The sequence below is a fragment of the Canis lupus genome, chromosome 10, assembly GCF_011100685.1.
Source record: "Canis lupus familiaris isolate Mischka breed German Shepherd chromosome 10, alternate assembly UU_Cfam_GSD_1.0, whole genome shotgun sequence".
Taxonomy (NCBI): Eukaryota; Metazoa; Chordata; class Mammalia; order Carnivora; family Canidae; genus Canis; species Canis lupus.
Genome location: NC_049231.1, coordinates 18,531,401 through 18,602,024, shown reverse-complemented (window position 1 = coordinate 18,602,024; position 70,624 = coordinate 18,531,401). Strand labels below are relative to the sequence as shown.

The 70,624-nt window shown below is 57.0% G+C and overlaps 2 long non-coding RNA genes across 3 annotated transcripts; one reads left to right on the top strand and one right to left on the bottom strand.

Moving 5' to 3' along the window:
- Positions 1 to 31,179: 31,179 nt before the first annotated feature.
- LOC106559363 lies at positions 31,180 to 40,685 on the top strand. 2 transcript variants are annotated; one of them, XR_005365159.1, is made up of 4 exons: positions 31,180 to 31,379; positions 32,131 to 32,693; positions 39,174 to 39,361; positions 39,653 to 40,685. It is a non-coding gene; the product is annotated as an uncharacterized LOC106559363 (long non-coding RNA). The 2 variants fall into 2 exon arrangements; XR_005365158.1 differs by lacking the exon at positions 31,180 to 31,379 and having other exon boundaries at positions 32,094 to 32,693.
- Positions 40,686 to 60,759: 20,074 nt separating this feature from the next.
- LOC102157253 lies at positions 60,760 to 63,794 on the bottom strand. The gene is made up of 3 exons (XR_005365157.1): positions 63,463 to 63,794; positions 61,394 to 61,658; positions 60,760 to 60,818 (listed from the first exon to the last, which is right to left on the bottom strand). It is a non-coding gene; the product is annotated as an uncharacterized LOC102157253 (long non-coding RNA).
- Between the last annotated feature and the right edge of the window lie 6,830 nt (positions 63,795 to 70,624).

Genomic DNA, 70,624 nt, shown 5'->3' with positions numbered 1-70,624 from the left:
TATTTGTAACCGGGTGACCTGTACCAAGAGGGAGCAACGCGGTCTCGTCCCTCCAGCAACCTTGGCCTGGGTCCCCGAGATGCGGGAGCCGCCCCCCAGCCAGCTCGCCCATCCTCAAAACCGCATCTGGCCTTAAGATCAAATTCTCTAAATTTCCACAGCTCTCTTATGTGAAATTATCAGAAATTCATTTGCTGGTATTTGGAATGTGGCTCATTCAGTTTGGGATGACACCCGGTCCAGCTTTGTTGGACAACCATGCGGCGGGTGCCAGCTGGACTCCAGGCCGGGCACCAGGCCTGCAGACAGGCTGAAAGTCACGCAGCGGCCACCACGGGACAGAAGGGAGTTAAAGCAGATGTGTTGGTAAGTCGTGATGAGCCGGGGCCAGCACCGCACTTGAGATGGCACCACGGCCCAGAGGAGGGACCTCGGCTGAGCCGGGTGGCAGTGGGGGTGGCAGAGGGTGAGGAAGGCCACAGACCTGGAGGCTCGTAAACAACAGGTACTTATTTCTCACATTTGGAGATTGGACGTCCAAGGTTAAGTTGCGGGGGAGCTCTCAGGGTCTCTCTTGAAGGACACTAATCCCGTCACGCAGCTCAGCCTCTGACCTGCTCACCTCCCAGAGGCCTCACATCCTGACACTGCCACTTGGGACAAAGGGTTCAACATACAAAGCCAGGGTCATTGGGGGGACACAATGTTCCGTGCACAGCCCCGGACACCTGGTACCTCAGGTCGGGAAGGATGGATGGCGCAGCCAGGGAGGCAGGATGTGAGTCCAGGAACCGAGAGCAGGGTGAACAGCGATATGAGGATGCTCAGAAACCGTCGCGGCTGGACATAAGTGATCAGATCACTGTCCAGCTTGTAAGTGCAAGAGGGCAGAGGGGTGGGAGGTGCTGCAGGTGTGCACCAGGCGGAGGGGTGGAGGTGCCTCAGGTAGAGAGGTGGGAAGTCTTGCAGATGCGCACCAGGCGGAGAGGTGGAGGTGCCACAGGTGCACAGTAGGTGGAGAGATAGAGGTGCCTCAGGTTCACACCAGGTGGAGGGGTGGGAGTTGCCACAGGTGCACACCAAGTGGAGTGGTAGAGGTGCCACAGGTGCGCACCAGGCCCAGGAGTGGGAGGTCCCACAGGTGCACACCAGGAGGAGAGGTAAGGTGCCACAAGTGCACACCACAGAGGGCCTGCCACCCTGTCTGAAAGCTGACCTTTCCTCCTTGACCCACGAGGACACTGAAGAATTTTGGGAGAGGAGGATGTTCAGGTATCTGGCACGTGTCCTCGGGGCTGTAGTACATGTTAGTGTCCAACATTTGTGCTTCAGGTCTCAAAGGAGAACGTACCCCAGCACCACGCTGCCCTGCCCTGCCTTCCAAAGCGCTCCCCCGACCCCCTCCCAAGCTGACCACATCCCAACAGGGCCCTGACCTTCCACTGAGGAAGGTCACAGGTCACTGGAAGCCAATAAACAATGTATAGTATCATCGAGTGCTCCACTTTATGTGACTTGGCTTTGGGGGATTTTTTTGGACTCGATATAATGATTTGAGAGATGTTCTTCATGTGAACTTAGTCATTCATTCGAGAAATACTCACTATGCATCAGCGAAAACAGCCCCAGGACCTTCCCCACCTACTGCATTGGCCACATGGCCTGCACTGGACGATCGGATCTTCTCCAATCCCATGCACCTCACAGCTTGCTCATCACCCGCCCTGGGAATCCGGCCACCACACGAACAAGACCGGCCTGGCCTACAGATGACCAGGGGCCCGGGACCCAGCCGTCCCCACTGCCCCGCCAGCAGCCGGCCAGGCGAGCAGATCTGCACAGTGACCAGCGCGTCGTCAGCCGTGTGCACACCCAGCTGAGCCCGGCCAAGCTGTGCACCCATGGATCGTGACCCAAACAAGCAGTTCTCACCCCAGCAAGTAGGTTCTGCTGTGGTTGTTGTGCAGCAGGAGCAGGTGGTGGAAGCTCCTCCTTGCGCCATACAGCCTTCCACCCCCAAGAAAGTACAGAGGTGAACGACGCAGGCAGCGTGGTAGCGGCACCGAGGAGTTTACCACCGGGTAGTCCGTGTAGGTCTAGCTCGTGCACTCCCATGGCTGCATGTGTTTCATTGCACGAGCACTGATGACCCATGGAGGTAATATTAATAGACGTAAATGCATTTACCCATGTTTCCGACACATAAATGGTTGTAGCATCTGTTTCTGTGATATTGGGATTTATGTGATAATGTAGAAAGCCCTTTTGACACGGATGGATGGTTGTTTTCGTTAATAAACGGTGTGTCCTTGAGATGCTCCCTTATTCACGGTCACAGGAACCCACTGGGTCCACGCCGGGAAGGGGACGCCGGCACCGTGGGCTGTGCTTTGGGACATGGCAGGCCGGCCGGGAGGCCCGCGTTGGGCTGGTGCGCCTCGGGGACACAGGGGCACGGAAGGAGGGTGGACGGCACTGACAAGGTGGGGAAGGCGGCGGGCGGGGGTGCAGATGCGAGAGCCCAGAGGACCGTGTCCTGCAGGGGCCCGAGCCACTCCGAGGATCGAGACATGTGTCCTGCTGGGCTGTTGACGTCTGCCAAAGCAGGACAGGAGAGCGCAGGGGGTAATCGGGGCGCCCGCCGCGGGCTGACAGGGTCGGGGAGCAGGGGTGCAGGAGCCGCAGGGAAGGGGGCACCGGGTGGCCCTCCTGTGTGCAGGGGGAGTCCTGGGGTTCGAGTGGGATCCCATCCACCGGGAATGAGGTGACCTTGGGTGAGACGCAAGGAAGAATCGATGGACAATCAGGGACAGAGGGGAAGCAGGGGTGAGCGGGTTCAGGGCGTCCCACCTGAAGCTCTGACGGGCATTTCAAGGGGCTGTGGCCAGTGGCACGGGGGTGAGCTGGACACGAGGGTACTTCTGGGGATGTCCGTTTGGGAATTACCTGCAATGCCAGCAGCACAGCAGGGGTGCGGCCCGACCCCGACGGGAGCGAGGCTAGAACATAACCCCGTGTGCCAGCCCCATGGGGACGGCCGGCCGTGTCTGGGGAGCCTGGCAGCGGAGGGACACCTAGCCCGGCCGGGGCGTGGCTGCAGGCCTGGGGCACCCCCGGACCTCACCTGCGGGTCTCACTCCAGCACCCGCGCTGCTCCTGCCAGCGGCCTGGGGCCCAAGGGGCAAAGGACGACCTGCATGACCTGCATGACCCTGGCAGGACGCGAGGACTCCATCCCTCACTCCTCTTAGAGTCCGTAGCTCCCCACGCCGCCCACCCTGCAGAGGGAGGGGCTCCCTGGCCTCCGTGGAGGCCCCCCAGCCCCACGTCCTCTCCTAGCATTTGTCCCCCCAGATTCCCGTGTGGGAGCCCTGGCCCCCCGGAGTGTCACAGGTCCCCAAAGAGGTGACGCAAGTGAAATGAGGTCAAGGCGCCCCTGTGACAAGAGAGCAGGACACAGACTCCCCCGGGGGGGAACCAAGGACGGGAGCCACCTGTGCCCCAGGAGGAGCCCCGGAGACACCAGCCTGGCCCACGCCTGGGCCTCAGGCTTCCAGCTCTGGGCCGGGGGGCTGGGGGAGGGGGCGCAGCCCTGTGGTTGAGCCGCCCGCCTGCATGTTTGGTTAGCAGCCTGCGCCGACTGAGGGAGCAGCGCCGGGCGCCACAGTCCCTCTGCGCGTGGACCCCCTGGACACGGGAAACACCCCGAGTGGAGCCCGAAGTGACACCGCAGCTGCCTGCCGCCAGCTTTCGGGAGCAGCGGGGGCGCACGGGGTCTCCTCACCACCCGGAGCTCGGCCCCTCCTCCCGTTCATTATGACTTAGGGCTCCCCACCCCTGACCCGGGACAGGAAGTGGACCAGGGGCCTCCTGGCTACAGGGGCTCCTCTGCCACCGGGCCCTGGGGGAGGCAGGCCTGCAGGATCCCCAGCCGGGAGGACCGGGGAGTGGGGCACTGGGGGTCCTGGCCTCTCCTGGGCACCCCTTACATCCCCTTCCAGGGTAAAGCAGGAGACGGGGGCACCGGCGTGTGACCCCAAGGACAGAGAGTCCTCGGGGGCAGTGTGGGGCCGAAGGCAGGGTGACCCGGGGCAGCCCCCAGAGCAGCCCCCAGATGCTCACTGGGCCGCCCAGGGCTGTGCACGGCGGGGCCTCAACTGGCTTCTGCCCTGGACAGACTCGCTTGGACATAACTAGGCTCAAGGCATGAGGTGGGGTCCCTGCCCTCGGGGGTCGTGCCCCTGGGGGGTCGGGCAGGAAAGAAGAGGAGATGCAACCAGTCAGGCAATTGCTCTGAGGAAGGGGAGTCAGAGTTGCAGTGGGGGGGGGGGGGCGCAGGGAGGCAAGGTCGGGGGACAGGGACAGGGGGCAGGGGCAGGGTCGGGGGCAACATTAGGCTCGGGGGCAGGGTCAGGGGTATGGGCAGGGTCAAGGTCAGGGAGCAGCATTTGGGTTGGGCGGGCAGCGTCAGGGTCAGGGGGGCAGTGTCAGAGTCGGGGGGAGCGTCAGGGTCGGGGGGCACGATCAAGGTAAGGGAGCAGCATCCAGGTTGGGGGGCAGCATCAGGGTCGGGGGACAGCATCCAGGCCAGGGGGCAGGGGCAGGGGGACACGGGCAGGGTCGGGGGCGCAGGGGCAGGGTCGGGGGGCAGGGGTAGGGTTGGGAGGCAGCTTCAGGATTGGGGGCAGTGTCAGGGGAAGCACAATAAAGAGTCAGGTGCAGGGGGCACCCTGGTCACCGAGGCGGCTCTGAGCACCAGCTGAGGGATGGGTGACAAGGGGGACGAGGACAAGCAGACAGACGCCCCAGGACGTGCCCCAGGTGGGGAGACGGGGCTGAGGCCGAGGATGAACAATCAGGAACCACGTGAGAGTGGGACGGGGGCAGCCTCGCGGGCCGGCCTGGGGTGGGGGCTGGGCACTCGGACCCCCTCCTCTGTCCCCTGTGCCGTGTCCGGACCCGGTGCTGTGCTGGTGGATGGTGCTCTGGGCTGCCCCCGGGGGCCGCTCCACTCACCTGGCCCCTCCGCACAGCGACGACCGGGCCGTGCCGTCCTCCCTCCAGCCTCCTCCTGACGCGACCTCCGTCCCTTCCATGGTGTCTGACTCCGCGGTGCCGGGATCGCTGTTTGCAGGTGCTCACGGGGTCTTTGTGGAGACGGGGGCCCCCTGCCTGGTCCCCGCCCCCGGGGACACCCTAACAGTCCTTGAGCCCAGCGGTCCGGGGGGTCACCCTCCCCGTCTGCATCTGAGTTTCATGAATCTTCCGACCTCACCAATTTGACAAAAGTCTCCTACGTTTTTTTCTAAAGATTTTATTTATTTATTCATGAGAGACACAGAGAGAGGCAGAGACCCAGGCAGAGGGAGAAGCAGGCTCCCTGCGGGGAGCCCGACGCGGGACTTGATCCCGGGACCCGGAGTCACGCCCTGAGCACAAGGCAGAGCCCGCTGAGCCCCCCGGGCGTCCCTCCCCTTCATTGTAATGAGGATTTTGTGTTACTAGTTTGGTTGATCACATCTCGTATTTATTTGCCACTTATGCATTTTTATTTAAACCACCTGTTCGCATCTTTTGCCCATTCTTTAATGGTGTTAATTGTGCTTTTTCTTGTCGATTTAAGAACCCAGCAATTGTTTTCAACTTAATACCAATCAGTTCAACCAATTTTCCAGTGGGGTCACATGCTGTAAATGAGGCTGCAGGTCAGCGTGGGGCAGGGCGGTCTGGGGGCCCAGGGCCCTCCCTCCCAGGCGCCGGGGCAGGTGCGTCCCCTCGTGCGGGAAGCTCTCTCCGTGTCCGGGCCGTCGTGTGCCCCTCGTGAGCGTGGGCGTCATCTGGCACCTGCCCAGCCCCACTGGCATATCGGTCCTCCCCGGGGAGGGCCGAGTGCTCCCCTGTGCAGGAGGGTCTCCCCATATGGGCCACCAGGGAGCCTGCTGGCCATGGGGGTGCACCCGCCGCTGGAGCCGACTCTCCTCTCTGAGTGGGGCCATCGGCCCAGGGCTCGCGTGGGCCACGCCTCCCCGGCACCTCGGTGTCACGACACAGTGGGCAGGAGCGTCTGGAGCCCTAGCCTGGTAACCAGCGCACGGTGCTCTGCTTGACATCAGTGAATCTACGATTAACTGAGTTTTATTAATAATTTTTTTTAATGTGTTTCCTAATTATTCCATGAAAAACAAGCATGGAAGGGGCAAAAATCCGGAGCAGAAAGGTCATGGTGCCCATTACCGACTGAACCTTTGTGGCGCAAATTCCTGGGTTGAAGCTCCGACCCTCGTGGGGTGGGGTTTGAAGGCCCCGGGAGGTGAGCGGGGTCAGGCGGGGTCGTGGGGGGTCCCGTGACGGGTTGGTGCCCTGGCAGGAGGGAGAGAGGCGCCAGGGCTTCCTGGCCCCACCGTGTGAGGCAGGGGACGATGGGGCAGCGGGCTGTCCCCCGAATCCACCTGCACCCGGAGCTCAGGCTCCAGGCTCCAGAACCCTGAGGGATGAGAGTGTGCGGCCAAGCACCCACACGCATCGCTGTCACAGCCCGGCCGGCGGTGCCATTGAGACCTGCCCTGCGACCGGGCATGTCTCCCTCCGGCCCTGTAGACCTGACCCCAACTCACAGGGCTTCATTTCTCCCCTTGAGAGTAAATAGTCCCGTGTTCGTGGGCCGTTGGTTGGAGAGAATGAGGCCAGTTTGCGGCCTGTTCTGAACGGCGCCGGCCACGCATCTACACGGGCAGCAGCCGGGAACCCGGCAGGTGCACAGGCCGCTGCCAGCAGATCCCTGGGGCCGACAGGAACCCGGAGCCGCCGGTGCTCGTACTCCCTGCTCGCAGGAGGGTCGAAACCGGAAGGATTGTTCACGGAAGGGTGATGGGGTTGGGGCGAGGTGACCGCAGCGTCCTATCTCAGAACCCAGACTGGAGGCTGGGGTCCCCCACGTTCCCTGGCTCATCGCTGCATGCAGGGGTGCTCCCTAGAGGTGAACGTCAACACAGGTCACGAGGTAACTTCCACTGTCACAATATCCACACGGCGGAATTCCAAATGAATTCTCAGGGAAGAAAACAGAGGCATAACAGGTAAACATCCTGACGTCGTCCGCCCCCGCCCGGACTCGTGCTCACACTGGGGGTGTGGGGACACTGCACAGGCAGCGCCCAGGGTGAGGGGAGTGCACACGGCCAGCCCACGTTTCCACTCTGACGACCTTGTATGTGGATGACAGGTGTGAGCCGCTGTGATTGTTGCTCCGAGTCTGGTCTGCGCTGTGACATCCCAGTGCTCGAAACCCAAGCTGATCTACAGACGCACAAGCCCAGTTAGGAACACGTGATATGTTCTATAAGTGCCTGTGGATTGACTGCTGTGGAGCGGCTGCTGGTGATTTGACTACAGGCAGGACCCTGGCCCAGCCAGCAGGTGTGGGGGGCAGAGCATGTGTGGGGGGCAGGTGTGGGAGGGCAGGTGTAGGGGGCAGAGCAAGTGCGGGAGGGCAGGTGTGGAGCGCGGGGCAGGTATGGGGGCAGGTGCAGGAGGACAGGTATGGGAGGACAGGTGTGGGAGGGCAGGTGTGTGGGGCAGACCAGGTGCAAGAGGACAGGTGCAGGGGGTAGAGCAGGTGTGGGAGGGCAGAACAGGTGCGGGAGGGCAGATGCGGAAGTCAGGGCAGGTAGCACAGGGAGGGCCATCATTGCTCCCTCCCTCAGGCCCACAGGCCGCCCTGACCTCTGGCCTCCGTACCTCGGCTCAGCCTCCAGCCTACATGTAACTTTATCAACACCTGGACTCCTGGGTTTCATTTGTAAGGAGAGATTCTGATTCAGAGCCTCATCTCCTTCAGGTCAGGAAACCACAGGCGTCAGCGGGGATGCGGAGAGAGGGGAGCCTTCCCGCGCTGTGGGTGGTGCAGCCCGTCTGGAAAACACTGTGGAGGGTCCTCAAGAAGTTAGAGACAGCTGCCCTGCGGCCCGGCCATCACACGGCCGCGTATTTACCGCAGAAACACTGATGTAGTGAAAGGACAGGACCCCCGCACCCCGGTGTTCACAGCGGCCACGTCCACAGGAGCCACGGTGTCTGCGAAGAGAACACGGATCCGTGAGGTGTGGCCTACATATACAACGGAATATTCCTCAACCATCAGACAAAGAAATCTCCCCATTTGCGACGACGTGGATGGACCTGGAGAGTGTGACGCTGAGTGACACAAGACAGCCAGAGAAAGACGATCGCCCTGTGATCTCACTCGTATGTGGAATTTAAGAAACAAAACAGGGGAAGGGAGGCAAAAATAAAACAAGACGAAATCAGAGAGGGAGGCAAACCGTGAGAGACTCTGAATCACAGGAAACAAACTGAGGGTCCCTGGAGCGGACAGGGTTGGGGACGGGGTCCCTGGGGGACGGGCATGAAGGAGGGCCCATGGCGAGATGAGCACAGAGGGGGCGGTTGATATCCAACCGACGAACCACTGACCTCTACCTCTGCCGAAACCAGGACAGCATTATATATTAGTTAAATTTAAATTTAAATTAAATTAAATTAAAAAACAAAGCGTCGTCTCCTGAATCACTGAGGAAGCAGGTGCGCGGCCTTCTCTCTGGTCATCATCTGGACACAGGGAGTCAGGGCGTCAGGCTTGCTCATCACGACACGCGGTTCAGACACGCCGGGAGCCCCGACTCCTGGACCTGGGCTGCCCCCAGACCCCAGGCTTCCTCTGCGAAGGTCCGGGGATCGCGCGGGTCTGTGGGTCTGTGTGAGCCAGCAGCCCAGGGACCCACGCACATAGGGATGGTTTTCACGTCTGGCCTCAGAGGGAGCGAGGCTGCAGCCTGTGCTCCATGCACGCGGCAAGTGCCCGAGGCCAGCCCGGCTCCCGAGATACCATATATGGCTTGGCACCAAATTTCTTATCATCATAAGACGGAACCAACAGAAATACATTATTTTAAAAATCTATTTGTATAATAGTGGCTTAAAAACGGGAGAAATTAAGCAGATTTTTAATATTTAAATCCGATTAACCGACATTTAGCACTGCATTAGTTTCCGACGGAAGTTCAATAATTCATCAGTTGCAGATAACACCCAGTGCCCATCACGTCACGTGCCAAAAACACTGTATTTTTTTCTTTTTTTTCTCTTTTTTTCATTTATTTTGAAGTATGATTAAATGGAGTGTTATATATTAGTTTCGGGCACAGAATGTGAGGTCTGACACCCCCATACGTGCCCCATTGCCGCTGAGGACCGTGCTCCTACTCCCCTCACCCTCTCACCCCTTCCTGCCTCCCCTCTGGCAACCACATGTGCACTTTCACTCGTCAAGTCTCGTTTGTGTTTGTTCGTTCATCCGTTTTGCTTCTCAACCTCCACATACGAGTGAGCGCACACGGCCACTGTCTTCCTCTGGGTGAGTTACCTCGCTCAGCGTCATGCCGTCTAGGTCCATCCCCGTCGTTACAAATGGCAAGGTTTCCTTCTTCCTGTTGGCTGAGGACTGTCCCATTGTCTGTGTAGCCACAGCTTCGAAATGTTAAAAATAGAACGACCAGAGGATTCAGTGATTCCACTACCAGGGCATTGGCCCCAAGAAAACAGAAACCCTAACTGGAAGGCGTAGATGCTCACAGCCGCGTTCCCTATGTTACAGCGGCCGCCCAGGCGTCCCTCCCCAGGCGAGTGGGTAAGGAGGCCATGGGGTGCTGTGCTTTTGCTGATTACAGCACACACACTCGTGATCCGGAACTTGGGGAAGCGGCGGTCGGCAAAGAGAGCAGAAGCCTCCTGTCGCCCTCGGCTCCCACGGCAATAAGAGCAGGTGCGTCTGTCTCCCTGCGCCCCCTCTGCAGGCTCCCCATCCCCCCCAGGTGCGGCTCAGGGTCTGCCCACCGCCCCCTCCCGCCCCCAGGAAGCCCACGGGATCAAGGACGGACACGCCGGGCGCCTCTGCAGGGGTCATGACGTGCCTTCCTGCTGCCACGGGGCTCAGACCCCTCCCACCCCATGCGGAGCCCGGGTCTGCTGACGCCTGCAGGGTCCCCGAACCCCGCAGCTGTGTGGGCGCCTTGGCCCGCCTCAGGGTCCAGCCCCTCTGCGGAAGGCAGGCTCTGGGCCCTTCCCCGGACGCGCTTTCCAGAGGACGGACAACAGGCTGCTGTCCTTCTCAGCTCTTCCTTTGGGGAGCAGTATGGCCCCCACGATGGCGAGCCCCAGAGGTCCCCCTGCCTGGTTGATCGCGCCCCCGCCCCTCCCCTCCAGTGGGGCAGAGAAGGGGGGCAGGTGGGTTTACACGTGCTTCCCTTGCAGTGACGGGGCTGACAAATTGGTTTATCACAAAATAGAAGGACGGCAGTACGTGTTCCCTAGGATCCTGCAAATTCACATCCGTTCTCCTTCATGCTTTCGCACACGTGTGCACACGTATGTCACACACGCCTGAGGTTCTGAAACTGTCGTCTGTGCTCATCCCGAGGACTTGCCGCTGACGCAGCCTGTTTGTGCTGACAGCTGTTTGGGGGGCATCGCAGATTTGATCCCGAAGGTGGACACCCAGCCGGACCCCCGGGCGCACTTGCTCCATCAGCTCGGAAAATCAAACACGCTTGTGGCAGGGCTGACGGGAGGAAGGCTGGGAACCTCCGTGCCCCGCTGCGACTTTCAGGGTGAACGGCAGCGCGGAGCATCCGAGGACCAGGTGTTCCCCAAAGAAGCCACCGGCGCTCCTGCAGCCCTGAGCTCTGGCCAGCGGCTTCGGGAAACAAGGCTTCCTCCTAAGGCAGTAAAAGGATGCACGTTGTTGCCCTTCGAGATGGCAAATGCCCCACAGTCCCCACTGAACCTTCTTCTGTCTTCTTACTGAAATAATTACAAAGGTAGAAAATAATACAAAACTCAGTTTTTAGAAAAAAAAAAAAAAAAAAAACGACCACAAGCCAGTTTGACACACAGCCCAAGGCCACCACCTGGGGGATTGTCAGGAGCTGGAGCAAAACCAAGAAACGTTCTGTCCAGCTTGAGCGTGCACTTCTTAGTTTTATATCATTCATTCGTTCATTCATCTCCCCCCCCGCCCCCGCCACGGCGCGGCTACCGCGGCCAGGCAGCATTCTAGGCAAAAGGACACGGCACCGGCCATGCTCTCGGGAAGCTGCCCTCCTGCGGAAGACGGACGCGGGCTCCCCTAGATCGCCCGGCATGCCCAGGATGAGCTAAGGGAGGATAACGAGGACGGTTACCTGGCGGGGCCTGAGCGGTCCTGCATGGGTGGGGGTGCCAGCGGGGCCGTCATGAGGTTTGGTGTTGGTGAAAGACGGGCTTTTAATGCACAGGCCTGTGAGAATCGGGCCAAGTGTCCGACGTGCCAGGTGTGCCCTGGCCGGCCCGACGTGCTGAGGATGTCTTCTGGGGCAGCCGCTGTGTGGGGAGAGGGCCGTCGACCCAGCAGGAGCACGGGACCTGCTGGGCATCAGCTGAGTGGCCCGCTGTTCCAGATAAGGGGCTTTGGGAGAAGTTCCCGGCACAACAGTGCATGTATCTGTAGCTCCCTGTTCCCGGGTGAGAATCCCCAGGGGTAGTAGTTATGTAGGTGTAGACAGGGTGGTGAGTATGGATACACTGGGTCTCAAAACAAAGTAACAGGAGACCACCAGGAAGAAACACTAAGAAACCTCAGTCGACACTAGCAAACCCAGGAGGGGAGCAGGAGAGCAAGGCAGGCGGGAGTGGAGATGCTGCAGGCAGGCAGTGGCGGCCAGCGGGGAGAAGCCTCTGAGAGATGCAGCCACTGGTGTCCACCGGGCAACATCGGGGTCACCAGGTACTGTTAACATAGGGATAAAAGGAGCCTGGACACTCAGAGCATTGAGAAGGGGGAGAGAATGATGTAACACGGAGGATACCCTCTAACGAGGCGAGGCCCTAGCCAGGCTGCAGCGTGCAACACATGCCAGGGTACTGGCAGCAATGTACTCCCAGCACAAGCCGGTACACGGTACCTGTGCTCGGTCTATGTAGTGACGTGTAAATATGCGGCTGCATAGACGTTCCATTCCTATACACGATCGTTAGCTCAGACACGCTATGTAGGTCTACATATCCACACACACGTGCTCACACACCCCGTGTGCACACGCTCCTGGAGTCAAGGAACGTATGGATGGTTCCAGCTCTCGTGCTTTCAGAGAACGGAAGTTCCCGTCACAAGGCCGGCCTTACTCAGTGTCCCTACAGCACAACGCCTCCGTGACCAAGGAAGAGGGCAGGCTACTCTCCTTCACCCACATTGGTGGTAAATCCACAAATAAACCACTTGGCTGGCTGAACACAACAGGGTGTAGAGAAAGGCGCACCGGAGTCAGATCGGCCTCATCCCGGGAAGGCAAGGTTGGTCAGGTCGGAAAAGGATCACATGAGATTCACCATTAAGAGAGGAGATTGAGCTGAAGCAGCTTCTGGCCATCTCAACAGAGGCTGAAAAATCCTTAGAAGTTCAACATCCATTTGTGATAAAAAATTCTCCAAGCGTTGGGGCACCCGGGTGGCTCGTAGTTGGACGCCTGCCTTCGGCTCGGGTCATGATCCCAGGATCCAGGATTGGGTCCCGCATCGGGCTCCCGGCATGGAGCCTGCTTCTCCCTCTGCCTGTGTCTCTGCCTCTCTCTCCCTCTCTCAGTCTGTGTCTCTCATGAATAAATAAATCTTTAAAAATAATTCTCCAAGCGCTGAAATCAGATGAGCGTTTCCTTTTTTTGCGGTAAAAGGCTGCCAGCTGCACACATGCGACGTGTGGGGAGGGCTTCGCGCCTTCCCCGGGGACCGTGGCCACGTCGGGGTGTGGTCGGTCCCAGTGACGGATGATCTGGCCGGCAGGGTCCCCGGGGAGCCGTTCGGAGCGCTCAGCGTCGTGCAGTGAGAACGGGACAGCAAGGAAGAAAGCTCGGCATTGTGCCTGTGTGGCAGGATGATTTTTAACAGATTGTTTTAGATTAGCTACAGGAACCCCATTAGATGAAACCGGTGAATAAACCTAGGGTGACGGGCACGTGAGGGAACATTATGTTGCCCTTTTGAAAGACTGGAAAGTAAAATTAAATATTTGGCCGGATACAAAGTGTTATTCGATATAGGAGGCCTCAGAAGCGTGAAGATCCCGATTGTCTTAAACAGTATTTGTCGATCCACTGCAACTTCCATCAAAAATTTGACAGGTAAACAAGGTGTGCCTAAAATTTAACTATAATTAAATTCCTACTCGACAGCACACATAAAAATCCATTTCTGACAGATAAAGGGTGGAAGGCAGGATGAAGGTAGCTGTCTTCAAAGAAGACCGGAGCGTCTATCCAGTGATTTAGACCTACGATAACATCTGCTCGCACAAAGAAAGCTCAGCAAGCTGATAAAGGTGGCGGGCAACATTGAAACTAGGTGGATTTGCTCAGCACCAAAAAAAGTACAAGCTTCTGGAGATACAAGAGACAATTAGCGGAGACGTTTGCCACGGATCCAGTGAAAAGAGAAGGCTAGATCGGTTCATCAGTTCCATAAAAATGTGTTCTTTCTAATAATCTGGGAAAAAAGCAAATGAAACTCAAAATGAGATAACATATCTTACCAGTCTGCTAAAAAAAAAAAAAAATTGTCCAGGTGCATCAAGGTGGCACCATCAGTTGAATATCCAGCTCTTGATTTGGGCTCAGGTCGTGATCTCGGGGTCCTGGGATCGAGCTCCACTTGGGCTCCGTACTCAGGGGGTCGGTGGGGACGGGGGCAGGAGTCCACTTGAGATTCCCTCTCCTTCTCCTGTCCCCACTCATTTGCAGGCTTTCTCGTTCTCTCCTTGTCCCTTAAATAAATGAATAAATCATTAAAAAAAAAAAAAAAAAAGATCCTTCCAAAGGTGGTAGGAACTTCCGCCCGCTGAATGGGACTGCCGTGGTCTCCGCAGGAAATTGTTGGCGTCGCCTGTCAAGTGAGGTTGGGCCGCCCACAGGCTCACCCCCAAACCCATCAAATTGGGGATTTGGGGCAGCAATGGGGTTGGGCTGGTTTTAGCTGTCACCGGCGTTGCAATGGGGAGACTGTCCTGGGCTCCCTGGTGGGCACCTGTCATCCTCGGCCCCTCCTGGGGAGGGGAGACCCAGGGGGACTGTCGGGACCCTGACCTGACGACGGCCCGACTGCCTGTCTCGGGCCCCAGAGGTGGAAAAAGGAGCAACCCAAGACACGGGCAGCCCTGGACACCAGTTAAGGTGAGGCGAAGGGATTCTCCCCAGAGGCTGCCCTGCCCACGCTCATTAGCCCAAGACTCCCGACCTCCAGAACCCTCCGGAACCCTCTGAGGGTCTACGTTTATGGAAATCTGTAAAAGCAGCCCTGGGAAACCAAAGCATGAAGTTAACCCTAACTACGCTAGAACTCAGCGCTTCCACTGTCAGGAAAATGGCTCAGGAAAGGCCTCGCAAACCCGGGGCAGGTGCATCCCGGAGGCCCCGGGGCCCAGGCTTCTCAACAGCCCCTGCAGGTCTACCTAAGGTGCAGGTATTTACGGTGCACGTCGATGCACCTCACATACTACTCACCTGTGAGATCCCCGCACCGGAGGGTGGCATCTGTGCCCACATCCCCGGATGCTTCCCGGCTCCTTACACCAGCTCTGGCCGCGGCTCCCCCAGTCCAAGCACAGGCCCAGTGTCTTCCTTCACCACAGGGCATTTCCCGGAGTTTCCCATAAATGGGATCACACGGTAAGCACCTGTTTGGCATCGTTCATTCAGCTGAATTATTCTGAGGTTCGTCCACATTGTTTCCACGTACGAAGCTCCCTCCTTAGTGCCCAGCAGGACCTTGTCGAGTGAATGGGGCCATTTGCTGCTCCGTCCACCTACTCGTCCTTCTTTTTTCAATTTTAGCGACTTAAATATATGTTTTTTGGTTTTATTTCATATTTCCATAATGCATAGTGACCTCGGGCATCCTTCTGTGTGCGCATCGGCCATTTTAACACCTTCCCTGTGCATCCGTTGCCTATTTTTAATGCTTGCACGTTTCCTCGTTGATTTTGCAGGGTTCCTCGCAGGTCATGAATTGAGCTCTGTGTGAGGTGGGTGATTTGCAAATATCGTCTCCCAGGACGTGGCTGACATCTTCCTTCTGCTAATGGTCTATTTCAAAAAGCAGAAGTTGTGTGTTCTTGTTTTGTTTTTCAATGGATCTTTCTTATGCCAGTCGTGCTTTGGTCTTACATCTAGGGAATGTTGGCCTAACCCAACCACAAATATCTTCTTCTGTGTTTATTTCTGAGAGTTTTATGGTTTCAGAGTTTCCACAGAGCCCTGTGACCACTCCGAGTGGATGTTCCCATGTAGTGCATGTGGGGAGTGGAGCTCACTTCTTTGCAGTGATGTGTGGTCACTGGCTGTGGCCCCAGTTTGTTGAGAAAAACCATGTTCCATTGACTGAATTATTTGCACCTTTGGTAGAAACCAGCTGTCTATATGTGTAAGGTTTGCACCTGCTCCTCAAGCCCGTTCTCAGACTTTGTGCTGGGACTCTCTTCTGTTCCTCCAACCTATCCGAATGTGTAAGGCAGCTTCATTGCTGTGGGTTCCTAACAAAAGCCTTGAAACCAGGTGGTTTTTACTCCTCAAGTTTTGTCCTTTTATTTTTTTAAGATTTATTTATTTATTTATGATAGACATAGAGGCACAGAGAGAGAGGCAGAGACACAGGCAGAGGGAGAAGCAGGCTCCATGCAGGGAGCCCAATGTGGGACTCGATCCCAGGACTCCAGGATCGCTCCCTGGGCCAAAGGCAGGCGCGAAACCACTGAGCCACCTAGGGATCCCCTAGTTTTGTCCTTTTAAAAGCTGTTTTGGTTATGGATTGATTCTTCCTCTCATTATATATGCTTTTTTTTTTTTTGCATGTTCGGGCACTTTTGTTGGGAAACCAGACACTGAGTGTAGTATGAACTATACATCTCATTAGAAAGAAAATTGGTTCAAACTGGAACAAAACAAAGCGTACCTACTTGCTATTTCTAACGGACAAACCTCAAAACAAAACATAAACGTCTTTATTTATTTATTTATTTTTTATTTATGATAGTCACACAGAGAGAGAGAGAGAGAGAGGCAGAGACACAGGCAGAGGGAGAAGCAGGCTCCATGCACCGGGAGCCCGAAGTGGGATTTGATCCCGGGTCTCCAGGATCCCGCCCTGGGCCAAAGGCAGACGCTAAACCGCTGCGCCACCCAGGGATCCCCATAAACGTCTTTAATTGCTGATATTAATAGACACATAGAAGCTGAAGGAGACACATAAACACAACATTAGGGGAGACACTGACTCGTATATTTCTGTTTTTGATACAACAAATAGAAATGAGATCATAAATGTCCCAATCAATGCAGTTAAAAAGCAATTAACTTATTTTAATTGCACTGGAAAGATTTTTTTGAAAAATAGATAATATGCTGTGTCACGTGTACAATAAAACACAGTTCAGTAACTTGCAAAATTGGAAATTACATGGAGGATATTCCCCGATAATGTCAAAATAACTATAGAGAACGTAACAAACAAAACAAACTAAAAAATGACTCAAACACAGACGAGGAGAAAGAAGTGTATTCCTTCCTCCAAATCTGAAACCATAATTTTTCTTTTAAGATTTTTATTTATTTATTTTATTGAGAGAGAGCGAGAGAGAGGACAAGCCTGGCGGGGGGAGGCAAGGGGCAGAGGGAGCAGCAGACTCTCCCCGCCGCGCAGGGAGCCCGATGCAGAACTCGATCCCAGGACCTTGGGGCCACGACCCGAGCCGAAGGCGGACGCTGCACCCACTGAGCCCCCAGGCGTCCCCATAATTTGTTAAAAAAGTAATTCACACTTGGGTGGGGGCCAAAGCCCCACTCAGATCAGATTTCACTGCTTCTGAAACTACTTCTGTTTAAAAATAACGAGAGCAAACAATGGGCACGAACCTGGGCGCTGAGGGAGACCCAGGAAAGCCCGAGGAAAAGCCGAAAGCCTTAGGTAACCAGAAGGCGGGATTGGGGGGCCTGAGCGCGGCAGAGCGCAGACGCCCAGGGGTCTGGGGCGGGAGGGCGGGTCAAGCAGACGAGACGGTCAGTTCCAGCCTCGAGACAGAGGGCGGGGAAGTCCACGACGGGAAGGTGTCTCTATTTACCCGCTAAAATCTGGACCGTCTGTTGAAATGGGCCACTTTGGAAGGACATGCGATTTTGCCAAAATTGTCAAAGAAACTAACAGAAGCCAGCAACTGGGCCTCAATGTTGGGGGACATTCCTGATGGTGTGTACCCGGGGTGACGTGATGAGCAGCGGTTCCCGGGAGGTGGGCACATGCGGGTGCAGACAGGCGCACATGGATGCAGGTGGGGGCGCAGGTAGGTGCAGGTAGGCATAGGAGGGTGCAGGTGGGCGCAAGTGGGGGCTGGAGGGTGCAGGCAGGTGCAGACAGGTGCAGGCAGGTGCAGGTGGCAGCAGGAGCCACATCGTCCCAGGCTGGGAAGCACAGGTCCCTCCACGGCCCAGGAGCTGCGGCTGAGGGCCTTCAGGGTCCCCGGTCCAGGGCAGCAGCATCCACAGGCCCACTCGGCCTCTGCAGGGGGAGGCAGGGTGAAAAGGGGGGCGGCAGGGCTGCTGGAGCTGGATTTGGCCTCTCTGCACCCCTGCACCCCGAGGGGGCGTCTCACAGGGAGAGGCTGCGAGCTAATCTGAAGGGTTTTCTGAATCTGTTCGCGTTGCCCATTCCTCAGAGACCCCAGGGCCGTCCTGGGATCACTTGTTACTGGGGAGACTGCGCCTCTTCCCCCGCGTGTGTCACTCGCATAGTTGTGTTTGCATTGTCCACTTGCGACACCTCCCAGCCTTTCGTTGTTGGCTGCGCTTTCGTTGCGGAGTTGAAGGGGGTGTGCGTGTGATGTCGGTGCCAGGAAGCCTGAGAAGCCTGGCCACTCGGTCCCCGTGAACACTTGTGAGGTTGCCGGGTCAGCTCTGGCCCTGGCAAGGAAGCAGGGTTAGGGCTCTGGGCTTGTCGTCCCGCCTGGAGCAGCCCCTGCAGGGGGAAGGGGCCCTTGGGGTGGGGCGTCTGCAGGGGGAGACTGAGGTAGGTGTGGGCGGCCGGACAGCAGCCCAGAGCCTCAGGAGCGGCCACTCCCTTGGGACTGTGTCCCCGCTTCTTTCTCAACTCCAGGGACTGACACAGAAGGGTCTGCCCTCTGACCTCTGCCCAAAACGCCAGTAGCAGCCGAGCCCCACAAAGGCACAGCTCCCACAGGTGAAACACCAGGAAACTGAAACAGTGACTCGCGGAAGCAAGGACAGACAGATGTTGGAAGATCCCAGGAGAAGGCGAGACAAGGAAAACTCACAGGAAAAGAAGCACGTGGAAGTCCTGGTTATTCCAGGAAGATGTGGTCTCTGAAGCGTGGACGGGGTGAGCATGATGAGTTGCAGAGGCTGCGGCCGGGCCATCAGGAGCCAGACGATCCCCTGCAGGACGGACGTCCCCGGGCGCCCAGACGCTGCAAGGCCATGGACGGACGGTCGCCAGATCGCCCAGCGCAGTCCCCAGATGTAGCACAAGGGAGGTTTGAACTTAGAAACTCATTATGTGTTAGTGAAAAAGAAAAAAAAAAATCACGAGCCACGTGGGGAATAAGGGTGACCTATTATCTGGATGTTACTTTTGTCTTAAAACTAAATAATAATAATAATAATAATAATAATAATAATAATAAACTAAACAAAACAAACAAACAAAAAAAAACACAACTAAAGCCCAAGGAAAGAAAAAGAGAAAACATATTCATGACGACTCAGAAAGGAACATGAATCTGCTAAAATAGCCATCTTTGTAGAGAAACAATATAGAAATTGGTAAGAAAAAAAAATAAAAGAAAAAGAAAAAAATAAATAAAAATAAAAATTTAGGGGATCCCTGGGTGGCTCAGCGGTTTGGACCCTGCCTTTGGCCCAGAGGGTGATCCTGGAGTCCCGGGATCGAGTCTCACGTCGGGCTCCCTGCAGGGAGCCTGCTTCTCCTCTGCCTGTGTCTCTGCCTCTCTCTCTCTCTCTCTCTCTCTCTCTATATATATATATATATATGTTTATCATAAATAAATAAATAAATAAATAAATAAATAAATAAATCTTTAAAAAATAAATAAATAAAAATTTAGCCCCTCAACACAGAGAATAACATGGGCACCGTCCCGCACGGCATCAGTAGGACCAGGTGGACATGGAGCGGCAGGGAAGCAAACACAAGAGAGACACAGAAGAAGACAAACAGGTGAGTAACGTCGATGTGATAAATGGAAAATAGGACATAAATGATGGAGTTCCTGATATATGACAACTTTCTAAATAAAGGCAGAGGATTTAAATTTACTATTTATAAGACAAAACATCTCAGAGGGGCGCCTGGGGGCTCAGCGGTGGAGCATCTGCCTGTGGCTCAGGTCGTGACCTTGGGGTCCCAGGATCGAGTCCTGCGTCAGGCTCCCTGCTTGGCCGGGAATCTGCTTCTCCTTCTGCTCGTGCTCACTCTCTCTCTGAAATAAATAAACAGATTAAAAAAAAAGAAGAAGAAGAGCATCTCCGGTGATGGGAAGATGAACAGACTCCCGGGACATGGTCTGCAGAGAACACACGTAAACCACGAAAGCAAAGCCGTCAGCACGACACTGACGGGGAAGACGCATGATCTGAACATGACCCCAGCAGGGCCAGCTGGCGACCTCGACATTGGGCAAGACGAGATGTCGCTGAAACGTGGCGCAAATATCAAAGCCGGATCCAACAGGGCAGGAAGAGGACAGCCCAGCACGGGGCTGAGTGCATGAGTGTGCGTCCGATCCTACGGCGGAAGAGAGAGCGTGTCCATGGAACCTGCTCAGACGCACACATGAGCCGCATGCTGGGCTCAGCCACCGCAGCCGCTCCGAGGACCTTCCAGGAGGATGAAGGAAGACGCAGAAGGTTGAGGTTGAACCAGTGAGGTTGAGATACGCGGGGGGTCTGTACGTAGAGGCGCGAATTCTCAATGATTCCCTCAAGTTCAAAATTACCCAGAAACTCCATCCCGTCTATAGCACCATCGATTTTGACCAGACCTCAAAGTCCATACGTTTGGAAACAAAGTGACGGGAGGACGCGCAGCCCTGGAAACCATGGGGAAGCAGACCCTCAGCCGAGGCCCCGGAGGTGCCCTCCGCTGAAGCCAGGAGGAGGGAACGTGGCTCAGCTGGGTGCTCCCGCCTTGCGCTGCCGGAGACACCGGCCGCCACTGCAAGGACGGCGTGAGCGTGAAGAGGAGTCACTACCTTCCTCGCGTGCAGATTCCATTGACACCCCATGGGCGAACCTCTCAGAAGCTCTGAGAGTGAGGAGCAGCGTTTCCTTTGAGCCCGCACTGGGACAGCTGCCGGGGAAACGCAGTCTTCACGGGGAGGAAAGCACAACCGGGAAGGAACAGCCTTTTGGGGGGGAGGGGGGTTACGTGCTTATTATTATTATTATTATTATTATTATTATTATTAATTTTTATTTTATTTTATTTTTTTACATCTTGGTGAAGCTCAGAAGATCATAGGTGAGCACCTGGGCAAGAATCACATGTTTTAACGCCCAGGTGACTGATGGATCTCCGGGTTTCCCGTGGCTCCTCGTGCTAAGGCAGGTGCCCAGCATGTGCTGGGGGTGGGTGTGAGTCAGGCGTGGGGTTTAAGAGAAGCGTATGAACAGCCGGGCGGCTCAGGAGGCCTCCAGGGGCTTCCCCTACGTGCACGTGGACAGTGCGTGGAAGGCCGCGTGTGCTCCGGGCGGTGCCCAGTGGTGCCCTGCCCAGGCCCAGGCTGGGATGATAACCCTCTCCCTGTGCCCACCTCCGTCTCTGCGGCATCGACTGCGAGTGGACACGACCTCCGTAAATACGCGTGCGGGTTTCCACGGCCGACCTCACGACGACGACGAGTGGCAGGCTCCGCCCGGAACGTGAGGCCCAGTGGCTCGGAGCGGGGGACAAGCCTGCTCCTGCACCCGGAGCCACGACGGCCGCGCCCTGACCCCGAGGAAGGCGATTGCTTCGCTCTGCTCTGTTTTCTGGCTCCGTGAGGGGAATTGCAGGCAAGAGGCTGCCAATTAGAAGCCGTCCGATTTCATTAATCTTTAATTATCAGGCCAAACAAATGGAAGGTGGCCCGCACCAGGAGAACGGCTCACGGTATTTACCACCGCGCTCATCCCTGTGACCCGTCCACATCATCAAACGCCGGTGCCTTTCCAGTGCGTGGAGCAAATAATTAAAGTGCCCATAAAGGCAGCGGCGTCTTAGCTGCGCCTAATTGTGCATGAATCAGCTGTGCCGCGGGTCCAGGAGCCCTTGAGAAGCCCCTGCACCCACCGCTCCTGCTCCCAGCACCCACTCCGCAGCCCCGCGGCCAGCTCCCGGGTGGGAGGGCAGGGTGGAGGCTCAACCCAGTTGATCTACGCGTTTATGCAGCCTTGTGATGCCAGAACGGGTAAGCGGTGAGCACACCGTGAAGGGGCCCCAGGGCCTGCGCCTCCCCGGGCTCCCGAGGCACTGAGGGGAGGTCCAGGGCCCCTCCCCGTGAATGGCCTCCCTTGACGGGCATCGAGCAGGTGCTACAGTGCGCTGCGCTCGGGGACACTGGGGGCGCTGCAGGTTGGCCCGGGATGGGGGGGCTGTGAACCTGCTCAGATTTGGGGGGTGGAGGTCAGCCAGATGGCAGTGTCCACCCCGACAGTTTAGGGCACGGCCAGGGTCCACGGCCACGGGGCACGGCCATCCACCATTGGGCTGCCCTGGGCGGTAGGTCAGCCCTGTGTGGCCCTGCCCAGCAGAGGGGACTCCGATGAACACAGGCCTGGGAGCCCACAGGACGCGAGGTGCCAGGCACTGTCCGAGCGGAGCCTGGCTCTGGAGATCGAGGCCCCCAGAGGCGTCCGAGAGCTGAACTGATGCCACCGAGGGAAGGGCAAAGGGTAGTCGGCTTCCGGGGCAGTCGGGGGGCGGGGCGGGCCTGGCGGTGGCGGCTCCGAGGCCAAAGAGGGCCCCAGACCAGGACGGGGCCTGCTGTCACCTTGAGGTTAGCGAGCAGGTCCCTGTGGGGCCCCTGACCCCCAGCACTATAAAGTGATGCATTTTATTGCTTACTCTACACTTTGCCACGAAGTATGGTAATTTTTTTTTTTTTTTTCTTGCAGTGGCATCTATAGAAAACCAATACAGGGCGATGCCTGCTGTTGATGAGCCACGTGTACCAACTCTGCAGCAGACCCGCTGCAAGGACAAAAGTGGGTCCGAGCCACATGGCTCAGGTGGGGTTGGGATGTCAGCCTCGGTGGCCTCGTCGGTAACATGGGGGTGATCCCCCCCAGGAGATGCCCAGGTTACCCGCCCAACCTGGACACCCGCTCTCCCCTCCTCCTCTACCTCCTCCCCCTCCTTTTCCTCCTCGGGGAAGAGAGGGTGAGACCCACGCCTGACACAAGGGATGGGGCAGGTGGCGGGGGACAGTACCGGGCACAGCCTTGCTCAGGGAGAAAGACCCTGAGGTCACATTCAGAGCATGTTGGTGCCTGTGGAAGTCACGTGGAACCTTCTGGAAGGTCAGCTGACGTTCACGCCTCGGCACCAGGGAGATGCACAGTCCCCCCTTTGGATTTGAGCTGCATGATACAGGCCTGGAAATGGAGGTTATGGGGCGGAAGGAGCAAACTCGCCACACAAACCTTAACAGAAGTCACTCAACACCCACCGGGGCCTGGGGTGTGACCTTGGGAGCCCCTCAGGGCGGTGGAGATGTGAGGACACGGCAGGACGAGCACAGTGAGGAGAGCGAGGGTGCATCCCCATGCCCCCGGACACGTCTGCAAGCCAGGCCACCAGCCAGCGCTGTCCAGGCCTCGCTAAGCTGGGCCGCCTGTTCCCACACATGCTCTGGACACCACCGTCTGCCCTGCAGTCACACTCTCTGGCTTTGCCGTGACCTGGTGGCCACCAGACACTCGATCCGACCCAGGGTGGCAGTGAGATCCCTCCTTGGCTCCCCTCGGCCATTCGTGGGGAATTCCAGACCTCAGTGCGCAAGGCCCTCGGGGTCAGGCCTCTGTATGGCCCCAAATACCCGGTGGGCCTCGAGGATGTCCTGCCCTCCGCCCAGGATGGGCTGCAGGACGCCGGCTGCCGGCAGAACTCACCCCAGCCTTGCAGGTGCCCCGTCCCGGGCAGCCTCGCTGAACCCGAGGCCCGCCACTGGCTCCTCCGAGCCCTCGGGCACCGCGATGGCTGCGCCGCCAGCTCACCTGAATTCCCAGTTTACTTGTCCGAGTCCTGAGCTGAGCCAGGAGCCTCGCCTCCGCAGCCCGGCCCGGCCCTCCTGCGACCTGGCCACCGAGCTCACGGGAGCATGTGTCCTGCTGTCTGGTGGGACCGGCCCCCCTCCCGTGCAGCCCCCAGGACCTGGGGGTCTCTGGCTCCACCCTCGCCTCCTCCGAGGCAGTGAGCAAGTGCCCCTGAGAGCGGCCGTCTCCTCCCCTGCAGCCCTGCCCCCGAGGGCTGGCGGACGGCCCGCGACTCTGGGCCCCACGGAGCTGTCCTGCTGTCCTTGCCTGTGCTGAGAGCCTTGGCTTCGGGGTTGTTTTTCTTTAAAGATTTTATTTATTTATTCCTGAGAGACACAGAGAGAGGCAGAGACACAGGCAGAGGGAGAAGCAGGCTCCACGCAGGGAGCCCGATGGGGACTCGATCCCAGGACCCGGGGATCACGCCCTGAGCAGAAGGCAGACGCGCAACCACGGAGCCCCCGGGAAGCCCATAGGCTTCGCTTAAATTACAATGATCATCACAGGAAAGTGGGATCTGCTCCGATCACCCCAGGGTGACTCTAGCTGCCAGACACCCCAGGAAGGACCTCACGCCCTGCGACCCCCCTCCACGGGGAGCTCCCCACCACACAGCCCTGCCTGCAGGGCCCGCTGGCTGCGTTACTGGGAGGGAGATGGGCCACCTCCTCCCTGGGTCTGTCGGAAAAGCCACTGTCTCCTGCCATGTGCACCACACAGATGCGCTCTGGAGCCCCAGCGGGCACCTTCCGGGAGCACCCATGTCGGCCTGCATCTAGTGAGACTCAGCGACCACCTGCCCCGAGTCATTCACTGGGGCCCCAAGGGTCTCTGCTGGGAGGGACCCCCACTCAACCACCGTGTCACTGGAACTGCCACCGGCAAATTGGCTGCGTTCCCCACTTCCACGTTAGACATTGAATTCTCCTCACCAACTGATGACTCCAGTCCACGCCGCAGTTCCGGGCCCTGGCCTGCTCGGGAGGGAGCCCCAAGCCCCTGCTCTTCCCTGGGGGTCCTCGCAGCAGGGGACCCGGCTCAGGACTTCAAGGACACGGGATCGGCTGAGCCCTGAAATGCAGGGAAACATGGATCTTAGAGTCACCACTTGAAGTTGCTGCTTAGAGCTGTAAAAACAGATCACGCTTCGCCTGGGACGGCGTGGGGGTCACGCAGTTAGCATGTCCCTCATTTGAGGAGCAAGCCCCTGCCAAGCCAGGCTGCGTGCCAAGATACGCAGGCATCTCGGGGCTTCACCCCAACCTGGACCTACACCTGGACTCAGACCTGGGCCCACACCTGGACTCCCTCCTGGGCCCACACCTGAAGCCACATCTGGACCCACACCTGGGACCCCTCCTGGGTCCATACCTGGACTCAGACCTAGACCCACACCAGGTCCCACATCTGGACCTCCTCCTGAGCCCACACCTGGCCCCACACCTAGATTCAGACCTGGACCCACACCTGGATTCAGACCTGGACCCACACCTGGACCCTTACCAGGACTCACAGGTCATCAGGTCTGGGAGTCTCTTGAGGCAGGTGGAGCAGACCCTGTGCATGGCGGCAGAGGGTGCCCAGGGTGAGAGGGTCCTGGGCAATGTCAGAGAAAACCCAGGCGGCGTGAAGAGACATCACCATTTGAAAAGGGGCGTCCTCAGTGTCCCTAGTGAGACGACAGGAGCTGCTGACCCCATGTGTGAGGACAGACTAGGCACTCAGGACAGTGGGGGCAGTGGCAATCCCAGCCTCACCGTACCCTAGCATGGATGCTTCTAGAAAACCGGTCGACCTGGGCTCCCACCTCTGATCTCAGCCCAGGATCTGCTCCCAGAGAGGGCCACCATCCCCGGCCCTGGGCTGCTCTGTGGGTGGTGGGTACGGTGGGCCCCAGGCCCCAGGCCAGCTGGCACACGGGGAGAGGCCGTGCCGGGGCAGAGGACCGAGCCGAGGCCCTGGGCCTTGTCTGAGCTCTGTGGGGGGCGCCGGGCCAAGGAAATCCCCGTGGACAGCCCGGGGGACACCCAGGGACGCAGCTGCTCCATGGGCCCTGGGAGAGGAGCCGGGGCCTCTGCCCTCCGCGTCATCTCTGGGGCCAGCACGGCATCCGGTGGCAGGTCCCCAGGCGCAAGCTCGGCAGCCCCTCGCTCCTGGGCCGGTGCGCGGGGCACTGTCTTCTGCGTGGCAAGTTTATTTCTGCCTAAATTATTAAGCGCGTTGTTTAATAATGCAAACCTTCCCATTGTAGCTGGGAAAGCAGATGCCTTGTTTCAAAGCATATTGTTTCCAGAAAGCAGCAGGCGACCTGAGCCCCCGGTCTGATCTCGGTGCGGGGCCTCAGCTTGGGAGGCGCAGGGGGCCCCTGGGTTAGTAACGCGGCTCGGCCCAGCCTTGCGCTCTTCTTTCTACTTTACTTACTCATTTGCGTTTGACAAGGTCCCGGGGATAAACGCTGGCCGTTTTGACAGTTTTCGGAGAAAAGCAGATCTGTCATGGCACAAGTTCTGTTCCCAGGCGTGCAACACGCTCCCAAGCTGTGGGCACACATGTGAAGGGCATGTTCTTACGGGGGGGGGGGGGGGTACTGCCGGCCCAGATGCTCACGTCATTGAGAGCCCTCCCCGGCGGCCTCTGTGTTGCAGGCCCCGGGAGCCAGCGGAGACCCCGGCTCGCCGTGCTTGGGGTCCAGATTGCACACGGGGCCACATCAGTTAAGCCCAAGTTCCTGCAAGCTCCTGCCAGAGGTGCCCGCCCCGAGGTCCCGCATGTCCCGGTGCCCCTCGCCACCCAGGGAAGCTCCTGCCTGCGAGCTCTGCAGGCGCTGCTGGGGATCTTCCAGCAGGAAGGCAGCTCAGGTCCGGTTTTCGAGCCACGTCTGAAACCCTACAAGGACCTCGGGAAAAGGCAGTGGGCCCTTCAGCTGTAAGCGGCCCAGACGGGACCGGGTCCAACCTGGAGGAAGGCCCCCAGCTCATCCTACTGGGCGCTCCCGAGGGCGGGAGGGGGCATCGGGCAGAACCGCACTGGATGGCAGATGGCAGAGTGTTCCCAAGGGGCAGCACACCAGGCACCCGGCCCCAAACTCATCTGGATGCCTGTTGTGACCTCGGGGGCAGCCGGGATGCTTGGTGTCCTTCTGGCTCGGCTAAATCTCTCTAAAAATGCCCCGGAGAGCCCTCGCTGCTCCCACTAATCAGGCCCCAGGAAGCCCACGAGGGAAGCCACCGCCTGTCCCCTTGACCCAGCAGCAGCAGCAGCTTCCCATCTTGTTGGCAGGCAGACAGCCCAGGGCCCCCAAGGACATGGGACAGGAGAGGACGGTTCCCCCTGCCTGAAGACAAGGGGGTGCTCGGGCCTCGGCAGCAGGTGGGGGTGCCTGGTGGGGCGTCCAGGCCCTGGAACCTCAAGGGGCCCCAGACAGGGGTAGAGGAGCCAAGGGGGGTGCACGGCAGATGGAACAGGTGTCCCTCTGCTCTCTCCCGGCAGCTTCGTCATGGCACCTTCTGCAGACGTGGCGCTCACCACTGAGTGCAGCAGCCTCCTCCCCCTGCACTGGCCTCCCTCGGGATTGGGAGGAAAACAGGCAGGTCACCTCCCCACCCCCCCACCCCCCCCAGCCGCCAGCCGCCAGGAAACACCTTCCCATCACCTGCATCACAGCTGAGCTGGGGTTTTCCAAGCCTCAGTCACCAGGGTCCTTGTCCCGACAGAGGAGTCCCCACCGCAATAGCGTCCACCGTCTTCACTGGGTCTGGTTCCTGCTCTCTTGTCCCCTCCAGGGTCCTCCTGGGGAGCAGGAGCTCAGGGCAGGTGCAGAGGCACCTCGGGGCGCGTAGGTGATGAGGGGTAGATGGATGAGCCGCCCCCAGTGCACCACTGGGCTGGGCTGGAGGAACAGTGACAGGAACCCCTTCCTAGCCGTCCCCAGGGAGGGCCAGCCACCTGGTCGCCCCCGAAGTAGAGTGCTCCTGAGGGCACGGGCAAGGGCCCTCCTCAGGCGGGGACAGCAGAGGGACACAGAGGGGGGAACGCCAAGGGGGTACGCGGCATAACCACATCCCAGGTGCTCCAGGCCCCAGAGGCCGCAGGCTGGATGTACTGGCCGGACGTGCCCCTGGAGGCGAGCGCAGAGCACCAAGCCCCCTCCCTGTATCTAGTTCTTCTCCGACTGCTTGTGCCAGTGTTCCTAGATCCGGGTGCACCAGCCCACCCACATTTTGTTAGATTTATACTGATGTATTTCTCATCTTTTGGCGCTGGTTTAAAACAGACTACTTCGTACTTTCCATTTCCCGCCATCCTTGCTAGTATCAGAAACGCAGGGCATTTGTGTCCCAAGATGTGGCCCGATCACGTGGCCGTGCCATCTGTGGGCAGCGGTGGTTCTGTCTGGTTCCGGGCTCAGGAGCGTGGCTTCAGTTGCGTTTAATAGAATTGCGGATGGAGGCACTCGCGGCGCACTGGCCGGCCCCTCGGCACGTGGTCGGGTCTGCTCCCGGTCCTTCCTGACCTTCATTTCCATAAATCAAGTCCCTTTGCTATTTCATCCGATCACCTCGTTGCACCTGCTGGTGCAAAGTTTAGCTGTTACTGGTCACGACACCCCGCAGCTCAGACACGTTTCCTTAACCTGCTACCACGTATCTTCGGTTGGGCCTCGGCCGACGGAGAACACGGGGAGGGGAGCGCACGATCCACCCGTGCTCCCACCTGCCCGTGAATCCTGCCTGTGCCCACATCCACTCTACGAGTCGCCGTCGATCTTGGCAACGGGGCGGTCGCCCTCTGTTCTGCGCCAAACGGCGAGACACTACCGCACCATCTTTCATGCCTTTGCTAGTTTGATGACATCTTTGCTTCCTTGTCGTTTCTCGAGACTATCTCGTGCGTAGGTGCGAAGCGCTCTCCGTGGTCCACAGCTCGTGGAGACCGTGTTCCCGGGGCCCCACGATCCCTGGAGACTTCTACTCCCGCCCGTTCCGGGTTCCTGGGAATGCGTTTCAGGGATTCGCGTTATCACGTCCCTGACGGGCGTCCCCCTGCTGGCCGCTCTGTCCTCCCCGCGTCCAGTCCGCTCCAGGGATTGTACTTTCCAGCCCTGAGGACTTTTCCCGTTTGAGGATTGTTAGTAAAGCCCCACTCAGCATTGAAATTATGCGTATTTTCTTCCACTTTTTTAGGCCTCCCCTTTATCCTCCTCAGCATATGTATGGCTACCGCTGTCCAGGCCTGTTTGCTGACCTCAGGGCCTGACTGTCATCCCCGGGACTTTTCTTCCTCTCGCCTGTTGGTCACAATGGCCTTTTCCCGGGACACTGGGGGGCTCGGCGGTTGAGCATCTGCCCTTGGTTCAGATCGTAACCCTGGGGTCCTGAGATCGAGTCCCACGTCGGGCTCCCTGCGTGGAGCCTGCTTCTCCCTCTGCCTGTGTCTCTGCCTCTCTCTCTGTGTCTCTCATAAGTAAATAAATAAAATCTTTTTTTTTTAAATGGCCTTTTTCCCATCTCACATCCCAAGAGAAAAGAGCCTCCTGGGTGTCAGGTGTGACGTGGCCACAGAGTGTGTCATCCCTCAGAGGGGATGCTCTCTCCTCCACAAGGCAGAGGGCAGGGGGCTCACCACATCCCCTCATGAGGACCTGGGTCGGGTCAGGGCTGGGGGCAGCCTCAGCTGATGTCATGCCCCTGTTGCAAGGCCTCCAAAGTGAGACGAGACCTCTGCCTTTCCATCCCGCCCTTCAGGGAGACTGGCTTCTCTGAAGCACGGAAACGTAGGCGATCCCACCGCACGTGTCCCGCTTGGGCCTCCTGACCTCTGCTTTTCCTTCCAGAACCTCAGTGGCGAACGAGCCTGATAGACAAGGCGGGGTCCCGGGGTCTTCGGTGGCCAAGGGCACCCAGAAGTTAACTGAACACTGTTGCAATGTGTTTTCCATCTGACATTTCATTTGCTCTTTTGCTTCTACAGATTTAGTTTCCCTAATTACAGTTCATTTTAATTAATTGGATTCATTTTGATCCATTTAGCGAGGAACAATATAAAGAATAAATATTATTAGCGTCATAATAGCTGAGGCAGCTAATAGCTTGCAGCATTCAGACTTTACCAGGTCTTGTTATAAGTACACTAACTAATTTAACTGGTGAGCAACCCAGTTCCCTGTACAAGAAAAATGATTCATCATAATTTGAGGCCTTGAACATAAACCACCATTTTCTCCATCTGGCTAATATAAAACTGAGATTTCATATTACTGTGAGTCAATGTTTGTTATGAAATCACATATATTACTCTCAGAGATTCATTGCCATTGACATCAAGACTTAAAACTACACCAGAAGTGTTTCTCAGCCACTTACAGTAAAAATGTGTGTAATAAGTGAAAAAAAACTTGTTCACGGTTACAGTGAAATAATACTTGGCAACTTTCTTCTCCTGGAAAATGGGATTATTTTGGATCTTTATTTCCATCTGGGATCCACTCAAGACTTCCCCTCCTAAAACAGTCTCCTATTTCACACCTAGTGTATAGGAATCATTTTTGTGAAAAGTGCACACTGTGAATTATTTTTAAATCTATATGTGCAAGCACCGTTGAGGTGAGTCAAAGTGCAGAATGTGGGAGCCCGACCTTAGTCCCCTTCTCCTTTCAAAGAAATATGAGAGTGGTCAGCTGGATAGAGAAGATGCAGTGGATACACACACACACACACACACACACACACACACACACACGAACATTACTCAGCCATCAAAAAGAATGAAATCTTACCATTTGCAATGACACGGATGGACCTAGAGGGCATTATGATGAATGAAATAAGTCAACCAGAGAAAGATAAATACTATACGATCTCACTCCTATGTGGGATGTAAGAAACAAAATGGAAGCTCGTAGGGGAAGGGAGGGAAAAAGAAAATAAGAAGAAATCAGAGAGGGATCCAAACCATAAGAGACTCCTAACTCTAGGAAACAAATAGGGTCGCTGGAGGGGAGGAGGTGAGAGGACAGGGTCCCTGGGGGATGGGCCTGAAGGAGGGCACGCGATGGGCTGAGCACCAGGTGTTTATACAGCTGATGACTCGCTGACTTGTCTCTCTGAAACTAATACTATATTATATGTTAATTAATTGCATTTAAATTTTAAAAAGAAGAGAGCTTGGTGCGCAGCTCCAGCGTCTGCACGGAGGCGAGGAAGACAGAGCGTTAAGAGTAGCCACCAGGCTAGCCACCCGACCCCCGCTGGGCAGGAGGCATTTCCAGCAGAAGGTGGGAGACTAGACAGGCTCCTGGGACTCTGGGCCGTGCAAGGGGTGAGCACAGCCCCTCATGACCCATCGGCGGGAGGAGCACATGGAGGGCTCCCCTGGGACAAAGACACCTTTTCTTCAAGGGGGTCTACTGGCCTACTTTTCACTAAGATGAGAGCAGCCCAGGCATGTCTGAATTTCAGGGGAAGTGCAGTGACACAGGCCAGGGGGACTAGCAGTGAGGGGAGTCCATGAGGAGGTAGAGGGACGGGGCTGATGTCCTTAACCAGAGGGGAGGGTGCTGGGCGCTGCCGAGGTCGAGAGGCAGCTCAGCGAGGCAGCAGGTGTCAGGGGAGGGGCTGCAGCAACGGGGGAGGTTCAGTCACTCCGAGAACAGGGGCACCCAGACACCCGATGGCATGGTGGCCATGGCGACCAATCCGGCGTGTCTCAGGGCCGCATGACTCTGTGGCTTTCCCCAGCAGCTGCCGCGGGTGACACAGTGATATCCCAAGAGAAGGTGTGGCCGAGCAGAGCGTCCTCCAGGGCCTGGCGGGAGCCGCATCCGTGGAGAGTGGGCCACGCGTCCTTCACAACCAGGAGCCGGCTGTGTGAGAGGGACCCCCTGGAGGCCGTGTGTGCGTGTAAAACGATGTTCTTGGAATGATGGAGAGACCTCGGGAGCCAGGAGGCTGCGGTCCGAGAGCCCCCGAAGTGGGCTTAACGGTAATTTCACACGGGGCACCTGGGGGCTCCATGAGTGACGTGTCTGCCGGTCGCTCAGGGCGGGATCCCGGGGTCCTGAGATCGAGCCCCACATCAGGCTCCCTGCTCAGCGGGGAGCTGCTTCTCCCTCTCTCTCTGCTCCATCTCCTGCTCACTCTCTCTCTTTCTCTCTCTCAAATAAAAAAAAAAAAAATTTTAAAGTAATACAATACAAAGAAAGCCTCAGGAAAAATGGTAGTTGAGGACTGTCACCCCCCCACCCCGTGTCTTTCGTCCGATGAGGGTGCAGGGTGTGGGGCGGCCTCCCTAAGAGGACCACACGTGAAGTGGCCACACCGCACAGCATTTGGGGGGCTCCCGCGTCCTGCGGAGGCGCCCCCCTCCCTGCGTCACTGAGAGGACTCCGGGGGGCCAGGCCGTGTGGCGGGAAGGAAGCCGGGGCGGTGCCCCCCGTCGGCGCGGCTCAAGCCATGGTGAGCGCGTCCTCGGTGGGCGCTGTGCAGCCCACTGGTTTAACGAGCTAACGCACCAGGCCGTTGGTCCCCCCACCCCGCCACTCGCTCCCGCTTTGCTTGCCCATCTCCGACTGGAAGGCCCGATTCTGCATTCCCCCCACAGTATTAACAGGGAACAAAGAGTCATTTCACACCCTCGTTTGTCAGCTGCCCAAAGGGCTCGGGGGGAGGGGGGGGTTGGTGTCGCAGCCGGCAATTGCTATGTAACCCACTGTGGATCCCTTGAACGATTTCAGCTGAACAGCCCCCTGAATAACGGGGCACGTGGGAGAGCCGCCCACCTACAGGTCATTCTCCGGAGCCGAGGAGCAGAGGCCGTCCCCGTCGGCACGTGTCCCCTCCCAAGCACCCGCTCTGAGCGCGGGGTTCCACGACTGGAGAGTGGAGGCCGGCGGGGACGCAGCACAGCCTCACGGGATCCCCCAGGGGCCGAGGTCTACACTGCCAGTGACGAGAACACAACGGATGCTCGGTCTATGAACTAGAGGAAGGCAGGTGGTGAAGGACACGCCACCCTCAGGCCATCGCAGCTCGGAGGGGGGACCGCCGCCTCCCACTTGATGTCTCCAAACCCAAGGGGATGGCCTTCTCGCGCTGGCAAGTCCTCTGCTGGGTGTCCGGCCATGTGGATGGGGCACAGGCCCCGCCACCCCTCGTTAGGCTTCAGATCGGCGTCCACCGTGTTGTTGTGGATTAAACGGGCTCCACGCTCTCGCATCGGGTCGTGTCCTTGACTCCCTCCCTTCGCTCGGCCTGCGAGACACCGTCTCATCCAACATGGCCAGAGCAGGGCCCTGGGGTAGGTGTCTTGCTTCTCGCTGCCCCAAATATGAGACCTCCAGGCCGCCCCCTCCGCCCGCCTCCCCACCCGGCCCCTCCGCCCTCAGGACCCCCTCCAAACCCCATGCCACCACCACACACACCCTCCCTGCATCTTGGGCTAATTTCTCCAGTAACATTTTCTCTTCAGAGGTCGTGCACACTCCTTATTAGATTTATTCCTTTGTGTTTAATATTTCTGATACTGTTTATATAACATTTTTAAAATTCCATTTCTAATTGTTGGCTTCTATGTAAAGACAAACTTGGTATTTACCTTGTTCCAGTAGCCACAATAAATACAGCTTATTAATTCTAATAATTATTCCATGACCTTTTTGAAGTTTTATATAATCAATTATGTTGTAGTCAAATAAATTTTATTTCTTATATTCCAATCCCCATACTTTCTTCTCCCCCCACCCGCTGGCCTTGCTATACCAGCTAGAACTCTTCAGTCCAATGTTAAAAAGCGGCGGTGACAATAAGCACCCTTTTCTCGTTCCCTTTCCGGTGAAAAGACTCCGTTATCCTATCCCAAGGGCGTATGTCGCCCTGTCAGGTTAAGGCAGTTCCACTCTTCTATCGATCGGCTCGCTAAGGGTTTTTATCATGAACGAACACTGATGTTTTCTAAGGGCTTTATGTTGCACCTGTTAAAGTGATTATTTTAGCTTATTCTATTAATGTGGTGAATTACATTAAAATTTTTTGGTTCTTTTTTTTTTAAAGGTATAATTGACATACAAAGGCACAAAATCCTTGCACGTTCAGGTCACTAAGTTTTATCAGTCATGTGCATCCGTGTTACCTGCACCCAAAACGAGATATAACACATCCCCATCCTCCCAGAAAGGTGTCCCCACAGGTTCCCCCACCACCAATAACTGGCTCCTGCCCCCCGCAGACTAGTTTTGCCTCATTCAAAGTCCACGCAGACCGAACACACGGTGTGTGCACTTTTGCCTCAGCTCCTCCGCCGGGTGCTTCCGTGAGGAAGCGTCACGGTCCGACGTGCATCTTTTTCCCTATTACTGAGAAAATCGTCCGTCTTATGGGTGCGCTCCCATTGTTTATCTGCTCTCCTGTTGATAGACTGCTTGGCCATCTTCAGTTTGGGGCAATTATGAATGACCCTGCATAGACATTCTTTTTTTAAAAAAGATTTTATTTATTTATTCATGAGACACAGAGAGAGAGGCACAGTCACAGGCAGGGGGAGAAGCAGGCTCCCTTCAGGGAGCCCAATGTGGGACCGGGGTCATGCCTGGAGCCCAAGGCAGGCGCCCACCCACTGAGCCCCCGGGCGCCCCTGCATGCACACCCCCAGCACGTCCTAGCCAGTAAATACCAGCAGTGGGACAGAATTGTGTCCTGCCGCCTGGCTGGGTCGGTTCCCTCGCTCTATTGCGCGGAATTGATGTGAACACAATGCTGCTGGCAGCTTTGTTTTTTCCAAATTTCGTTGTTTTTATTTTCTTTGTTTTCCATCCTGAGTCGTAAGAACCTCCTGCATAATCTTTGAGTAGAGACAGAACAGGTACATATCCTAGATTTATTCCCTTTTTTTTTTCCAATTTTTTAACGTGGGAAGATATGTGTAGCATCAAGTTTACCAATCTCAACTGTTTGTAAGTGGTTTTATATACATTCATAATGTACAAACACCAACCCCATCCATCTCCAGAACCTTTCCATCTTCCCAAGTCATCCTGTCCCCTGCCCCCTGGCACCACCACCCGCTCTCTGCCTCCGTGGGTCTGACTCTGCTGGGTACCTCACGTAAGTGGAATCGTGGGATTTGGTGCACATGTGTGTGTGTGTGTGACTGGCTCGTTTCCACTAACACAGCGGCCCCGAGCTTCACCCACGTCCTAGCAGGTGTCAGGGCTTCCTCCCTTCGGAAGGTGGAACGCTTCGCCATCATCTGGATGGACCACGTTCTGTTCCACTGATGGACGCACACGCCGCTTCCGTGTCTGAGCTGCCGTGAGCGATGCCACTGCAAACGCGAGTCTACAAACATCCCCTCGAGACTCTGCTTTCAACTCGGGGGCCTAAGTGGAACTGCTGGATCACTGTCAGCTTTTTACCATTAATTAAGATGTTAGCTTCAGGCTTTTCATAAATACTCCTTTAGCAGATTTTGCAGATCCGCTTCCACTCCTCCTTTGCGGGGAGATTCCACTGTGCACTTGATCATGTGCTTCTGCTTCGTGTGCGAATATAATCATGTTTGTTTTTGCTCTTATTCTCCCGATGAGCTATAGCACCTTGATTTGTGAATATTAAACTAATCTCACATTCTTGGGATGAAGCTCAGTCACGGTTTTAATCTTTTCATTTATTGCTGGGTTTGAACATCAACGTTTCATTAAGTATTTCTGCATCTTCTTGCAAGAGCGATGGTGGTGAATCTGCAGTTCTGCTTCTTGACGATTCCTTTGCCGGCACTTGGGCCCCTCGTATGCTATTTATGAAAGAGTTTGTGTAATATTGGTATTAATAATAAATGTTTGGTTCAATTCTCCGATGAAGCCATCTGAATATGCAATTTCCTTCTTGGGGATATTTCTGATTATGAATTCAATTTACGTAATAGATGTAGGTTTGCTTAGACTTTCTGTGTCTTCTTAGGTCCAGTGTGGTACTCTGTATTTTTCAAGGAATTTTTTGCTTCATCAAAATTGTTGAGATTCTGTTCATAAAGAATTGATAACTTCCCCTTCCAGTGCATGTAATGTCTGCACTTCCTGACGTTGGTGATTTCTATTTTCTTCCTTTTGCTGCATTCAATCGGTGTTGTTGGAAGTTCATTACTATTAGTTTTTCAAAGAAACACCCTTTGTTTTTGTTGCTTTTTTAATTTTCTATTGTATCCATTACTGATCTTAGTTCTTCCACTCACTTTAAGTTTGCTTTTCTACTACTGGTTTTTCTTAAGGTAGAATCATATTTTATTTATTTATACCATTTTTTAAAAATATAAGCCATAAATTTCTCCCTGAATTCACTAGCTGCATACCAACGATTTTGATATGTTAGGTTTTCATTATGATTCAATTTGAAATATGATCGCATTCCCTCTATGGTTTCTTCTTCCATCCCCGCAGTATTTAGCAGTCACAGGTTAACCTCCAAATATTTGTGGATGATTTAAGTATCTCATTAGGATTTTTTTTAAGATTTATTTATTTGTTTATTCATGAGAGACACATAAAGAGAGACACAGGTGGAGGGAGAAGCAGGCTCCTCACAGGGAGCCCAATGTGGGACTCGATCCCAGGACCATGGGATCATGACCTGAGCCGAAGGCAGACGCTCACCCGCTGAGTCACCCAGGGGTCCCTAAGTATGTCACTGTTATTGATCTCCAGTCTAAAACCATTGTTAGAGTGATGCCTGGGTGGCTCAGTAGTTGAGCATCTGCCTTTGGCTCAGGGCAGGATCCCGGAGTCCCTGTATGGAGTCCCACATCGGGCTCCCTGCGTGGAGCCTGCTTCTCCCTCCGCCTGTGTCTCTGTCTCTCTTTAAAAAAAATAAAACCATTGTTAGAGCATATGTTCTGTATAACTCTTTTTCTATTTAATTCCTTTGTATATATCAACACTGTTTCTACAGCCCACATAGGGTCTATCTTGAAGAAAGTTTCACTCGTGATTGCAAAGAACACACATCCTGCAGAGGTTGCCTAGGGTGTTTGTATAAATTTCAAGTGATACATGTAGGTTGACAATCATTTTCATATTATACACAGATAATTTCCCTATTCTTTCAAGCAATGGAAAGATTGGTGATAAAAACTGTGAGCCATGATTACGTGTCTGCATATTTCTGTCTTGGTTTCTGACAATTTTGCTTCATGTGTTTTGAACCTCTGCTGTTAGGCCAAGACTTACCTAATATGTTGCATCTCTTTGATGAATCTATCGCTCTATCATTATAAAATCAGCTGTCTTCATGTCCACCAAAACTCGTTCTCCTAAAGTCGGCTGTTTGGTAGCAGTACCGCCAGTGTCGGCATGGGGCCTCTTTCCTCCACCTCCCGTCCTTCTGTCTGTCCTGTATCTTACAGTTAAGTCTGTCTCTAGTGGGAAGCAGTAGTGGGTCTTTGCCTTTCTTTTGTTTGTTTTGTTCTGGGCCCGCCTCATAGCACTTACCTTTCACCCGGAGTCCTTAGCCAGTGTAGACCAGATGGAGTCCCTGGCAGGAAAGAGGTCAAGTCTCTTGTTCTGAAGTTTGTCCAACACAGATTCAGTTCCATCCTGTTCCATCTTGCATTTTTGCCATTCTTAATATATATCCACTAGGTCTTTGACATTTTTTAACTAAATTATTTCAAAGTCCCGTCTGATGACTCAACATAGCAGTCTTCTCTGACTCTTCTTCTATTCACTGTTTCCTCTCTAGAAAATGAGTCACATTTCTGTGTGTGTGTGTGTGTGTGTGTGTGTGTGTATGATATCCTAAAACCATTTTGGATGCACAGCACATAAGAAAAGCCCGGACTGCAATCAATAATATTCACATCCAGAATAGGGCACTGTCTCAAAGCCTGACCCACAGTTGAGCTGGTTCTGGGCCTTGCATTAGTTTATCATCAGTTCCAAATATTTTGAGAGGATGTATCAAAAAAAACTTCCTTTTCAGAGCCTAGATTCTGAGCACTAAAGAGAATTATGCCTCTGTGGATGGTATTTTTCTAATGTGGGTTTGGTGGCCTGTTTTTGGGTTGTTGGGGACACCAGCTCCAGTTAGGGCTTTCGTCCAGTCCTAATGAAGGCTCTTTGAGCTCAGAGTGTTTCTCCTCTGCCCCACCGCAGGCTCTGTGGATGCCGCCCTTGGTTCTCCTACCTCCTGGGATGGATTGCAATTCGTTAGAGAGATTCTTATCTGCTCCCCTCCCCTTTCTCTTCAGATTAACTTTGAAAGCCTGGAATGCATCAGGGATTTGTCTCAGCAACCACACATCACCCCAATTGTCCTCAGGAGCTGGGGGTCTCTCAGCTCTCCTGGAATGCCTCCCACTTTTGAAAGCATGTGACTTATACTTGAGAGAAGCCACTGCTGCTGCATATTATCCAGGGACTATCTGGTGCCAAACCATGTTGTTGAAAGTCTGTAAGAACCTGGGCGGGCTTCTCTTGCCTGTACCTACAGGATTCCTTCTGCAGTCCCACCGGGGGCAGGAGCAGTACTAATTCCTCACTATCTGGACTTTAGATCATTTATGTTGCTTTAGTCCTGGACTCTTGATGTTCTTGCCTTTGACATACATATTTTTTCAAGTATCTGGAATGCTTTAATTGTTAGAGTGCAAACAATGTTCATTTATGAATCTGTACATTTGAACTGAAAGCAGGGTAGTAGCTAATATTTTAATGTCAAACCATATTGCATTTTAGAATAAGCCAAACTTGGCTATGATCATTTATGATATGATATGTGTATAGGTTTGGTTTGCTAGTATTTTGCTTAGGATTTCTTTGTCTACATTTATAAGAGAGGCCATCCTATAAACTTCCCTTCTTTTAATTTTCCAAGCTTAGATGTCAAAGTCCTGCTGGTCCCATAAATGGGCTGAGAAATGCTCTTTCATTTTGTAATGTCTGGAACAGTTTGGTTACAACAGATCTGAGCTCTTGAATATTTAGAAAAACTTCAGCCACTAGGCAACTAAGCTGAAGTTTGTGTGTTTGCATGTGCATGTGAGGGATTTTGATTATAGGGCAATCTCCTTTGTCAGATTTTAAATAATTCAGATTTGCTATTATTTGTGCCAATTTAGTAAGGCTTTTTTTTTCTGTGAGTTTGTCTATTTCATCTATTTTTTTCTACCTTATTGATAAAGTGGTTTTTAACATCTTTATTTAGACATAATTCATATACAGTGAGATCTGTGGTCCAATGCTTGGCTGGCCACCAGCTCCAGAAAAACCTAACAAGGGCCTGGCTCCAGGGCCCGCATTCCTCTGTCCTGAGCCCACGCCCGCTCACCATTCCACAACTCCCGGCTATTCCTAGCTGCTCACTTATCTCTGTCTCGTCTGTCTTCCTTTGGCCCAAACTCCCACCACCCCCAAAGCTGCCCCAATAGCCCGCCTCCCTCTGCCTGCTTCAGACACCCTCTTCACCCAGCAGCTGCTGGAAGAAGTCTCCAACACTGCTACTGGAATCACGTCACTTCTCTGCTTGACTGCATGGCCTTCTGGGACTCTTTCCAAGGCCTTGTGCGTCTCTACCTTCTCTGCACCTGCCTATGCCCCAGGTCCCTATCCCTCTCCTTGGCCATCTCCACGCTGCAGTGGGTGTGCCCTTTGTGACACCTGCTGAGAGGAGCATTCCTGGACTCCAGGCACTGCCTGGACTTCCCTTTGCAAAACCCCAATCAACGAAATGCACACTTGCTGATCGAATGTATTGCTTCTTGCTCTGAGTCATATGCATCTCGTATTCTTAGGTCATGTGGATCAATGAACAGTCATCAGATGAATGAGTGGGCCCGTTGCAAGCTGCAAATATGACTCTGGCAGCATCAAGTGGTGATAACTACACTCATCTGTGTTCTTTGAGAAAGACCCATAAAAGAACATGTCCACCCACACTGCAGTGCCAGCCGTCCATAGCTGGCAGGGTGCAGGAGGAACTGTGAGTACTTGAGACACGAAATTGTGATTTTAGGATCAACCCTTGTAAAGCTAGGATGCTGAGAACAACCTGAAATCCGGAGTTATTTTTGTATACGCTCCAGCATGTCCCCTCCGGGCAGATGGGAGGCAGGGCTGGCAACGGTTCACTCTCCGGGAGCATGCTGATTCCCATCTGGAGGGTGCAGGCCATCCAGCCTCCCTCGTCACCAGCTCGCTCCCCCACACACGCAGGCAAAGCCCCTAATTGCTCTTCTACTAAAGTGAATGTCCCTGAATTCTAATTAACCAGGTCGCCACAGCTGTGTGGGTGCACTCTTATGCCTCCTAGCCAAGGGCCTGGTGCTGGGCCTGTTGCATCTTTGCTGCTTCTCAGAGTGAGGGACTACAGAAACTGTCCCTGCACCTGTCACCGAGGCATGGAGGGAGTCGGCGCCATCCCACCCCTGCCAACAGAGAGACATGAGGCTCACCAGTCACCCACAGGGAGCAGTGACGGTGCCAAGGCCGCACTCACCTGCCAGGAAGTGGGAAGAGCCCCATCTGCTCCTGGAACGTGGGTCCCAGGTCACGTTCTTGTGGGTCCCTGGGAGGCCGAGGGAGGAGGTGGGGGAGGAGGCGGAGGAGGAGGCGGTTTCCGCACTGGCGCATGACAGGGGAGACACAAGCTCCTATCCCAGTGGGCCGGGTTCCTGAAGGCAATATTCCCTCAAGCAAAAAGGTTGCATATTAACTTGCTGATTCCTGCTGACACCCCGCTCACCCTCTGACTGGGACTCTGGAGGCTGGGGCTCCGGGTGGACAAATGTGTGTGAAATGAAGTGATGGGGAAGGAAGCCGTGGTGGGAACTCATGGGTCCCCAGAAGGAGGTTCCAAGCCCAGCCAGGTTAGGGAACTCAGAATAAGACCACCCTGGGTTCGAATGAGCCCTAAATGTAATGACTGGAGTCCTTCTAAGAGAGGAGAGGACACACGGATGCACACGGAGGGGCCATGTGATGACAGGGGCTGTGATGACGGGGGGCATGGCCACAGCCCAGGAGCACCCAGGGGCTGGAGAGGCAGGGAAGAGCCCTGCCTGGGGCCTCTGCAGGGAGCTTGGCGCTGCCCTCTCTGACCTCCACGCTGCGTGAGAATAAATCTCTGCTGTTTCGAGCCACCTGGACACTGGTAGTTTGTCACGGCTGCCCTGGCAAATGGCTGCACATGTCATCTGTCTTCAGGGCTTTCTTTTTAAGGAAATCTGCCAGGCTTGCTGCAGCTGGACCTGAATTAAAGGAAGTTGCTGGGCAGCAGCCAGAAATTGTCCCCCAAGATGACATAGGAGGTCAGGGGTGATGGGCTTCTATGCAGAGGGCTTGGTGGGGTGGGAGGCTCCCTACAAGGGAGGGACCCTGAAAAGAGTGGGCATGGCCCAGAGAGGAAAGGCTAGGGCCGGGCTGGAGAGGAGACCCAGGCAGACCAATCGTGAGGCTCCCCGATAGCAGCCCCCCAAAGGCAGATGTGAGACCACCTGAGGCTGAGGTCCCCAGCGTCCCCCCACGGGCCAGGAGGGCCTGCAGCTCACTGACCACCAGGCGGGAGGCTCCGCGTTCACTGCACCTGCACCGGGCCGCGTGATTACAGCTCAGCTGACGTGAACCCCACGTGGTGGGGCCACATTACCCACAGTTGTGCAGGAGGTAGGTCAGGGGCAGAGGTTTGGAGCAGTGGGGGTGACCCCAGGTGCTCCCAGTCCCCAAGGGGAGGCAGGAAAGCTGGGAAGAGTCTGGGCCCAGCACACATTCCACTCCGCGGCAGGTATGAAATCTGTCATCCTCTGTTCACTCTAGGATTTTTTTTAAAAGGAGGGAAAAATAAGGCAAAACAAAATAAATCTTCATGCATCTGAAATGATAGGTGGATATTTTTAAAAAAAGAAAAGTAAAAGTAACACATGAGTTTGTGAGAGGCTCAGGAGCAGGGGTGTGGGAGGGCTTAGGGAGGGGTGTTGGGCCAGGCCCCAGGAGCACAGCCCCAGCCGGAGACCCCCCAGGCCAGCCTGTGACCCTCCCCGGGCCAGCCTGAGACTCCCCCGGGCCAGCCTGTGACCCTCCCTGGGCCAGCCTGTGACCCCCCCGGGCCAGCCTGAGACCCCCCCGGGCCAGCTTGAGACCCCCAGTCAGCCCGTGACCCCCCCCGCCCCGGCTAGTCTGTGACCTCACCCCAGGCCAGCCACAAACTCCGGTGGGGGTGGCCACAGGCCCACGCTCCCCTCTCCAAACACAGGACGGATCTCACCTCGTTTCAGTAATGGATCCAAAAGCAACGCACTTGTTGTAAATCATCCTGAAACAAATGCCAAACGCCGGGAACAGGGACGTGAGAGCATTGTGTGTGACCTGCCAGATTTCCCCGCCTTCCCGCGGTGAGGGGTGCGGAGGTCACGGCCGAGAGGGGCCGCGGGTCCAGCGGCGATGCAGAGATGCAGGCGTGAGAAGGGAGGCCAGCACAGGAGGACCTCGGGGAGGACACCTGCATGAGGAGGAGACTCCGTGCCGGTGAGGCCCACGCCGCGCACCTGAGCCTGAGAGCCGGTGAAGCACCACAGCCTGGCCCCGCGGCTGCCCCGTGCGGGCACGACCACTCTTGTCCGGAGCCGGGTGCGTGTCCGTGGGCGTCTGGGCCGTGGCCTCGATGTCACGGCATCGCCAGCTGCGTGCGAGCAGGTGCCCGTGGCTCTGCGTGGGATCCCGTGGCAGGGTGGGCAGTTGGCGGCGCCGCTTGTGTCCGTGCAGTTTCGGGGATGTTCTCCGGCTTCGATCAGCTCCGCTACCCCTCAAATCCCAGGGTACGTGTCCGTAGTTCTTAAGCAGAGCAGGAAGTGGAGCACTGGCAGGTGTGAGCACTGACGGCCGAGGGACCAAGGGGGAGCCCGCCCGGAATATTCAACATCCACACAAAACCCGGTGCGGCTGGCGTGGAGATCCTTCCTTCGTGCATCATGTTGACGCGGCCCTTGGGACGACCTGCAGTCCAATGCTACGATCATTTGCAACAGATGAAGAAACGGGGTAGCCTGGTTGCCACCAAGGCGCACGGGCGGGCTGTGCCCAGGAGCCGGGGGAGGGGGCGTTTGTAAGGGGCACAGGCGCAACTGCTCCAGATACACAGGGATCGTGGGAAATATGAGACGCAACTCGAAACAGGGCCGTGTTCTCACCTGAGGAAGAGGAGCAGGAGGGTGGCCCCGGTGCAGGGGAGGGAAGTGGGGGGCGAGCCAGAGCCCGTGGAGACTCCCCGTCGACGGGCGCCCACCGAGGCTCGCGGTCGCCCACCGTCTGCGCCCCCACTCAGGTGCCTCCTCCTACAGGCAGGCCCCGGCCTCCCCCAAAGCCTTAGACCCACATGAGCCCTTCCTGAGCGGCCCATCCTGACTGCCCGCCGCCCACGCCGCTGCCGCATGGCCCTCACCGCGGAGCCGCCCGCAGGCGTCAGGACGGGACCCGGGGACACCGTCCCGGGAGCAGCTGGGGCAGGAGCCCGAGGGCCTGGGTGTCGGCCCAGCCTGGGAAGCCCCATGTGGACGCCCAGTGTGGCTCGGCAGACACTCCCAGCCACGCGAATGGGAAGCTGCGTGGACACAGGGCTTCAGGAGCCAACGTGTGCTCTTCGCCCTCAGACCCCTCGTCGAGCTCCAGGGGGATACGCACGTGTGAGCACAGAACCCCGGGGCTGGGCTGCACGTGCCCGTTAGACATCTGAGCCTGAAGACGGTGCCGTATTCCTAGCTGCTCACAGCAAAGTGAGAAGAAGGTAGCAAAGCGGGCGTGCACGCAGCACTTTCCCCTCCACAGGCAGTTCACACGGTTTGCACAGGGTGTGACGTGTGCAGGGTGGGGGCTCTGAGAGCTTGCACCCCGCCCCAGGCCCTCTGCACATGGGCCTGGACCCCATCCCTCGGTAGTAATTCCGTTAGAAATTAAAGTAGGCGGGACGCCCAGGCGGCTCAGGGGTTTAGCATCAGCCCAGGGCATGACCCCGGGGTCCTGGGATCAAGTCCCACGTTGGGCTCCCCGAGGGAGCCTGCTTCTCCCTCTGCCTGTGTCTCTGCCTCTCTCTGTGTGTCTCAGGAATAAATAATTTTTTTAAAAAAAAGAAATTAAAGTAGGGAGCTGACACTTAGGTTCATTAATTCAAGTGAGAGCAATGGGCGCATGCAGGTTGACGTAAATAACATATTTTCACGGACTGTGGCAGTATTTTCCAAAACAAGGAAGCATCCAGTGACCGGAGAGGCCCCAGCCCCTGTTTCTGTGCGTGTCCTGGATGCCCGGCTGCAGAGGGTCGTGCGGGCTCAGCCCAGCTCCGGCACCCAGTCTGCAGGGAAACCACAGCTGTGTCCCCTCTGGAAACCGCCACTGTGTCCTCATGGGAGGAGGATGGCGCAACAGCCGACGGCATCTTTGTGTCACTGCAAACGCAGCTCAAAGCTCACGGGCCCCAAACACACCCCAGGGGTCCCCGTGAGTCCCTGAAGCAGACGGGGAGAGGCCCCGGGACAGACGCACGCCTGTGCTGGGACGACTCCAGGAGGTGCGGGTCGTGGACGGAGACACAGACCCACAGACTCACCCTTCACTGTGACGCGACTATGAATTGGGAACAGCTCACCCGCTGGGCAGCGCCCAAGCAAACAGGACGAAGGCGGACGTCGACTCTGGAACCCGGGACTTTTGGAACCGCGTCTGAACCCGGGAGGCGGTTGGCGAGCCCAGATGCGGGAGGCCGTGACCTAGGGGGCAGGTGGGGAGGCAGGGCACCGCCGCTGGGGTCCGAGGCGCCCCGGGAGACCGCGGCGTCGTTTCTGCGAGGGGACAGCAGGCGCCTGGAGCTGAGAGTGGACCTGGGTCCACAGGAGCCGGAGCTGGACAGGCCCCTGGAGGAAAAGGCAGGTCCCCTTCAGGATGCAGACCATGCTCTGCATCCTGAAGACTCGCCTTTTATTCCCGAGTTAACGGGGTTTTTTTCAAAGCAAAGTTCGCCGCGAGGATGTGTATTTCTCAGACTTTGCTCAGAATGGAGTTTCTGGGAGCCCCAAGCTGGCCCTGCGATCCTGTAAACGATGCGGACAGGAAGGGAAACAGAGGTTAGAGCTGACTCCCGTCGCCCGACTCCCGGAACAACCGTGTTCCCCTCCTCGTGAATCAGGACTCACGCCACAGGTTAGCACCTCCTATGGCGCAGTCCACAGCCTCGGAGCTAAATTTTTGATGAATTCAACTGTAAAATATTCACAACCTGGAAATCTATAATACGACTCCTATTTTTACCATTTCGTTTCCTATCGGGCCCTGTAACTGCGACAGGCAGTATCAGTCACGAGTGCAGTGCAGAGACCAACACGGGGACCCCATGCCTCCCAAGGAAATTAAACCGTCCTCCCAGCACCCAGCGCTCCCGGGGGAGCCACACGGACTGATTTCACAGGTCATCAAGATAAATAAGCGCATCCCCGAGGTCTCTCCGTCCTGCTCCTTCCTGCGATGTGGACACTCCCGAATGAACTCGCGGCGGCGAGTGGAGTTTGCAGCGGCTCGTAACTCATTTTGTCAAGCAGATGAGAAATGTCCCTTTTAATGGAAAGATACAGAAATGGATGATTAGTTCTTGATTGATGGTCACGTTATGTTGCTCAGGTACAAAGGGGTAGGAATAAATCGAAGTGCGACGTCCTCACGGCGGGACAGCTCAGCAACGGCGGCCCCAGTTAGGGACCCCTCCTCCCCCACTCTGTCCGCTGGAAGTCGCCCCTGCGGAGAAACCGAGGCCCGGCGAGGCTCCACCCTGCAGCCATATTCCAAACCCGTGTCTTCTTAGGGCCTAGAACATTCTGTCCCCTTCACCGCAATGTGTGATTCTCGAGGAGATTGTTGGAAATGAAAGTGGATTCGCCAAAATCAGAGTAAAAACTGCTTCATCTCTGGATTTCTCTGGAGGAAATGTGGCCTCTGAACGTCGGGAAGGTCCCCACTGGCCGCCGGCTGCAGGGGCGGGTCTGGTGCTCCATCTCTCAGAGACGTGCCCCTTCTCGTTTCTGCTCCTTCCTCATTATCTTGACCCTGGTGCATGCTGGGACTTCCGAGTGGGGAGCGTGGGTGTGCAGGGAGCGGGGACTCCTCCCTGCACTTGCCACATCCCTGGAGGCTGAAGGGGGCTCCCACCCTGTAACCGCGCCATCCAGGGTCGGAGTGCTCACTGTTTCCGACGGGGCTAAGAGTTGTGCTCGGGGAGGAGTGTGGCTTCGGGGCAGCGCCCAGCTGGGCCAGCTCAGTGAGAGGGAGACCATGAGCGGGGCAGGTTGGGGGGAGATGCCCGGCGACCCCGGACGGCGTGAGGTGGAAGCCACAGCCCCGTGTGCTGGTGCTGGGGACGTCGCTGAGAAAGGACGTCCCTGCATGCGTGGCAGGAGCGAATGAGTGAGGAGGCTGGAACCACACACGTGCCCGTGCTAGGGCTTCAGGAGGCCAGTCTGGGTCCTGGGGGGATTGAGGTGCCCGCGGGGAAGCCCGGGTCAGCGTTGGGCGGCCAGCTAGAGCGTGAGACTCTGGGGGACGGGAGTTTGGAAGCCGGAGGCCAACGGCAGGAACGGGCTGTGCCGTCCGCAGAGCCGGGAGGAGGGATCCGGGTCACAGCCCCAGGGGAGCTCGCAGGTGCCCGTTACGAAAAAAGGGAGACATGAAGGGATGCGTGGAGGCCGGCAGGCCGAGCAGGAGACTGAGCAGCACCCTGATCCGGAGTCCAGGGTTAAGTCGAGGACAACATCAAAAAAAGTCGAGTTCCACCAACAAATGTACGACGGCAGATACAATAAAGGGACGGTCAGGAAAGTCGTGGGAAGCGTGTTGCACGGCTCGGCACTGAGTGACACGGAGTCATCAGGACATGAGCATGAGCACTGATCCAGGATATCGTGAGTCGGGCACCTGCCAGCAGCAGCCAGGGTGCCAGCCCACACGGTTCCTGTCCCCTGGGGTGTCCTGGGTACCGTCACCCGTGGTGGAAGTGCTGGCGGGGAGGAATGAGGTCCCCGGGTCTCTGCTCCCCTTCGCTGTCTGCAGCCAGGGACCTGGAGGCCACACAGGCCGGTGGCAGAGCTCCCGGAGGCAGGAGCCGGGCTCCCTGCAGAGGGGACAGAGAGCCTCTGATCTGGACCCGACCTGAGAGAGGTCGTCCCTTGTGTCACTCGGCCACCGGGAGTGCAGCGTTCATCTCGTGCGGCAGCTGGTGTGACCTGGTGATACAAACACAGCACCGAATAGTGAGAAACAGGACCCTTCGGAGTTGAAAGTGATGCCCTGGGATGTGGTTTGGAAGGGGTGAGGGGTGCCGAGGTGCCGAGGAGCTGTGACCATCCCCGTCCTGCAGACCAGGCCCCGGGTGCCTGAGCCCACCGGCCCAGGACGTGGCCGTACCTGGTTCTGCACCACAAGCCTTCCCCAAACTGGTGGCGACAAGAACATGTGTCCGATCTCTCAGCTGGGCCTACGGGTCCATTGGGCCATTCCGTGGATCCAGGCTGGCGGGAACCCCACAGCTCTGCTCCCAAGGCCAACTCCTCACAGGCCAGCTCGGGCCTCCATGCGCAGGCCTGGTGGCACGCGGGGCGGGCATGAGCACCCCAGGTGTGCGGGGTGCAAGCAGACAGACGTGCGAACCTTCGGCTCACAGGACGGAGCGGAGGCTGAAGGCGCAGGTGCGGCCAGGTCGGCCCCAGAGTGCAGCCAGGGCGGCCCCAGGGTGCGGCCAGGTCAGCCCCGGGGCAGGCGCTAAAATGCGGGACGAGCCCGTGTCTGGGCGTCGGAGCCGGGAGCTAGACGCGGGCGCGTCCCTCTGCCATCCCGGCGCCGCGTCAGAGATGCGTCTGCGCTCAGAACAGCGTGGAGCGTTTCCTTGGTTAATTTTAAGAGTAGGAGCAGGCAAAAAACTCTCATCCATTTCAAGCCGTCCGTGATGTAAAATTTGTGAATGAAAAATGATTGAAATAATTAACCCGACGTTTAGCGATGATTTACCCCCAGGGGACAGAGCCACGTGATGGCAATTTGTATTTTCCATGAGTGTGGGTTTTCCAAATGTTTTACAAGGATGCACCAAGCGTATGTTACAGAAAGATAATTTAGGAAAAATCACCGGGCTTTGCTTGCTGGGTGCGCACACATCCCGGCTGTGAACACGCGAACGGGACGTCCTCTGACTCGGTCGCCTAGGCAGGGCTCGTGTGGCTCCCAGGCTGCAGCCGCGCCATCCCAGCTCTGGGGGAGCCTCTGCCTGCAGGCCAGGGCCTCCGGCGTCCGGGTCTGCTGGGTGTGAGACGCATAACCCCGCAGGCCTCCAGCAAGAAGACAGAGGGGCACTCAACGGAATAATGACTCATGGAACTGGTGTTTGTAACATTTGGGCCCCAGACACTGTGCTCAGCGCTTGAGTACGTTGTCCCCCGCCCCGGGCCCTCTCTGGCCACAGTAGCACGTGGTGAACCGTGATAGTAACAACAGCTAACACCTGCCCGTGCGGCTGTTCCGCGCTGGGTGCTGGCGGGGACTTTGCGTGGTCGAGCTGCATCTTCACTGGCCCCCAGTGCCCCTTCACCGATGAGAAAACTCAAGCCCAGAGGCGGCCCGCCCTGTCTGAGGACACCGAGGCGCCCACCTGAGAGGTCACAGAGGCTTCTGAGCCCATGGGCGTCACCTGCAGGGCAGGGTTGGGGTGTCGGGGAAGACGGCCTGGACACCTCGGTCATGGGGATGAAGGCAGCCAGCGCTGCGGGTGGAAGCACCTGCTGGCCTGAGCCATGGGCGGAGGAGCCGGGCTCAGTACGGAGCTGGGGGCAGGGACAGAGGGGACAGGGATGCAGGGACCAGCGGGACTGGACCGCCAGTGCTGAGGGTCACCGCACGGTGTGTGGAGTTTGCTCAACAAGCTTTGAGGTTGGCTCGGGGGCAGGAACACAACCCCACGTGTGCCCACGAAGCAGCGTGCGGGTGTGGGCGGGGACTGGGCGTCGGACAGGAGGCAGGTCAGCTCTGGGGGCATGGGCGGTGGTCCGGCAGAGGGGAAGCAGTGAGATGAGGGGTGGGGGGAGCGTGAGGGGCTCCCACCGGGGAAGGGATCCGATGTGATCTGGAGAAAGGAGCCCCCCCTCACGCTCACTCTGCCGAAGACACGTCTTCCAGCAGCTCTTCATGGAGCGGGGTGCACGGAGATGGGGGCGGGAGACGCCCCAGGGCCACTTGCTGGACGCCAAGCACCGGGCTGGCTGACCACCCGCCCGCGCAGGCTCCCCCGGGGCTGGGAAGAGGGGCGCCCATGGCCAGGGCACGCGACAGAGCTGCAGATGCCCCCTGGCAAACCTTCCTAACCCACCCAAGCTAGGAAAGGCCCGGTGGGCAGAGCGGGAGGGTCGCACTGGGCTTCCCCGTCATGCCAACACCCAGCACCTGCCGCCACTTGCTCTGTGACTTCTTTCCTCCTTGGCTGTGTCACATCATCAAGTGCAGGAGTGAGCTCATCCCCTGCTGACTCCCATTCAGTTCTCAGAGGCCAGAGGGTGGTTCCGGTTTCTGTCCTTTGCCTCCGAGGGGACTTGCTCCATGGGCAGGTGAGCAGAACAGGAGAAGGAGAAAGAAGGGGCTCCCCCATGACCCAGGTGGGCTCAGGTGCTCTCAGGTACACTCAGGTGCTCTCAGGTACACTCAGATATGCTCAGATACACTCAGGTGCTCTCAGTTGTGCTCAGGTACACACTCAGGTGCACTCAGGTATACTCAGGTAGGCTCAGATGCTCTCAGGTGCACTCAGGTTCTCTCAAGTGCTCTTGGGTGCTCTCAGTTACTCTTGAGTGCTCTCAGGTGCTCTCAGATGCACTCAGGTATACTCAGTTATGCTCAGGTGCACTCAGGTGCTCTCAGGTGCTCTCAAGTGCTCCCACGTGCTCTCAAGTGCTCTCAGGTGTGCTCAGGCATGCTCAGCTGCTCTCAGGTGCTCTCAGGTGCTCTCAGGTGCGATGTCAATGTCGCTATCAGTGCCCCAGGTGATGAGGATCCTCCGCTCTAACTCTTCCTCCCAGCAGTCTCCCAGAGGGTGGGTTTGGTTCCTATTTCTTTATAAATGCATAAGTTTGTAAATCCCCAGGCACGTGCGGTTGTCTTACTTCCTGCTGAATTGTCCCTTTTGTCCTGATGAGCTGTTCCTTTTATCTCTAATGACAGGTTTCACCTCCAAGGCGGCTCTGTCTGGTGTCTGCAGAGCCATCCCCATCCCTTAGCGAGGGCTCCCGTGGTACCTATTTTTTTCCTTCCTTTTAGTATCCATTCTCAAATTTCCCATGTCCTGATTAAAAACTGTGTCTCTTGTGAGTAGTCTATAGTGGTTGTTTTCATGCAGCCAGATTTTTTTTCCCTTAATTATTGTATTTACACCACTGACAAACAGGAGACACTTAGAACACAGGATTTCGGGGGGATGTTTTCACCATCTGCCTTCTACGTGTAATTTAATTCCTTACTCTCTTTTTTTCTTATTAAAGGCCTTTTTTATGATTCCGTATTTTCCTTAATTTATTTTTCACTTTTTGCATTTTTTAAAGTCTGAAAGTATTTCAAAATACAAAGTCTAAACCCCCCCTCTAAATTCAGCTCCCATTGGACCCTGCTGCCCCAGCCCCCACCACTCGACCCCCCAGAACGAGCCTCCCGCCAGCCCCCTGCCCCACCCCGGCCCCACCAGTTCAGCTGCCACCCTGTGCACTCAGGGTCTCCTTGTGTCCACAGTCACCTTGATGCTCAGCGGTCCCGGATGTGTCCTTGGGAAAGACCCCCAGAGCCCGGGAGCACCCTCCCGTTGTTCTCCGACACAGACGCAGGCTCCCTGCGCTTCCCGCCGCAGCCCTGGGCTCAGCACCTCATGGGCTCCGTGTCTCCACGCAGGTATCTCCCTCGAAATCATGCCGTTCTCTTGAGCCTCCAATCGACCAGGAGGGGAGCTCACTTTGTTGGACCAGGTTAATCCTTCCGTCAAATTTCAAGACTTAGGGAGATAAGACATTGCCCCAACACATCATCTTCATCTCGGTTTGACTGGAATATGTTCATTGGGATCACACATTGTACATTTTTAATTTTTCAATGAAGATACAATCGGTTTTTCAACCCCGTCAATCGTACTGATTATAGGTTCTGCCTCTAGGGGCTTTTGAGGCCAAGTGTATCAATAGAGTCCGACCTGAAGGCCCTAAGCTACAAGAACCCGACGTTTCTCAGGCCCGTCCCTCCACTGACCCTTCACTGCTGCTCGGGTTCAGTCACAGTGGCTGCACCTGCGCTCGGCCGCTTCTAATGCAGTCTGTACGGTGACCTTAATGTAACGCTGGTGCCCCGTGTCCCCGGCCTGCCCCACGGGTGCTCTCCCTCCGTCGCGCTGCATCTGCTTCTTGACTGGCCAGAGGGGATCTGGGTATTTCTGTGAGATAAATGACCAAATTTGGTAGGTCTCACTTTGTCAAAATTAAAAAGGCATTATTTAGTGAAAGGGAATATAAGGGAAGGGAGAAGAAACACGTAGGAAATATCAGAAAGGGAGACAGAACATAAAGACTCCTAACTCTGGGAAACGAACTAGGGGTGGTGGAAGGGGAGGAGGGTGAGGGGTGGGGGTGAATGGGTGACGGGCACTGAGGGGGGCACTTGATGGGATGAGCACTGGGTGTTATTCTGTATGTTGGCAAATTGAACACCAATACAAAATAAATTTATTATTAAAAAAATAAAAAATAAAAGGGCATTATTTTAAGTCACGGTGCCCGAAGCTGGGTTATTCATCAAGTGGTGCTGGCTCACCCTCGGCGGGCGGAGCGCCCCTTAATACAGGTGACGCTCCAGAAGGTTGACGACTTGGTCATAAAAAAGATGCAAAATAAAATCGAGAATATATTTCACACGTTTTGCAGGGAGGGCCTCTTTTATTTTAAAAGCACTTGAAGCAGACCATGGACAGGAAATATTGGCGACGTTAGAACACGCTGAAAGGAAGTGCAGAGATCGTAGCTGATGAACTAACGTCTGTGAAAGATGAAATCCTCTAAAGCCAACAGCAACAGTCAGACTGAGACAAGTGGGCCAGAAAGTCCAGCGGAAAGAGAAGAAAAAGAAATGAGGAGGAGGAGGAGACGCAGTGAAGGAACGGGAAAGAAATCCAACCCCGGAAGCATTAAGCAAAGACAAAGTGAAAGGGAAATTGTTGGTCAAGAGCATCGGAGGGTGGGGGAGGAGCGCAGAGCGCGGGTGACCCTGCTTTCAGCACAGCTCCCTCCACCCCTCCTCGTGCTAAGCGACGACTTCTCGCTTCCACTGAACAAGAGCAGGAACATGTATGGCGTGGGCGGGACAGGCAAACCGGACACACCACACACGGGCATCTGTGCGCAGACATGAGGACCCGGGAAGGTGTGGGGTGGACACACAGGCCCGCCTGGGGCTGCGGCCTGCAGGAGGCAGTGCTGTCCATGGAAGAACAGGCGAACACAGGCCCGAGGACGCTTGGGCACCCAAGTCCTCACAGGGGCCATCGGGATGCAGGCCTGGCGCCACCCCACCGTGAACACACGTCCGATCTCCAAAGCCTGGTGAGCCCGTCCCCGGGGCAGCGGCTGGAGCTGTTCCCTGTGCAGACCCTGCCCTCGCTGCCCAGCTAGAGCCTAGGCTCTGCCCTCAGCATGGAAGCCTGGGGCCCTTCATCCTTCACGTTTCTGCATCCTCGCTTCCAAAACAGGACGGCATCGGGTCCCTTGGGGCGACCACAACACATACCACAGACGAGGACGCAAACAATGGGTTCTTTTTGCCACCCAGTTCCTGGAGGCCAGAGGTCTGAGATCCGGGAGTAGATGGAGCTGGTTCTCCTGAGGCCCGTTTGCCGTGTAGACACCGTCCCTCCCCGTGTCTGTCCATGTGCATGTCTGTGTCCTGGCCTCCTCTTCTTACAAGGACAAGGACCATATGCATTAGGGGCCACCCCCCAGGGCCTCCTTCTACCCCAATCACCTCTTTAAAAACCCTGTCTCCAAATTCAGTCATGTTCTGAGGTCCTGGGAGTCAGGGCTTCAACACGAGGATTTGGGGGGACGCAGTTCAGCCTTAGGAAGGAGGAGCGGGGTCAGGGCCTGCCTCAGAGGGTGCGTGAGAGCATCGAATGGTGGAATATCTACAATCTCTGCAGAATGCCGAGGAAGACCCTGCGCCTGACCTGGATCAAGGACTCCAAGGCTCCCGACACCCTGAGTCCAGCACGGGCAGCAGTCACGCCTTGGCTTGCCATCCTGAAGACCCCAAATCCTGATGGGACCGTGTTATAGTCATTGCGGGAAGTTCGATAATAACAAAAATTGTAGGGGCACCTGGGTGGCTCAGTGATTGACTATCCACCTTGGGCTCAGGGTGTGACCCCGGGGTCCCAGGATCTAGTCTGGCATCGGGCTCCCCACAGGGAGCCTGCTTCTCCCCCTGCCTGTGTCTCTGCCTTTCTCTGTGTTTCTCATGAATAAATAAATAAAATCCTTTTTAAAAAGAAAAGAAACCATAGTAGCAGAGAGCTCCGAGCGCCAGAGCCAGCATTTGAACACAGACCTCTGGCGTCCCAGCGCCCTCTCTGGACCACGTTCCTAACTAAAATGGCACAAAACTGATAAGAAACATCTAAATCTTCAACAGGAAAAGATGCTGGTGCCCATCGTCAGGAGGCTGGGGGGTTACGAGGTTTCCAAGTCGTCCACATCCTCAGGGATCCCCCAAGATGGCTCATGGTGTCAAGTGTGAGAGACGCTGCGGGTCTGAGTGCCCGCTGACCCCGGGTCCCTCTCCAGTGCCCAGTGTCTCTGGCTTCTCACAGCTGCCATTTCCTTCTAACAGAAACCTGCAGGTCCCCCTACCTGAGGCCCGCGTAGTTTCGCTGTCCTGTGTCGAGAAATCAAGCTGACAGCAGTGCTAACAGCGCTTCGGAGGGACGTGCCCTCCCCCCCCAACTTTTGGTTTCGGTAATTGCTGCCTGAGCCTCGAAGACTAGAAATCGTTCTTCATCTCACGCATGAGGAGTCTGCATCTGATTGATGACAGGCACGGAACCCCCCGTGCCGCGGAGCCGCTCTAATTTGCAAGCTAAAACAATATTAGCAAATTGTTAATGGTCCGGAAAAGTGCAGTTGAGGCCTTAACGGTGGTGCACAGAGCTTGCCGCCGGCCGCCGCTGCTCACCTGCCTTCCCGCGATGGCAGCAGGAGCAGAGGACCTTAAACCGCGTCACCGATGCAGGACGTGGCTGCCGGGCAGCAGAGGCGGGTCCTCACCAGAGTGGACGCTAGTGCTGGGCCACCCTCGGGGAGAGCCCGCCTGCCCTTCCGCCGCTGCCGGACAGCCTCTGCGAGCTCTTCTTGCAAGGAGGAGGTCTCTTTGCTGGGGACACAGCCCCCACGTGGCCCCGGGGCAGCCGGACGTGGAGCTAGGGGCTCTGCGGTGTCCCAGGTGTGGACGGAGCTCGGGGCACTCGCGGGCTGCCCAGGTTTGGAGGGGAACGTTCGTCCCTGCACCCACGGATGGCAACAGGGATGTCAGGCGGGCATGGTCCGTGGTGGGGGGGGGGGGGACCTTGCAGCTCTGAACAAGCAGCGTTGAGGGCAAGCGGGTGCAGCGTCAGGCTAAGGGCAAGCTGGTTACTGTGGGACCTGAGGTCGGGAAACCCCAGGGCTGAGGCTCCAGCGCCCAGACGCCCAGTGCTCGGAGAGCCGAGCACAGCCTCCCGGGCCTCTGGGAACCCGCAGGTTTTCTATCAGCACAGCTTCGCCCTGACTATACCGTGGGCGCCGTGAGGGGCCCACGCAGCCTGTCCCACAGCGACATTCCCCGCGGGTTCTGCAAACACACATCACAGGGCGTGGAAGGCATGTGCGGGGCTGCGTGTGCACTGCGCCCAGCCCCCAGGCGCACTCGGGTCCACCGCTGTGTCATCACGGTTCTTGCTCGGAGTGCGTGCGTGGAGGCGGCGAGGGGACCGAGGAGCGGGGAAGGACGGCCCGCTCCCCCCAACGGTGCGCACTTAATCCTGCTCCCCTCTCAGCTGCTGCTGGGGAAGCTGGGGAAGCTGGAGTCACGTCCCTCTGCACACGGATATGGGCACCTCTCGGAAGTTCCTGGAATCACAGCCCGCTGCCCCAAGAGGCCACCGGCCCCTGTTGGGACTCCCGGAGTGTCCGCACGTCCCTCCTCCAGTCCACCCGCCTGACCTCTGACACACCTGGCCCTGGAGCCACTTCTAGGATGTTTACCAGGGCAGCTGGGCGCCAGTGGGGACCCAAGCCAAGTCTGCACTCGGAGCCCCGTCCCCCTGAGGAGCCCCACCCCCGGCTCTCCCAGGACAGAGTTGCCCAAAGACCCTGCCACCCGCCCCACCCCCACTTCCCTCATGGCCCTGGGCTCCCGCACCGGGACCATCCCTGCAGCCCTGCAGCGCCCCCTGGGGCGGGCATCTGAGGGCACCGAGTCCACAAATCTGCAGCTGCCCATCCCAGTTCAGGCAAGTTCTCTCTCCAATCCTACACTCGTATCAGTGCCCCCAAAGGAAGGGGCTCTTTCTGTTGTCATTGCCATGATTTCGGTGCCAGTACTGAGTTTGTGACGTTAAGAACACACCCAAACGCGTTCGCAAGGGATCATACACTTCAATAAGAAATTGCCGTTTGTGGATGGCTTCACATTGTGGATGTCACTTTACTTAATGCTTCACAAACAAGCCGGAGACTTAACAAGATTGTCTCCATCTTGCACCAAAGAAGTGGAGAGGTGGGCGCGGGGAGTCGCGAGCCACGGCCACACGGGTCCCATGCTGCGCGTCTGTCGGTTTCTCCACATTGTTCAGGCCAAAGACACAGACATCTCCGCTTGTGACCACAGGGGGAGGAAAGTCGGGCGTGGATGTGCCGACCTCGCCGGTGGGGCCTGGAGTCCTGCGCGTGCCACGGGCCTCCAGCGGGAACCACCAGCCACGCCTGGTGCACAGGCTGGCCAAAGACGAATCACAGGAACACATACAAAGGGGGGCGTTGTGGGGGGAACCCCAACTCCACCGAAGCGCTTGGCAGGCTGCACCGTGATGATCACAAGACAGGTGCACAGAGGCACAACCGGGTCAAGGCTGCGATCGTACTTGGCCCATCCACCTTCCAGGGCCGGGCCGGGCCATGAGCCTCCTGCCGCCAGAGGAGGAGGGCAGTACGGGGCACACCCAGACGGGTTCCCCAGGGCACACACGAGGTGGCGTACACAACTCCCGGGGGCCAGGTGTCCGAAATCCGGGTGTGGGCAGCACCGTGGTGTCCCTTGGAAGGCCCAGCAGGAGCACCCATCACTGGGTCTCAGCTCGTGGTGGTGCCCACCTTCCCAGGGGCCCCGTGGCCTCCAGACACAGCACCCGACCTCTGCCCCCGTGCATCCCTCTGCCTGCCCCATGCCCACTCATCCTAGGGGGACACCAGTCACTACACTGCGGTCCCTCCGACACCAGGGACTCACCCCAACTGGGTCACTTTTGCAAAGACCTCATTTCCGACTAAGGTCACACTCAGAGTTTCTGGGGCCTGGACGCCAACGTATCTTTTGGAAAACACAGTTCGGCCCGTACATCACTGAACACACGCTGAGGATGGGACAGGCCACCGGGAGTAATATCGATGCGTGTTATTAAATTATGAGATGGGATAAGCCCATTAACATGTTACATACCCTATTTTCACGATAAAGCCTAATCGCTGCATTATAATAACTTTGCCAAAAGAATGGTCAGCAAGAATTAATCTCAAGATCAATAACCTCAGAAGTACTTGTAATTCAAATGAACTCTTAATTCTACTGACGCAGGACTCAGCTAACCTGACACGTGGCGGATCCAGTTCAGCAAAAACACACTTGTGATGTGGAGTCAGAACGCGGGTCACAATGACTCACTGTCCCCCGCGGTCACCTTGAAGATCCTGCCACAAGGCCCCGCAGGGCACTGGGTGCATTCACCCGCCTACCCACCCACTGAGCGGGTCTCTGACATACCATCCACGAGGGTGTGCAGGCTTTGCGGGGGGGCACTGTTGACAAGGTTGCAGACTGGCCACAGGAGTGGTCTCAGGTCTGCCGACAACCGCCGGGCGGACGTGAGGTGTCAGCGGGACTGGACCAACCAGCATCTTTGGTTGCAAGAAAATCGACACAACTAAGACCCTTTCATCACAGGAGAGTCAGAGGAAGATCCCACATGTTTCCTTCTAAGGACCCAGGGAGTAATGGAGGGATCGGAAAGCGGGCCTCGAAGGGAGGTGGCAGCAACAGCGGGTGGCAGGTGGCCACAGGAGGGACACCAGGGATGTGACTCAGGCCCGGACACAGAGGGGAGGCAGACACGGAGGCCTCCAGACACAGCCGTGTCTACACGGGGGGACAGAAGTGACCCCGGGGTCACACCGGTGTTTACCAAAACCAGCACAGTCATCTTCGGAGGGTCATTCTCAATATGACCTTCGTGGCTTCCAGAGGAAACGAGCTCCCATCCGAAACTCCCCATCACACAAGGAAACACCTCCATAAACGAGAGTCGGCACCATCATACCACGCGCCCAAGGGTGAGGAGTCTGCAGGAGCACGCGTGGGCGTCACCGACGGCTACGTGAGAAGTCAGTAATCAGCAGGCACGATTTTTTTTTTAAGGTTTTATTTATTTATTTGAGACAGAGAAAGAGAGAGCACGAGCAGGAGGAGGAGCAGAGAGAGAAGCTCGGAGCCCGATGCGGAAGTCGTTCCCGGGACCCTGAGATCATGACCTGAGCTGAAGGCAGATGCATCACCAACTGAGCCCCCCAGGCACCCACAACAGGTATGATTTTTAAAACCACAGGTTTCAAAAAAATAATAATAAAGAAATAAATAATAAAATAAAATAAAAATAAATAAATAAATAAATACCACAGGTTTGAGATGATAAACACAGTCCTAACCAACAAAAGGCTCAAAAAGCACATTGCGGAGGGAAGAAAACAATACTGAGCAGCGAGCGACAGTGCATGAAGCAGGAATCAGCTCGCGTGAGATTGGGCGACACTGCTGTGAGGAAAGGTACAGAATGTAACCCTGGGACACAGAAACCAAGGTGCAGACCATGAGAGAAACGGGACGTAAGTGAGCCTAACGGGGCTTTAGGGGAAGAACACCCAGGAGGACAGACGACCTGGTGTGTCCTATGAAGAGACCCAGCAAATACACAGTCTCCCGCTAGGTCGGAGACTAGGAGAGGCGACCAGAGGCGATCAGACATTGTTCATCAGGAGGTGGGGAGACCGGCTCGCTGCAGCGAACACGGGAAGGTGGAGAGAGCAACAGCTTTGTGCATTTGAAAACTGGAATAAAATACACGATTCTCAAAAGCATCAAAATTTACTTAAGAAAAAATAGAAATTCTCATAGTCCTACAAACAGTGAATAAACGTAGCACGTACGTCACCTTCCAGGGACAGGCCATCCTGTGCTAATAAAAACTTGCAAAGAAATAAATATCCTCTAAATCCTTCAGTGGGCTCCCAGAAGTCTGGTAACAGAACAAAGTATAGATGTTAAAAGTCCAAGCAAAACAGGGGTAGAATTATCTCATAATCAATAAAAATATGTGTTTGATTCATCTAAGACATACAAGAGTGGCTTTATATGCAAAAAATATATAATTATCACTCAGCAAATTTACTTATTAAGAAGGAATGAGGATGTTACGATTACCCTGGTGTATGCAAAAGATTATCTTATAAAACCGAGTATTTATTTATGATTTCAAAAATCACGATTTTAAAAAAGCTCTTAGAAAAACAGTGATAGAATAAATCGTCCTGGGATGTCTGGGTGGCTCAGCAGTTGAGTGTCTGCCTTTGGCTCAGGGCCTGATCCCAGGGTTCCGGGATCGAGTCCCACGTCAGGCTCTCTGCATGGAGCCTGCGTCTCCCTTTGCCTGTGTCTCTGCCTCTCTCTCTCTCTCTCTCTCTCTCTGTCTCTCATGAATAAATAAATAAAATCATTTAAAAAAAAAAAAGAATAAATCTTCCTTAACCCAACAAATGCGGCCGACCAGAAACATGCAGCACACAGAATTCGCACGGGAGACCTGACTCCGTGCAGACGGGCAGCCACAAAAGGCGGTTCTTGAGATGATAACAGAAGGTCTCCTCATGCCTGGGAACGATTGCTTAAAGCAAATAAACAAATATAAAACACTAACCATAAAATTAGACATTTATTAATATAATTACATTAAAATATGAACATCTGTTCAGCACAAGACACCATAGAAACTGAAAAAAGCGGCAAATTGAGGGTTGTTAGTGACACGGAGCCAAACCATCAGCGGGAAAGACACATAACTGAACAGAAACACAAACACAGACGATACCCACGATCTCAGGCTGGACGCTAGTTTTTTTAACACAATGTTTTGTGACTTATGTCACATATATTATCTTACATGTATCAAACGTAGAGGAAGTTTATTAATTCACAAGAATTAAAATCCCAGAGTTCACAAGAGCCTGGTGTCTGAGGTCATCAGAGGATCAGTGATGTCACCAAATATCCGTTTCTTCTGGATTTCTCTACGGAGCCTCCCGCGGGCCTTTGTTCCAGGCGTGGCTTCCTTGCTGGTCACGGGTGGTGTCCCCACGCACTCAGCTTCTTGCTCCTGCCCTCACCGCGAGCAAGAGGAATGAATCCACCTCCTGCTTCCCTGGAGAAGCAGCGGGAATCTCCCCTGCGCCACCGCGGGGCAGCCACGCTCGCCTCCAACACACCCCTGGCCGAGAGCGGAAGGAGGTCACCGCTCAGCGGGGACTCGGGGGTGGGCGCCTGAAGGGAGGAGGGGGACCTGACTGACTGGGAGCAGCCAGAGGTCAGGGTCAGGTCAACAGGGAACCAGGAGGAGTGGAAGGTCAAGATTAGGTCAGCAGAGAATCAGGTGCAGTGAGAGGTCAAGGTCAGGTCAGCAGAGAACAGGGATTAATGGGAGGTCAAGGTCAGCGGAGAACTGGGAGCAGCAGGAGGTCAGGGTCAGGTCAGCAGCGAACGGGATTAACGGGAGGTCAAGGTCAGGTCAGAGGAGAACCAGGTGCAGCGAGAGGTCTAGGTCAGGTCAGCAGAGAACTGGGATTGGTGGAAGGTCAAGGTTAGGTCAGCAGTGAACAGGGAGTGGCGGGGGTCAAGGTCAGGTCAGTGGAGAACTGGGAGCAGCAAGAGGTCAGGGTCAGGTCAGCAGAGAAGCTGAGTGAGAAGCCGAGCAGGTGTCGGGCCGTAAAGGTGTGTCTGTAAGTCCTTCTGCGCTCGACTGTCTCCGGCACGGGTGTCTGATCCGTGTGCAGTGTCCTCTGTGCCTCAAGGAGCAACGCGCCCACCACGGGTCCGTAGGGAGCACAGCCAAGCTCGAGACACAATCTGCCACCAGAGTGAGGACTTTGAAACCATGGGTGGTGGGCTCTGAGGACGTGGGCCCCGTGAGCAAGGCAGCCCCCACCTGTGTGCTCACCTCCAGAGCCGCCTCTGCCCATGTGGCGGGACCAGAGCGCCACTCAGAGGCCGGGGTGACAGCCCGCCCCCGGAGACACGAGGGGCGCTGACCTGCCCGCCCGCCCCCCGCCGCCTCTCACATGGAGACGTACACGTCCCGCTCACAGGGACCCCTGCACGGCCGTCGCCGTCACTGGCTGGGGCTCACGCCAGTGTAGACCCAGTGTAGACCCTCCCCCGGAGCTGCAGCAGGGACAGGGAGGGGGGCAAGCTGGCCATGGAGCCCTGAGGCCACGACCCGTCTTCACAGCCATCGGTCCCCAGCGCCGGCTGCTGGTTGGCAGCGGGCAAGACCCATCTGCGCTCAGAGAGGCCTGCGATGTAGACCACCCGGAGTTCTGCTCTGTTAAGTTCTGAGTGTTTTAAAACCTCTCACCTCGCGGAGTCTACGGGCTGTGCAACAAGGAGGAGCCCGGAGCACAGGAAGCCCGGCACTTGGGGCGAATCGTGTGTGGACGGCGAAGGCACCGAGGAGCACCGTCCGTGCCCCACGCACCCACACCCCTGCGCGCCCTCCCTGACCCTGCTGACCACGTCCTGGAAACAGCGGGGGCAGCGAGCTGGGTTGACAGCACAGGGACCACACGTCATCAGAATATTTCTTTTTTTTTAATATTTATTTATTCATGAGAGACAGAGAGAGAGAGAGAGAGAGGTAGAGACACAGGCAGAGGGAGAAGCAGACCCCATGCAGGGAGCCCCACATGGGACTCGATCCAGGGTCTCCAGGGTCAGGCCCTGGGCTGAAGGCGGCGCTAAACCACTGAGCCACCCGGGCTGTCCTCAGAATATTTCTAAAAAGAGAAAATGCAAACAGTATCAGGAAAAGCCAGATCAATGTTGTTTTTAAAGTAAACACAGATTTTCGGCAAGACCCCCTGAATCGGATTCTTTCCTCCCAGGTTCAGCATCCGCCAGGCAACTCTCCCGTGGGCTCCAGGCTCCGGGCCGACGCAGCCAAGGTATCGGGCAGGGCAGGGATGAGGTGGAGGATGGGAAGGTGGAAACGCGTGTCTACAGGGAGCGGGGAGGGGCTCCAAATCCGCCTGCGGGAGGACAGGCCAGACCCTCGCTCCTCTCCTGGCCCGACCCCGCACGGTCATCGCGGGTGCACCCGTGATGTCCGACAAGGGCCCACCCACCACCCCAGGTTCTAGAAGGAAACTCTGAAAACGCTCCTCCTGCTGGAGCCTCTGGGGCCTCCCTCCCGTAGATGGTTCCGAGGAGAGTGGAAACCCGGAGCGGAGATGATAAAGCCTTTACAGGCTCCTCTCACCACGCCTTTTCTCAAACCTTCCAGAAGCATCCAGCCCGCACCCCCTCCTGGGTCCCTCCACCCCCATGCGATGCTGCGTCACAGGAAACGCACCTGCAACTTCGCTCGGTAAGTTGAGTCTCCGCATTTCGGGGTCGTCCTGCGTGTCTACACGTGGAAATATTCAAGTGCGACCGAGCGCGGGGCCCAGGGCAGCCAGGCTTCGGATCCAGGGGCAGAGCCTCCAACCTGATGGGCGGTCTCCCTGTCCCCTCTACGCCCGTCACCTCCCCTGGTCACCACGGGGCAGGTCACCCACGCGCACCTGGCCTCTGCGATATTAAAGACCCGAGTCCTTGCGGATAAGGGTCCAGACCCACTGCAATGAAAGAACCACAGTCCACAGGCACATTATTGAAGACTATTATTTTTAGATTTTGATTCATTTTGTTAAATGAGTCTTTAAAATGATGTTCCAGTTGACATTCCTTCCATTGTTATAAAAATATCTTCTCCCTGCAGACTTGCTGACTCTAGCAGACTATTTTTTTTAATCTTTGTTTAAATATATAAGCAAAAAGAATGTAGAATTTGGCTTTTTAATAAGGAATACCTTGATTATATAAAACATACATCAGAAATGTTTATTTCCCGTTTCGTGTTCGCTGCTTTGCAGTTTGACCGTTTTCCTGGTGGTTGCAAGAAGACGACGGCGCGGCTGTAACGCTGGAAGAGTCCATGGGGGCCCCGCAGGTGAGACTCCCCAGCCTCCCAGCTCATGAAAAACCCCAAGATGCCCCATGTCGCTCTGTCCTGAGGACAAATTTCCCCACAGAGACGGGATGGGTCCCTGCTCTCTGCTCTTCCTGGAAAAAAATAAAATCAGCCTAAGCTTTTACACTAATTTCTTCTGTGAAAAGAGAGTGAAAAAGATAGTTTCGGGGATTCTCACATCCTGTCCCGATGCCCTGACCCGGACTCAGGAAGCCCAGTTGCCGCAGTTTCCCCGAGGCCCCACGTGGGACTGCGGGTGTCCATCCCATCAGCCTTAAGGAGTTCGGCTCGGCCAATCCACAGCTGGATCCTTGGCCCAAAATCGTCACCGCCCCAGGACCCAGCACGGCCACCTCTGTGACGCTCGCTCCCCACGACCGCACTGGCACCCAAGGGTCTGAGCTCCGGGGCCGCGTCCCCGACTGCAAGGCCTGCCCTTGTGATGAGTCAACCGACCCAGCGCGTGAGGCGAGTCCCCTCTGTCCCCCCACAGCCGGCCCCGCTTAGGCCTCCGGGCCCCCCACAGCTTCAGAGATGCCTCGTCCCACCACCCCTCCTGCCCACCTGCACCCCTCCTGGCCCTGGGTGTGGGGGACCCACTGCTTCTGCGCTGACCTCAGGGGCAGGCAGGAGGGAGAGGAGGGGCCTCAGTTCCAGCCTCCAGCCAGGCCTAGCAGCGCCTCCAGGTCCCTCCTGTAGCTCCCTCCTCGAGGACCCTCCTCCAGCTCCTTCCTCCAGCTCCCTCCTCCAGGACCCTCCTCCAGGACCCTCCTGCAGCTCCCTCCTCCAGCTCCCTCCTCCAGGACCCTCCTCCAGGATCCCATGAGGGGAGGGGCACCCTAGGGGCAGCCTGCAAGCCTTGGCCACTGACTGTGAGCCCAACTCTCAACAGCCCACATACAACCCAGGGTTAAATGCTTAGAGATGCCAGTGAGGAAGAATCTGAGCCTTTTCCTGAAAACCAGGGAACGTCCCTACAGCGTTCAGAATCATCCCTGGTCAAAATTCTTAACACCCGTGGGTAGCAGGACAGCATACCACGTAGGCATCAAGGCATCGTGATGGGATGTTGGCGACAAAGGGATCGAGCAGGAAGCTCGGAAACAGAGCCGCGTACTAGCAGCAGCAGCCCGTGCCCCCTCGGGCCAGACAAGTGACCCTCTGAAACACCAGCAGACCCAGGAGCACCACCTGGAGCCTGAGGAGGGGAGGGCCCTGTCTCCACCTACTGGGACGCGTGGGCCACGTGTGTTGCTCCCCACAGCCCTTAGGTAGGGCCGGGCCGCCGAGCTCTGGCGGCTGGAGCACATGAGTGCATGAGGCCACATGCCACCCACTCCGAGCCCGACAACACTCAGGATACCCCGGGCCTCACGTCTCCTTCTGCGGCGACTTCCGGAGCCACTCACCTCAGCAGCGGATTGGCAGGAGGGGTCATCCCGAATCCCGGCCGGAGCCACCAGCCCCGGAGCGCAGTGCAGGGCGGGCAGGTGGCCCCGTGGCTTGTCCCGGCCTCACACAGGCATGTCGCAACCTGGGATGAAGTAGACGAAACTTTAGAATTTCCAGCACAAAACATGGTTAGACATCCACATGAACCGGATGTGAGAAAGTTTTTCTTTTTGAAAAGTGTTTGGTTGTATTCCAGGTCCTTGGCAGGACAATATGTTTTTTAGAACCAGCTTGCCAATTTCCATGTTTTATACGCGGGCTGTTGGGATAAATTAATCTGGAGAGAACAGTCAGCTCACGAACACTGTGTCTCCAGCCCACAGAGGCGGCTCCCGAGCTTTCTGGCCACGGAGCTGACTGCGCTCAGCAGAGCTCTGCAGCTCCCGCGCTGACCCCACGCAGCCTGCGGGGACGCGCTCCTGACACGCCGCACTGCGGCCCGAAATGGGGTTCCTTAACTCACTTTCCACCCATTTATTGCTGGTTCCACTAACACAACGGTTTTACTGTTGACCCGGTTACCATGCTAATAGTTCTCCCATAGACACCTCAGGATTTTCCACATAGACAATCCTGCGATCTAAAAACAAAGGAAAAATAAATAAATAAATAAATAAATAAATAAATAAATAAATAAATAAATAAATAAATAAATAAATAAATAAAAATAAAAATAAAAACGAAGAAAATTGTGTCCTTTCTGTGTGAATATAGTGCACTCGTGGCCCTTGTCTCAGGGCCTTGCTGTCCCGCAGTCAGTGCGCTGCTCCATGCAGGGGGGGCAGGTTCTGACCGCGTTCCTGATCTTCAGAGGAAACAGTCAAGTCACGGTAGTATGCATGGTGTTACCTGGAAGGTGCCACCTGGAAGGTGCCACCTGGATGATGCCACCTGGATGATGCCACCTGGAAGGTGCTACCTGGAAGTTGCCACCTGAAAAGTGCCACCTGGATGATGCCACCTGGAAGGTGCTACCTGGAAGGTGCCACCTGGATGATGCCACCTGAAAAGTGCCACCTGGATGATGCCACCTGGAAGGTGCTACCTGGAAGGTGCCGCCTGGATGATGTCATCTGGAAGGTGCCACCTGGATGATGCCACCTGGATGATGCCACCTGGAAGGTGCCACCTGGATGATGCCACCTGAAAAGTGCCACCTGGATGATGCCACCTGGAAGGTGCTACCTGGAAGGTGCCACCTGGATGATGCCACCTGGAAGGTGCTACCTGAAAGGTGCCACCTGGGTGATGCCACCTGGAAGGTGCTACCTCCTGGAAAGTGCAGCTGATTTTTATCAAGCTGAAGTTTCACTACATCCTGTATTTCTGAGTTTTATCATGAATACATGTTAAGTGTTGCCAAATTGTTTTTCTACATCAATAAATAAGATTTTATGTTTTTTCCCGTTTTCTAGTGATGAGGGAAATCCCACTGACACGTGTCTGAACACGAACCAGCTCTGCACTCCCAATAAAGCACACTGGGCCATGACGCATCATGTGGGTTTGCTTGGGGCCAGGCTCCTGCTGCGCGTGTTCCCTGGAGGATCCTTCCGTCTGTCCTCAGGAAGACAATCCCTCTGTGATGTCCTCCTCCCGGTGATTTCTCAGGCGGCCGTGTCAGGGTTTTGCTGTACAACTGGTGGGAGGTGTTACTTCCTCTTCCATTTGCTGGAAACATGGGGCAAGGCTCTTTCTACCTGAAATTCTTCTCAGGATCCATCAGCCAAACCCCGTGGCCCTGTTGTGTCTGTGGAAGGTTCCCGTCGCCCTGGTAGACACAGCCCTCCGGAGCCCGGGCCTCTTCCCGGGGCCCGGTCCGCCTGCAGATGGAGGCTTTCACACACTCGGCCCCGTGTCCCCAGCCGTCGCCACTCGCGGCCCCTGCCCCGCTGCTCACCCACGTCCACGCGTTTCTCCTCATGTAACTGCGAAGGTGGAGACCCACGTTCCTGAAATCTTTTCTTGGTTTCCAGTTGAAGCATTTGAAGCTGCAGGATTTCTTCCGATCCCCAGATTCTCTGCATCCCACCAGCGCTCACATCTCGTCTTCATCTCCCATCACATGCGAGCCGTCGGGCTTCCCGTCGGGCTCTGGGCTGCTCCCCACTGTCGCCCGCGCCCCATTCATTCCTGCGGGTCGTCAGTTCACGGTTTCTGGGCGCCGAGCCCCGGCCGCAGCCAAGCGGGTCTGTCCCTGCTTAGGCTGGTCAGTCCCTGCATACTTGGGGCCGACGGTAGCCGCGGGCGTGCTCCCTACAGCTGGCCTGGCTTTGAGACGCTCTTCAAGACCCCGCGTCTCTTCCCGGGCCCCACATATTTTCTTGAACTTCTTTGGCTTATTTGCGACAAGGGCTTTGAGCTTTTGTCTGATGACTGTCAGGATGCGGTTTCCCCTGCAGCGGCATCTCCCCGTTTCTGTGCATGTGTAGCAGTCTCTCCCGCCGGGGGACGCTGTGCACCTGCTTTGTGGGGACCTGGGGTTCCCCTCCTCGGAGGGCCAGAGGCTCCGGGAAGGGTGGTGACCGCCGCGGGCCTGGTCCCCTGCCTCTGGGCCTGCCGGGCCCCACCTGGCGCCACGTCCCATGTGCAACACTGGGGGACAGGGAGCAGGACGTGTCCCTGCGGCCCCGGGGGCAGCCCTGGCCCCAGGCTCTGTCCTCCCTCCTGGTGCCCAAATGGGCCTCCCCGCGGGCTGAGTCCTGGAGGCGCCGACAGCAGGGCCTCCGTCCCGCCCTCCCTGCCACCCCCTGTGGCCCCTCCACCCAGCCCACTGCCGGGATTTGCAGGGACCCAGACCCATCTCTGAGGCCCCTCCGCCCTGCCTCTCGGACCACGTCCCCAGAGCACGACCTGGGCAGCCCTCCTCCGGGGTCACAGTCTGCGGGGCCAGCCTGCCTCGTCAGCGGGGCTTACGGTGGGGGGAGCTTCCCACCAACACAGATCCCAGGACACCGAGGTTTTCAGAGCACCCGGTGGACCCTCCCCCTGCACAGCATTGCTTGGTGGTGGTGGCTGCGGGCTTCTCTGCGCACTTATGGGAACTTGAGAGGGCCGGAGGGTCACTCACAGAGAACTGCCAGCCGACAGGGACAGGAGAGAACCCCTGCCCCTGTGCTCTGTGAGCGAGCTGGCCGTCGTGTGAAGGAGGGTGGGCCTGAGAACAAAGACGGGGGCACGTGCTGTCCCCTCCACTTGCTGTCCCCACAGAGGGTTTCGGGTCTGACCCCATCCAGACGCTTCACCAGGACCCCAAGGGGTCCGGGACACCAGCCCGGTCCGAGGCCTCAGGCTCCAGCGTCTGCGGGGCTGACTGTCCAGGGCTGGCGTCTCGGGGCGAAGTGGGTACACGGCCCCATGGGGGCAGCTGAACCGCAGGGCGGGGCTGGGCACCACCAGGGTTCCGCAGCCCCACGGACGGCCCTCCCCGCCCCTCCCCTCCTGGCCCAGGAGAGGCACCGCAGAACACATTCCAAATGAGGGTGTTTATCAAAGGTGGAAAAAAGAAACTAATTATGTGACATGAAAGATGTTCGCCTCCCCAATCCCTAGACCGAGGGTTCTCTCCAAGCAGCTGTTAAGCAAAAACTTTCATCTTGTTGATCACTGATGACACGGCTGCATGTGGCTAATTCTGCACATAAAGTAACAAGCTGACAACCCACGGCTCGGCCCGTTGCACGACCCGGAACCCTGCACAACCATCGCCCTGGTGCCCCCCAGGGTCTTCAAAGCAGCTGGCCAGTCTGGGGACCATGGAGACCGAGTCACCCCCTGTGAGCCCAGGAACCCAAGGAGGGAGCTCCAGCACGGCGAGGAAGGGTGGCCGAGCCCACCGACCCGCGGTCACCACGCGCCCCTTCTGTGCAGGGCGGCCACGGCCTCCGGGATGACAGGAGGCAAGGACCCGGCGCTGGCCGCAGACAGCCGTGGGAAAGCGCCCTGGACGTGGCGGCCCTGATGGCGAGCTGGTCGGCGGGGGGCGGGAGCTGCACCCCGCATGTCCAGGGGGCAGCGGGCCTCCCACACGGTGGGGGGGGAGGGGCGGGGCCTGGGCAAACCGAGACACCCACCAGAGACTGAGCGCCAACCCCCGCAGCCCATCCCGCAGCTCCTTCCCTTTGAAATGCTAATTCGTCCATTAATTCCAAGTCTCCTTATCTCCTTCTTCAGGCATTTTTCTAACCCTCAAACCCTAGGGCTTCCTGCTCTGATGTAATGAGGGCGGCAGCCGCCCCCCTGCGTGGACCCAAGCACCCCGGGGTGGCGCCGGCCATCCACGTCCACGTGCGAGTCAGCACACGCAGCCCCCCTGGCCTGGCGCTCACAGAGCAGGAGCCTTGACCAGCCTCACCCCTTCTCGAGCCTCAGTTTCCCCCTTCCGGTCAAGGAGATGGGGCGCTAGCTCCTTTGCCCCCTTTCTGGCTCTGGGACCCCACTTCCTCTCACAGGCTCTGCGGCCTCGGGTGGGGTCTTCACCACCGTGTCCCCGGGGCGTGGTCCTGAGTGACCGCAAGGGGCCGCGGGCACGGGTGGTGACAGCCTCCCAGGAGGAGCTGCCCCAAAAATCCTTCCTGCAGCCCCGGCCCAGTCTCCAGCCCACGCGCAGCGAGGCCCATGAGACAGCAGATCTGCACATGCGCACCCGCCGGCACCTCCCCATGGCCACGCACATGTCCCCCACCCCACTCGGGGCGCTTTCAGGCCAGCGGGGGCACGTCCACGGGGGTGTGGCTGGGGATGCTGTGCACATGAAGGGGGGGCTGTGACCTGGGGGTGCTGTGCGCCTGACGGGGGAGGGTGTGTGACCTGAGGTTGTGACCTGGGGCTGCTGTGCGCGTGACGGGGGGTGTGGCTGGCACGTGGAGTCTTGCGGGGTCGCCGTGGGGGGCGCACCTTCGAAGCCCGCTCCGTGGACTCTGCACCCCTCCCCTCGGGTCTGCTGAGCACAACCAGGGTCCCCAAGGCTGTGGGGGAGCAAGCTCGACCCCAGGAAAGGCCCTGACAAGGTCTGCATGATGCGCAGCCGCCCACCATCCTCTGTGGGGTCGAGCGCAGCACATGCAGGCAGCTCCTGTGGGCACGGAAGTGCAGCTCCCTTTCCTTTACAATCCCCATGGGCCTGGGGGTGACGGCCGTGCACCTGCTGCCCCGGAGCCTCGTCCCCCCAGGTCGCCAGGGCCACCCTGCCTCCCGGGCATACACAGGAGCGTCTGTGCACAGCGACCCCGGGGCCTAGACGCTCCCGGACCCCACTGGGCGTACAGGCAGGTTGGGGGCACCTGAACCCTCCCCATGGGCCAGGCCCCTGAGCCAGACCACACAGTGTGCCGCGTGTCCACACGCGTCCACACTCCGGAGCCAGGCAGCTGCACCTGCACGTTTGGGGCCAGAGCCGAGGGTGGGGTGTGTGGCAGGAACGCACCACGGAGCGTCCCCACCCCCACCCCGGGACCCACCCCACCCCCACCCCCAGGACCTACAGAAGGGCCCGCGTGATCGCGAGCTGGGGCCCCGGAGCCGGCAAGGCTCACAGGCGCCCTGCACGCAGCCCGACTCAGCCCCACTCACCCCTGCGTCGCTAATGAAGGCGAAGGGCAAGCAGGGGTGCTGGGAGAGGCACCGCTGGGAAATGTACCCCTGTGGTTGCCCTCGGCCCCTGGCGACCCAGGTCACACGGGGACACCTCTGCACCCTGGGGCACCCACGGCTGACATCCTCTAGGGTCACCCAGTGCCCTGGGGTTCCGTGTCCCGTGGGGAGGAAGCAACAGAGGTGGGCTCCACTGTCCAGGGCCCCGGGCGCCCTCTGCTCTGGCCCCACGGAAGAACCGGCCTCTGCTGACCCCTCCAGGGGTGGCCCACGTGGCCCGACCACTGTGGCACTTTCTCCGGGAGGTGGCACGTGTGGCCGGGGTGGGGGGAGGACGGGGTGCAGCCCTGCAGCCCAGAACCAACCTGTCCAGTGGACTATGTGGTCCTTCAAGGGCCTGCAAGGTGCTCCTGACCTCTGACACCGTCATCACGGGCTGGGGCGGGGGTGGGGGGGGACACAGCCTCGGAGCCAAGGGCACAGGACTGACTGGAAGGAAATGCAGCTCTCGGCCTCGGAGGCAGGTGCTCCTGCCACCAGCGTCCTCGAGGAGCCCAGAGAACAAAACCCACCCTGACTCCTGGGTGTGTCCCTGTCGTCAGCTCAGACCTGGGGACCACCCAGGCTTTCAGACTGGACGTGCTGACAATTCCTTGTGGACGCCCCTGACAGGCCACCGGGGAGTCTGAGCTGAGTCGCCAACGAGCCACAGACCCCACCACTCGCCCCAACGTCATCACCTGGCGAGGCGCACTCAGCACATGAGCACCCCGCACGCCAGCCCACCTGACCCCAGGAGGAGCCCTGAGGACACTGGTGCTGCACCCCCCCTTCGCGGCATCCCCGAGCGTCTCTTTCCCCAAAGACCTGAGCCCGGTTTTCAAACACGCAGCAGCTGACAAACCACCGCACAGACGCACCTGGGGTGAAGGCCGGTCCCCCTAGGTCACGTGTGCAGGACCTGCCCCCCAAGCTCCCGTCAGCTGAGGCCCCAGAGGGCCCCCCAGAGGCCCCGACAGCCAGCGGAGGTCAGGACGCATCCCTTCCAGCCAGTGAGCTGCTGTCGTGGGGCTGTTTCCGTGTAGACGGCTCTCCCCAAGCAAGGCCGGGCGGCGGCAGGACTGCTGAGGGCAGGTTGTAACACGCAAGACCCCGATGACACCCCCCACCCTCGTGCCTCATCCAGGGGCCCCGTGACCTCGACCCTTCAGCCGCTCCTGTCTGCTCTCCTACGTCTTGGAAAACAAGCCCAAGGGCGTGAAGGCCTAGTAAGGAGACCCCCCCCTCCTGTGGATGTGGGGAGGTCCCTGCAGCCTGGAGCCCCGCCCTGGAGCCCTGGCCCGGCCCAGCCCGCAGCCGCTTGCGGAGCCTCTCCCCTGGGGCTGAGCCGGAGCCCCACACCTCAGGCCCCCACGCACCCGCCTGCCCTTGTCCGCGGGGAGGGGCGAGCCTGGCCTGTGACCCCCAGCTCCGCTGCAGAGAAAAGCTTCTGTTATACACACAATAAAAGTGCAAATTAAATTATAA